The following is a 72,089-nucleotide window of genomic DNA, read 5'->3' as shown; positions in this document are numbered from 1 at the left end:
ACCGTTATAAAATTACCACCATTTCACCACAGGGTGCCACGCCAAAACCGGTATCCGTGCATAACGACATTGGGTTAATTTAACGGTAATCTGTTTGCCTAATGCGATTTTGAGGTTATGACACGCCTGCGGCCATGGCGGCGCCGCCATATTGAATTACTTTATACGTCATCATGCGCAGTGCAAATTGCCACTGAAATTTGAAAATTAGCGAGAGTGGTGGTAGGATTTTTTATATTTATTTATATTCCCGTTGGGTGTACAAGGAAATTCACTTAGAAATATATGTAGGCTTGATAACGAAACGAAATTAAAACGATTCGTAAAGATGTGTATCAGAGTAATTTTTGTATTGCAATAATATTAGCACTATTGTTTAGTTTAGGTAGATAACTTTGTTTACCTGTATCTATGGATATATGTCTTAAAAGTAATTTAAAAAAACTGTTCGACACAAAGTTTTAATTTTTACCTGCCACTTTGGCATAAAGCGGGTAAAGGTGAATCCATCGTTTAATACAATGTCAGCAGCACGCGGCCGATATTAACCGGACAGTTTTGAATATCCGCAACATCTGGTGCTGACGGGCCCTGCGTAGGCCAAAGGGGAAGTACATAATTTACGCCGTAAGCTCGATGATAATCGTAACAAAATTTATTCCGCTGATTTGACCAAAGAAATACGGCAAAATACAACAGCTATTAGTATTTACTTTTGAAGAGTTTAAAGAATTTCGCCAATATTTTGGTTCGTATTGAAAATAAATAAATATTATTGCATAATTTTAATAATTTCAAATCAAATAGTAGGTAGTTTATGTGGCTGATATTATCATAATAGAGGTCAAATTAAATTCCTTGGTTTTTCAGAGATGTTCGAAATTGGAATGCCATTATGAAATTTAATTCGGTGTTATTATCATGCAATTAACATTTTCACAGTTAAAAAAATTGTTCTAACAAACCAGTTTATATTTTTCTGGCCATAATATGCGGTTTTTGAATGCGTCATTTATGATATATGTATAGGTAAATAGATTTATTTTTCTGCAATGTTCACGTTACAAGCGGCTAGTAAATAGATAAGGCGCCGCGAGCGTCGGTCGCCATTGGCATTAGCATGCGGGTTACGCGATGTTCTATACGAGTAGAGATTGTAGGATTTGTAAGTCTTATATTTTTACTAGATTCTGCTGTAAGTTGGTAACTAATAAATCAATGCCCAACTGAAAGATTAAAGAACATTTTATGTACATTGCTCCAATCACCAAAAATAAAGTAATTTTCTTTGTTTGCGTGGAATAGTGATTTCATAGTAAAGAACCAAAAATCAAAAGCCTTTGAAGTTGTAACATTATTTTTAGTCAGCTAGATAGTAACTAAATTGGATTGAGTTTTGTTTTAGCTACATACTTTATGTTAACTATTTTAGGCTACAAAATTATAGCAAAAAGGACTATTTATAATTTATTCATATATATGGTACAAAAACAAGTCAAAAAACAATAAATAAAAATAACTTAAAATTAAACTAAATACAAACTATTCTAAAATAAAAGGACTTAACTACTAATGTCCATCCATCATACTTAGCTCGTATTTTGTCAGGAATAATAACGATTCAATTATCACTCGAAAAGAAAAGAACACCGAAGTTATTCCGTTCCGAATACACTTCAGATGGACAGGTCATTATGTTAAGATCCTAGTAAATCCAGGATTACTGAGATTTTTGATACAAGATCGACGACGGCAAAAAAATAATTTCTCTCGCAAAACTGCTTACGTAATATGCTCTTTCAATCAAACGAATGCTCTTCTATAAGATGTGTTCATTATTATTTAAAATGTACCTATACGATAGTGTAAGCTGGTTTTGATTCTTACTTTTTTTTCTTCAAAAATTGTACACGCCTGAAAACAATAGATAACTACGTCTTTTTCATTTAGTTGAATATTGTATAGTCAAACAGCCAATAATTTCCGTCTTAACCAGTACCAGTGCCGTAATAAATTGAATTTATTCTAGGTTACCAGTATCGGCTTTCCCGTAAAATAAAACCAAAAACCATGATAAAAAATATGAACAAGTACAATAAAAAAGATATCAATTTACCGGAATAAAGGAGCGCGGCCGGAAACTAAACGTTGGCGGGAAAGGCGGTGACAGACCGTGGCGTGTCAGCAGATTCCGTCAGTAATCCAATATGGTGGCGGGCGCTGGACACGAAAGCGCTAGGTGCAAGCAACGAGATCTCAGGCACATCAGCATCACACAAGAGCTGTTTTTTTTAGAAAAATTTGAGCCACTTAATTAATTCAGACATTGTCTATGGCATAAGTATAGGATAATATCTATGCTGACTAAATATCTACCTAAATGTATTCCATGACATAGAGATTAGCCTCTGAATTTCTTAAGCTAATAACTTTGTGTGTGATGTGTCTAAGGATACGTTTTACGTATCTGAAGCGGATCCGCACACCGCTCTGGTGTATGAGAGGGCCAGTTCTTCACGTTCACTTCTTGTTCTTACAAAGAGATAAAATAGTTTATTCGTATTTCCGAAAGTTAAGGCAATATGGGCCGTAGCCGTATCCACGAGTCTTGTATTTCGATAAACGTAGATGATAATCGTTTATCGAAATACAAGACTCGAACAGAAATAATTATTTGTTTTACAAGGGGGCAAAGTTATTGCTTAACCAGTCATGCTAATATTGATACCCGAGCAAGCGAAAGATTCCAAAATTGAACCACGAGCGTAGCGAGTGGTTCGAAAAATGGAATCTTGAGCGTTGCGAGGGTTTCAAAGCACGAGGGTTAAACAAAATTTGCCCCCGAGTGAAACACAACATTTTTCACCACACCAACCCGAAGCAGATATTAAATGTAAAATATCAAACAAAATCAAACCTAATCAAATCCAAATGAATGTTACTAAATATTTATCATCCAAAATCATCATTTAAAAGTCAATCCTACCAGCAAATATAAGAAAACAAGTCAAAATTTGCATTTAATTACTTTGCCTCACATGTGAATAAAATGCAACTTTGCTATCAGTTTTTGAAGTGCAAAGTAAGCCTTTCGGGGCTGGTGTAGTGAATGTGATGACTGATGCTGTAGGTGCGAACAAAAACTCACGTTTTATTTCGCTCACTCTGATAACTTGGGCCAACTCGTAAAAATAAAACCGAGCAATATTTTTCTATTCTGCCAAGCTTTCATTATTCGAATTATTGTAGTTGAATTATGAATTGGGTCCTTCAAATAATATTTGCCAGCAAAATGCTTTCATAATTAATTGAAGTGGCACTTTTCTCAAAATGTAATGTATAAATGAACGCACATTTAAGGAATATTGTTTAGTTAAACATGAACATGGGCCCGATTCGGATTTTGAAATAGACATCTATTAGATATCTTTTAGACATCACCAAGATACCGATATGTTTAAGATCTAACCTGTCAAATTTTAATTGAGTCATTCTATGTAATCAATGTATGGGAAAATGAAACAAATTAATATAGTTTTCAAACCTGTGTGACGTGATACATCTAGGTGTACTGTTTAAAATTCACCACTCTCCCCCCCCCCCTCCACCTGACGCTCGACCCCCCCTCACCTTGAAATGTGTCCCCGTTGGTAGTTTTTTGGCATTCTCACGAAAACTATAATAGATATCAAAAAAGTGTCAAGGACAGAATTAATCCTCATTAAATTTAGAACAAAAATGGTCTTATGTGTTTTATTATAAGTTGGACGGTATTCAAGCTATAAGTACTTGTATAACCTTAAAATAACAAAATAACCATACTAGTATGACGAAATGCAGAATATCTTCCAAACGGCTAGACCGATTTTAATAAAATATACCTAAAAAATCACCGCAGTGAAGCCAGCTATCAAACAAAAGAAACTACATCAAAATCGGTTCATCCGTTTCGGCGTTACGAAGTCACAGGTAAACACAGAAATACAAATTTTTTTCAACTGCACCCAATAATTTTGTAAACCGATTAATTTTGATCAATTATTTTAATGAGATCATGTCCCTTGAAGTTTTAGCTTTACGAAAAGTTAAAAAACATGGAAAACGGCCCAGTATTTTTCAAATTATCGGCATTTTCCCGATTTGTGAGTGGTTTCGTGTTATCACGCGCACGAGTTGCCCTTGACCCCTATAAAACGGGGGGTAGGGGAGGGGTTGTTATCAGTCACTTATCAGAAGTTGACCGGTACACATATCCGCATATTTTCCCGTAAAGAAGACCTGTGAAAAATGGAAACCACTGAAGCTGAAGTCCGCCAAGTCGTCCAGCTCAGCTCCTGCAAGAGGGGCGTAGCCAACGTTCAGTAGCTGCCACGCTGAATTTAAGTCAATCTACAGTTTGCAGAGTTTACCAGAGGTTCCAACGGACTGGATCCTTTACTTCAAGACCAAGAAGCGGCCGCAAAAAGTGTACATCAGAGAGGGACGACCGCTTCATTGTCACAACATCTCTCCGAGATCGACACCTGACAAGCGTTGCCATCCAGCAGCGTCTGCGTGAGATACGAGGAGTGGCTGCCAGTGAGTGGACAGTAAGAAGAAGACTTAAGAAAGCGAACTTGACATCCAGGAGGCCTGCAACGGGGCCCAGATTGCTGGCGCGACACCGTACAGCCCGAAGAGAGTTTGCAGAAAATCATATGGACTGGACCATTGAGCAATGGACCGCAGTTCTCTTCTCGGACGTGTGCAGAATATGCTTGAATGGATGTGACCGAAGAGGAAGAGTCTACAGAAGGCCAGAAGAACGGTTCGCCCAATGTTGCTACTCCGAAAGGGTCGCCTATGGCGGTGGATCCGTGATGTTCTGGGACGACGTTTCCTACGACGCGCGAACAGAGCTGGTTTTCGTGCCTGGCGTGGCGCGACTTTCGGAGAAGCAACATTGGGCGAACCGTTCTTCTGGCCTTCTGTAGACTCTTCCTCTTCGGTCACATCCATTCAAGCATATTCTGCACACGTCCGAGAAGAGAACTGCGGTCCATTGCTCAATGGTCCAGTCCATATGATTTTCTGCAAACTCTCTTCGGGCTGTACGGTGTCGCGCCAGCAATCTGGGCCCCGTTGCAGGCCTCCTGGATGTCAAGTTCGCTTTCTTAAGTCTTCTTCTTATTGTCCACTCACTGGCAGCCACTCCTCGTATCTCACGCAGACGCTGCTGGATGGCAACGCTTGTCAGGTGTCGATCTCGGAGAGATGTTGTGACAATGAAGCGGTCGTCCCTCTCTGATGTACACTTTTTGCGGCCGCTTCTTGGTCTTGAAGTAAAGGATCCAGTCCGTTGGAACCTCTGGTAAACTCTGCAAACTGTAGATTGACTTAAATTCAGCGTGGCAGCTACTGAACGTTGGCTACGCCCCTCTTGCAGGAGCTGAGCTGGACGCCTTGGCAGACTTCAGCTTCAGTGGTTTCCATTTTTCACAGGTCTTCTTTACGGGAAAATATGCGGATATGTGTACCGGTCAACTTCTGATAAGTGACTGATAACAACCCCTCCCCTACCCCCCGTTTTATAGGGGTCAAGGGCAACTCGTGCGCGTGATAACACGAAACCACTCACAAATCGGGAAAATGCCGATAATTTGAAAAATACTGGGCCGTTTTCCATGTTTTTTAACTTTTCGTAAAGCTAAAACTTCAAGGGACATGATCTCATTAAAATAATTGGTCAAAATTAATCGGTTTACAAAATTATTGGGTGCAGTTGAAAAAAAATTGTATTTCTGTGTTTACCTGTGACTTCGTAACGCCGAAACGGATGAACCGATTTTGATGTAGTTTCTTTTGTTTGATAGCTGGCTTCACTGCGGTGATTTTTTAGGTATATTTTATTAAAATCGGTCTAGCCGTTTTGAAGATATTCTGCATTTCGTCATACTAGTATGGTTATTTTGTTATTTTAAGGTTATACAAGTACTTATAGCTTGAATACCGTCCAACTTATAATGAAACACATAAGATCATTTTTGTTCTAAATTTAATGAGGATTAATTCTGTCCTTGACACTTTTTTGATATCTATTATAGTTTTCGTGAGAATGCCAAAAAACTACCAACGGGGACACATTTCAAGGTGAGGGGGGGTCGAGCGTCAGGTGGAGGGGGGGGGAGAGTGGTGAATTTTAAACAGTACACCTAGACGTATCACGTCACACAGGTTTGAAAACTATATTAATTTGTTTGTCTCAAAACATATAATGACTGTATTATTTGACATTTGTGCGATTCTGGAGATACTCTTGAACGATGTCCACAGGATATGACTTAGAGATCCAATTCACATCTAATAGATATCTTACTCTATCTAACGTAAAAGTGGCATATTTGGTTGCCCGAATTGCGCTGCAAAAGAGAACTAGTTGATATCTAAACTATAACGTATCTAGAATGGATCTAGTACGTGTCGTCTCTTGTGAATATCTTGAAGTTCGAATACGGCAGTATGAATCAGGCTTTGATGTTAGATACGAGTAAGTCCATTAATATGAAAATTTTGTTCAGTATGGATCGTTTCTGTTGAAACGACAAGGTCTTGGTTCGCTCGTGTGAGTAACATCACAATTTTATGTAATCATTATTTAGAATTTATGTGACTTTGAGCATTTGCGAGTTCTTCAGTGTCTTACAAAACGCATTCACTGCTAGCGCGAGCTACGCTCTAGATCAGCGGTCGGCAACCAGCGGCCCGCCAACCTCTCGCTTGCGGCCCGCGAGCCTCCCTGGCTATTTTGTATGTAGTACTGACGATCGACAATGTCTGCTAAAGTCACAAATATTGCCAAAGTGCGACCCGCGTCATCTTCGTTAACTACTATGTGGGCCTTGGCTGCTAAAAGGTTGCCGACCGCTGCTTTAGATGATTACTTACAGATTTTGACGTTCCTTAGGTAAGTTGTTGTAATATTGTCCTAAATCGAAACTTTGCATTATTTTCCAACGGGACATCGCATAACTGTTAGAATATCACTCTCATTTTGTAACTGTTTTGTCAGTAAATGTTTGTTGTTCAGATTTTACACTCATAAAACTAATTGTCAAACATGAATAAGTGAATTTAAATGCTATATGTATAACATTTAAATGCTGAACACGATCGTAACCATTAACTACCTGTGTGATTTTGACAGTAGTAATTTATTTATTTATTTATTTATTTAAACCTTTGGGAAACAAACAGGCAAAAACAACACATATAGTAAATCAGATAACACATTCACAAGCCACACAGTTTCCACTAATGAATAATAACAGTTATGGTAATTATGTAATGGTAATTATGAACAGTATATATGTATTCAACACCATACGTAGTGCAAATATCTGTGCAGTAATGTTGCAGTTACGTTTGAGAGCATTCGGCAAATTGGCTGGCAACGTGTTCACGCATTCGTTAGTGCAGAGGCTGCCTCACACGAGGTCACTGCGTTTTTCTAACGGTTGAGGCTTGTTTTAGCCTTCTCTTGACGCCTAGCCTAACTACTGTTCTAGCTCACGCATAGTTTGTTACTTATTACATTTTTTAGTTTAAAAACGCAAAATTTTATCCCGCTCACAATCCGCGTCTAAGTTGATTCACATGGAAATATATTTAAAACTTTTTAAGACAATCAAGACAAAACCAAATTTTGTGCATATCATACTTCATACTACAATTATTTAATAATTGTATGCTTACAATTAAGGTCAGTATGAATTTTGAATAACTCTTCGGTTAGTTTACCTATTTATTTTATTGCCCACCTCAATACAGATATATTTTATTTCTACTCATTATTGACCCATCCCGTGACTTGAAACGAACAGCATTGTAATTGTCTACGCTGCTTAAAAACGCTCACATCGTGTTGAAAGGTCATAATGCAATTTTATTGCGTTTATCGGCACAGTGCTGTAAAACCTTTCAAATTCGTTTTGTACAGTAAATATTGATGTAGCCTATTCGACAGCTGGCTACCATTATCAACATACGGTTGATAATTTTTTCGAATTTAAACCAAATTGTCGAGGTCTATGACCATTTTAAGCTAAATAAAACCCAGTGAAGATTATTTCAGTTTTTTGTATCACAACAAATCTCGCTTATTCTGACTAAGAGAAACTTAACAACTGAATAAGTGTGTCGTTTATGTAAATGTATTGTAATATCATCCAAATATTGTCCAATATTGCCCAACTACCTATGGTCTAAAAACTAAGTCGGATACGTTGGTTTAGGTAAAAGTAGGTATTATTTGAATGACAGGAACGCAAAATACTGTCATAAATGGAAGAATAAACTAAAAGAAAGCCGAAAAAAATTTTGATATTGCTACGTAATTGCATATTGGACATGTGGACCATGTTTGTAGTTACTTAAGTATTGTATCGTAGTTGGACGGTTATACCTACCTACGGCAAAGTAAATTCATACAAATTCTTCACATAAGACTTCACACAAATGAAGGGTTTTTGTTTAAGTGACATTTTTAATAGTACACTCAGGATTATTACTATTGTTTCAGAGTTGTAACTTACACTTGGCTAGATTAAGAAATTTTGCAACGTATGTCGGAGGATTAGCGTTTGCTCCAAAATTCGAAATTCGATTAAAAAGTTAAAATTATGATATTGTGGTAGGAGTATGTTCATATATATGCCGTAAGGTTAAAAAAATACACGATCCCAGCCTCATTGCTCCCTAAAAATTATGTATTTTAAGAAAAAAATCGCGTCAGAGGCCTAGATCCACTTCGGATCGCTGCGCCACGGCAGTAAGTAAGTAAGAAAAAAACAAAAAAAAACATGATGTTATAGGTACCTATAACATCATGTTTTTTTTTTTGTTTTTTTCTTACTTACTTACTAAAAACATGAAAAAAACATGATGTTATAGGTACCTATAACATCATGTTTTTTTTTTGTTTTTTTCTTACTTACTGCCGTGGCGCAGCGATCCGAAGTGGATCTAGGCCTCTGACGCGATTTTTTTCTTAAAATACATAATTTTTTGTACAATAGCGTGCAATATAGAGAGTTAAATGAGGTTAGGCTTTAACCCGATATAGTTTTCATATATAAAAACTATTGGAGTACAATTATCCACTGGGGAGCAAAATAGGCACATTTTACGGTACCAACAAAAGGTGACTTTGCCCTTACGTCGAAACTCTGCAAATCACGTTCTGTTATTTAAGAGGAAAACAAAAGAACATCTGGTAAGTGGGTCAGAACTGAGCGGAAGGTTGGCTGCCTCTCGAGACTGCCGACGTTAGATTTATTGCTGCCTAAACTTCGGAACAGATGCGGTGTCTGTGCAACGTGTTTCGGTTATGGAGTTAGAAACGTGGTCAGCAAAGGGTAGAGACACACATTGGTACTGGCCGCTGCTAAGTTATCCAGAGTTTCGTGTAGTGTGGTCCAAAAATACGTTCATAAATCATTTTAAGGTTTTTTTGCCTATACGTTTTTAACAAAATGGCATTAAAATTTAAATTCCTAATTAAAATAGCCCACATTGAAAATGTCACCCATCCAAAAGGCTAAGTTTGCATTTAACTTGTTTCCGCTTCCAAAATAACTATTAAAACTGCTCAAATAAAAGTAGTAATTTATTTGCTATCTCCACCAGCAGTTGCTTACTTAAATCATTAAGCAAAAAGGCAACAAATATTGCTGTTTCAGCTATAACTTTCATAACTTAAATAAGGAGCTAAACTTGCATAAGGGGCTGTAGGATAACTTACAATTTACGGTCAAGAGTTAAGTTTGAGTTAAGTGCTAAGTTACTTGGCCAGCAGAATCGATTACAGAGTTTTTAATTATGTTATGAAGTTTCGGCAGTTATCTTTAGTTTAAGGACTGGTCCTTATGTTGAGAAAGTGGTCTACTATTCGTGGAAATGATGTTCAGGATGTTCTTATTACGCTGTGAAACTTGATATGTATTTAGTTGTGAGTATTGTGACCTGATAAATAGTGAAAAGTGATCAGGCTCTGGATGACTTTTCAATCATTTCAGTTTAAGTAGGTACTTAATCCTTATTTGAGGCAAGTTTGTTTTTTAAATAATAGTGTTCGATAATTTTTCTGACGATAAGTGTAGGTACATATTTTGTCCAGTTATAAAGCAAACATTAATCCATCTGAAATCCAATTTGGTAAGATATTAAATCCTTTCATCTACCTTTATTGGAAAAACTATTAATTTTTATAGAGCGCATTGAATTATTAAGTGGTCGTCTGCATGCTCAGGTGACCTGAATATTAAACTGATTTATCACTTTGAAACTTCTGTTATTTTAAAATTGGCTTTAAATAACGTGCTCGACAGTGTCACATTAGTCCAATCTTTAATCATAGCAATGTATGTGACAATCATATTCATGCATGACACTGGTTTTGTATCATAACCATATTTCAAACAAAACATACATTGTTGGTTAATAAAAAAATTGAGTGGATTTCGGTGGATAGAGACCATCTAAGCTAGCTTTGTAATAACTGGACAAAGTGAGGGTGCATCGTATTTTCATAGAAAGATAAAACGAGCAAGTTTATAGAGGGGCTAAAATTTATATGCACACAATAAAAGCCGGCTACCAACCATACCTACACTAGTTTATCCGCGGCAACATAAGGCGCCAAATAATTAAACACAGGAGATAAGACAACCCTCATACAGCAAGATTCAAAATTTTCACTTACTTTCACAACTACGTATTTTACGCAATGAAGTAACCGAAAATGTACCTTGTGACGATAAAATATGGTTTATATTTAGAAAACATTCAGCACAAATTATGAGTTTAAATAACATAAAAGCAGTTTTTGTAAATGCCGCGTTTGTAGAGGAAAAGGTAGCCACAATGTGGTGCGTTTTTGCCGCATCGTGCTTTTTTATTTTTATGGTTGTAATTTATGCCCTTTTCATATTACTGTTAAATTCGAGACCGTAATAAAACTGTATTATGAAAGTCGGTTATGCAAATATGAGGATTTAATTTTAAATGACCTTTATATTACATGTTATCTTTATATTTTACACCCCTAGAATCTCAAGTACCCATTTAGCCACGATGCCACAGCCTGTGGGATGTACGCTGTCTCCTATCGACGTATTAGTAAGCTGCTTTGTGGTAACCTCAAAAGCAGAATAATTTCTTTCTGCTGTTGCAACTCTAAGCAAGATATCTAATGCACCTACTTAATTAATACCCTTAGGTTCTAGCTATCTGTCGAATTTACCTCAGACCAATTATAGTTTTCCTTTTCAATAATAATTACTCGTATGTTTTATACAACTGTTTTCCTCTTATACGTATTTCAAAGGATTTATTTACTATTGTGGTACCTAATTAATATACAAAATATCAAGGTCAATTGCCCTGTTAATTGTGGTTGAAAATGAAACCCCAAGGGCGAAAACTACATAACAAAATTCAAACGCGTCGCATAATGTGACCTCACAAAGGGCAACGTCTGCATTATTAATCGAACATTACCGCACGGGGCAGAGCCTCCATTTCAATTACCACAATCTCATTTTATTATGTAACTCGCTACTTACAACGACTAGGAGTCCGATTCAGATATGAAAAAATTGACATGGTTTTGAACTGGTTTTGACACGATACTGACGTTCGTCTATGCCGCGTGTTTCGCATTTCACGCACTAAATACTTTCATTGCATTTCGCATGCACCAATCAGCGTAAGGACCCGGGTATGTCCTTAAACTACGTCCAAGACCACCGGTGGACAGGCAGCAGCGTCCTTCAAATTCGGTGTACTCGACTGCGATCGCCAACCCGCCTGCCAAGCGTGGCGATTATGGCATTCACCCCCCATAAGGGGGAGGCCTATGTTCAGCAGTGGACGTCTTATGGCTGAGATGAATCAGCGTAAGCAATCTTCAAGGTCGTATCAAACCCATAACAAGTTGTCAAATTTGAATCAGGCCCCAAGGCGTAAGTTAGCTACTTATTGCTGAGAGTTATGGGGCGAAATACTTTGTCACCTTGCAAATTTAAAAGTTAGACTCTTGTCGGTGTAGCTCTCTCTATTTGACTCTATCCAGGGCCGCTGCAGCTTAACCCACTATTAGCTAATCTACTTTAATAAAACTCATCCAGAATTAATTATAAATAAATAAAAATAAATAAATTTGGCCATGTGATCGTCTAGTGAAATTAATACGTTGTGAACCTTAGTACCCTTCGTCTTTTATGTGCAGACTGATTAGATTTGGATTTAAAATACTACCCCTAAAATACCCTATGTAATTGTAAATATTTCTACTGTATTTCTATATTATAACACTATCATATGAAAAAAATTAAATAATAAATTATATTTTTTAGAATTTATCTTCTACCGAGCCCTACCGTGACCAGTTACCATGAACAGTAGTGTAAGCCCTTGTTGTTTGTAATTATATTTTCCTTTTATATCCATTCGCTAATCTAGCTAGCTAAAGGAAATATGCATATGTAAATGTTGCAAAAATTAATACGTACAAACATACTTTATCTACTGTCACGCCTCGGATGAAGTCGGGTCTCTAAACTAAATAATACCTATTTTATTTCTCCCTATAACAAAATTATTTAGTATGTCCTCAAATAACTTTGTTCCCCTATCTCACCAAATATAAAAATGTATTACCTTAAAATCATATTTAATATACGAGCCTCGGTAACCCATTCATATGCTACTAAAACTAGACTTTAATTTATTCTGTATTTTAAAACAATTAACACTCTAATGATTTTAACACTGTATGTAACCAAAATACATGTGAAAGAATAAATAATAATAAAGAAAGAAATAATAATTAACCCTAACACCCAAATAATGACTCTACCCTAACTCTACCCCAATTTCACCTATTCTAATGTGTAAGACTAGAAGCGAACCTCTAGTATTACAGGGGGGGAGAGGGACCCTAATTTAAGCTGTAAACGTTCGGCCGACAAAACCGAGGTATTGCAAACCCTAGTGTCTGTGTAATTTGCCTCCCTCCGCAGTATAGGCCGTAGCCAAGGGTACTGACGAATAAGGCGCCCTATTCCAAATATAAAATGTGATTATATAAATATATATAACAAGACCACGCTTCTTCAATTACCAACAGATTTCAGTGAGTAAAGATTACTCTTAATGATCCACACGTGAGATCCTCACATCCCTCTGTCAGACCTTGAAGAGAACGTAAGAGGTATAATCGTCACCTGTGTAGGTAAAAAGGTTGACGCCAGGCCCCTCTCGCGACCTGGACCTAACACTCTACTGGATTCCCGGAAAAGCCCGCTTATCACCGCTAGGTTAGGCGTTTCCGGTTGATTGACCGTGCAATCAGACACTAATCTGGCTCTAAAACACAAAAACACCAAAACACACGTAAGTATTTACACTGAACTAGCAATTGAACAGTCTGACAAAAAGCAGCATAGTAGCTACGTAATGTCAAACATTCAACCGTAAAAATAACACCTTTGTTTTAACGTCTACGGGCGAGCCAGAGATCGTGACAATCCGACGGACAAAAATAGAATAATCCGTTCCCAGCTTGGCGTGGGGGTATTTATAACCATAAAAGACATTAACGAAACGCGTTTGACGCATTTGACGCGTTAGGCGCACTTCAAAATAAAAACTTTGTTATTTATTTCCTTTAAACTCGAGTTCCAATCTTGAGTAGTTTTAGCAAAGAGATGTGAATCCCATAAGACAAGCAAAGTCAAAAGAAACCCCTTGCCTCGGAAATCAAGACAAAGCCACTCTCTAACAGATGGCGCTACTCTCTTGATATTCAACAATTCTAATGCACATCAATGTAAAAAAACATGGATCAAAACACATGGCGTTCCAAAATTAATAAAAATCATTTATGTCTATATGTAAATATATATGTTTTATTGATATTTTTATACATTTTCATCTTTAGTTTCAATACTGCGTCAACAGATGGCAGCATAATCTTCGTGACTACAAAATTCACCGACAGTAATTCTCTATACACATTCCATTCTCTTTGGATTCAGCGAATCAGTTTTTCTGATTAATGACCCACTACAAACTTGACTCAGTTAAGTTTTTGTTTGTTGTTTCGAATTTCTCGTGAGAATGTTTTGCTGTTATTTAAAATTAATTTACTGAATGCATATATTATAGTTACTTACATGTATTTATTTTAATTAACATTTGTATATAATAATTGAGGTTTTAAAGTATATGAAAATAATATAGATCGATTGATCAGCTGTGTCAATCATTATTTATGTTAACTAGATCAGCTAGTGCGTCTAGTTACACCGCCTCCTTGATTTCCTTATACGACATTACAGCTACCTTTTCTTTTATTTGTGATATGTAGCTTATCTTCGGCCTTCCCCTTCCTCTCTTGCCTGCAATCTTTCCTTCTATTATGTTATTTATAAAAACGTCATGTCGTACAGTTAACCTACGAAAAGTCTGCAGCGATTTTGATAGCCCTCGCAGTGCCAGTGTTATTTATACGTCATAACTTCATAAAAGTTTGACGTTTAAAATAATACTTTCATTGCGTGGGCTACCAAAACCGCTGCAAAGTTTTCTTGGTCTGACTCCATAAGGTGACCAATCATTTTCCCTCTCTTACTCTCTATTGTCCTCAACAGTTGCCTTTTCTCTCCTACTCTTTTTAACACTTCTTCATTTTGTGGTTATTTCTGTCCATTTGATCTTTTTCATTCTCCTCCAGCACCACATTTCAAACGCTTCTAGTAGTTCTCTGTCTTTTCGTGTCATGGTCCATGCTTCGCATCCATACAACGCGCAACGCTATGCTCCATATAAAACTTTTAATGAATTTTGTCTTCGTTTCCCTCGATATATTTGCAGTCATTAAACTTTGTCACCTAGTGCAATAAAAATGTACCTACAAAGTTACTGTTAGTCAGTGAGAACAATGAACTAGTCATGTTGCGGCCGATAAAAACTTAGCAATGCAAAAGCATGATAATTTTTTGATATATCGGCTCAGATATTTAACAACAATTGACCTTTACAGACCGAGACCGAGAACCGAACCGAAGATCGAGACGTGTGTATTTAGACCAGGCCAAAGAGAAAATCAACGTAGTAACGTATCTGGAGCTCAAAATAGTGGCAGAGAGAAAAACGGAATGACGATTACTCCACCGCCAAGAGCCAGGCTCTTAAGAATTATGATGATGATGATGACGTTTACACGAAGATATGTTTACACTTTTGCACCTTACTTCTCAATGATACCGCGAAAAATGTAAACTAGAATCGGACTCGCGTGCCGGAAGTTCCTCGGTCAACCAAATTTATCGGTCTTTGTAGCAATTTTTAAAGACCTTGCTCATTCGTCCGCCTTCAATCCAATGGAGTTGGATTTTTAGAGTAGATATGTCTATATCGAAAGAAAATACCTAATATGAAGATATTAACTTGTAAACAAAAGCGGATACTGCCTGCCGCGGCTTCATGTAGATAAACAAATCATTGTCACCTTGTATTCGCATTTCAAACCAATATCAACTATTACATACGCAACTATAATTTACTTACATTAGATGTGAATCCGCTCCTCAAAGCCGCTCATTACTTTATAAATCCTACGTGTAGGGAGATAATGCGGTGTCGGCCCTACTCAAACAACCACACAGCCAGTAAACCAACGTAGATGTGGCATACGTATGTTGAAAACAATCCTCCTAAATGATGGCTATACAAAACCCAGCCAAAAATGCCGTTGTTTATTATTATCAATATGTACACCCGATAGTTCAACCTTTAAACCACAAGAAACATGTGTATGGGCTTTAATTTTATATTTAAAACAAACATGGGGGTTATATCTGATCTTTTATTAAAATTTGCTCCGTACTAAATGCAATACCGTGTATAAACCGCGTACGCGCGCATGTGTGTGTGTAGCGCGAGAAATTCAAATGTGTATGTGAAGTAAATACTACACGACCCGCACGGAGCTAGTGACAGACTGCCCCTTTGTAGGCCAGTGCAACCTACAATAAATATGATGATGGTGGTTTCTTCGACCCCTGGTGTCTTATTTTAATTTATTTCGCACAAAGCCGCTATACGGAGCATTAACCAACTTTACTAAACTACTAAACCGTAGTACTCGTAGCACTTTCCTAGCACAGCTAAACTTTTATCAGGCCACGTCATCTGCGCAGATTATCTTATCCAACTTACAGTCCACTTGGATGTAATCGCATCTCATATCACCACTTGGCCGAGGACAGTTTATAGGGTTAACGATGGAACTTGTAGGTCGAAAGTTCGCAACAATGTCCGAAATGGCGTATGTCACTCGTAACATCTAGGATGTTATGACGTTTTAGCGAAAGGACAGAGTTCGCAACTACGCTCGAACTTTCCAACTATCTTGGAGGGCCCTCAGTGATCTTCCATTCTGGCTACTTGATGCGTTAGTAATTTTGTTATGAATACATTTGGTTAAGTAGCTTAGTTAAAATTTGGATGGACGCGTCGCGTCTGTGCCTTTGCCCAGATTATGACTGTGATTACTAATTTCACTATAGGCAATTAGGAAATATACTTACCTTAATTTTTTTCCAGGATGCTAACATTTAACGTTTCCTTATTTACCTACTTACAGCAATAAATCCTGATAAAATAATGTCACAATAAAAAAAATACCTTAAGAAAGAAATATTTTTATAGAATGCCCTAAACGAAACAAAACAAGATATTACCACAGTTTGTAAATATAAATTTAGAACAAGAAACTCTTGCTGAATTAATAGAGGTATCGATGTAAAGGAGTGCCCAAGGCAGGTACAAAAAGGGGCTGAAAGAAAAAGGTTTATGATCCTTTCATAAGCTGTGCAGTCACGTCTCAGAAGTGTCAATGTTTGCCGTCCATTACATCTTGATCCTTAACGAGCATTTGACGGATTAGGCCGCCATTTTTGTTTTTGGTTGGAGCTTGAAATATTGTCACGTCCGCCCGGTTGTAGATTTTATTATTTGGATTTGCTTCGGTTTAACTCTTACTTACATGATACTTTTTAGGGTTTAGGGGTAGGGTTTGTCGACCGGTCTGGCCTAGTGGGTAGTGACCCTGCCTGCGAAGCCGATGGTCCTGGGTTCGAATCCCAGTAAGGGCATTTATTTGTATAATGATACAGATAATGATACAGCTTCATTCGCCAACAAACTGGTTACAGTTTGGCGATATTGTAAATTTTGTTTATGAGCATGTACCTTTTGTGTAAATAAATTAAAAAAAAAAAAAGATATTTGTTCCTGAGTCATGGGTGTTTTCTATGTATTTAAGTATTTGTGTATTATATATATCGTTGTCTGGGTACCCACAACACAAGCCTTCTTGAGCTTACTGTGGGACTTAGTCAATCTGTGTAAGAATGTCCTATAATATTTATTTATTTATTCATTTATTTATTTTTAGGGTTCCGTACACAAAGGGTAAAAAGGGACCCTATTACTGAGACTCCACTGTCCCTCTGTCTGTCACCAGGCTGTATCTCATTAACCGTGATAGCTAGACAGTTGAAATTTTCACTGACGATGTACTCCTGTTGCCGCTATAACAACAAATACTAAAAAGTACGGAACCCTTGGTGGACGGTATTTTTGTTGTGTTATTGTGACGATGAAAATGTTTTTAGTCGAGTAATGTAAAGGTACAAAATCCTGCCACTGCCTAGTGCCAAAAATATTTCATATTCGAAATTTAAATTTTGGGTGCCCTGAATACCAACAGTGTCGGGTCTAATAGACGAGGCTTATGCTGACCGGCATCCTATTTGGTGTTATTGTGATTCTCGCGTCTGAAACGATTCGTCCTGTATTAAATTTCTAGCTTCAGGTAATATAACAAATACACAATTTATATTTTGAAGTAGAATTAAGGTTTTTTGATGTCACCGGTATCACTGAGCAAAAGAGTGAATATTTTGTGATGTCTGTACCTACTTATAATCGCGCAATCCCTTATTTTGCTTGATTGGATCCACTCGTCAGTCACATTCAGATCTAGCCAATCACGGGGCCTAATTTATTTGACAGTCCGCATGCACGGATTAATTGCAAGACATAATTGGTCCGCTGCCACACAACGGCATTGTAAACATAATTTGATTGGCAATTAGCTCTTTTGATCGTTGTTGGGGTCGCGAGGATTAACGTTGGGATCGATAGGGATGACTTGTATGTTTGTTTGATGTTAATTAAAATTTTATTCTTAATTAAGGATTTTTTAATTATCAGGACTGTTATTGCTAGGGTGATGGGATTGCTAGGGTGAAATCAGGGTTCGAAACAGTATGTACCTTGTATATCTTATTTTTTATTCAAATTATTGCAAGTAAGTATGTCTCATTTTCTGGCCCGAATGTTTCATTAGGCTAGTATTTCTAATACAGTGGAACCTGGATAATTGCAATCTCAAGGGACCGGCCATTTTTTGTCAATTAACCAGGTTTTTCATTTAAGCAGGTCGTGTCAATTAACGAGGTTCAAAAAATCGTTGTGTCATAGGTATACACATAGCGCTATGATGTGTTTTATAATTTTACTAAATATAACAGTTGTCTCCGCGATTATAGCAGCTATTTTAGAGGTAATGGCATGATGAGAGCAATATCAGATACCTACTTGCTACAACATTTTGCAAAATTCATTTCACAATCATTATTTTGAGCACAGCGCAATTACAAACCGATTTTGCTTGCTGCGACATTAATGACCGACATAACAATTACATATATAATCTTTCCTGTTATTAAATACACAACTATTCTACTCGTTATAACTTTTATATAAAGGTCTGCGTATGTTCAAGCATATCAGTCATCAAATATGAAGTGCGCAATATTTCTTTTACTAGTTTTCTTATTTGAAGCTAACGCTTTCACTTTGAACGCCCAAAGCTCAACGGACTATAATTCCCAAAATGATACCAATGAAGGGTCGACTAGCGGAGATAGTCAAACTGTTTTGATTGACATAACTCCAGGCCAAGAGTTTAATCCAGGATTGGTTATAATTCACGCAACAGCATCTCTGGAAGGACGCAATGAAACGTTTGAGACATTTGATTCGGTTTTCAACGGAGATTGTCCCTCGGGGTACAGAAGGGCACTCGATGAGAGCTGTAAACGTGTCATATTTTGAATGTATAGTTTTTTTTTTTTTAATTTATTATTTAACAGGACCTTTATACATTGGTAAATATCGGCCCTATAGTATGGTGTAGAATGTATAGTTTGGTGGCACGAGATATTTTGAAAAATAATTGTCAGTAAAATAATAAAATTGTGGTACTGGGTATGTATGTATCGTCTTATTTGTGTAAATTAATGGTAACGACTGATTATGAAAGATATATAGATATTCTGCAGTTTTTTAAATACATAAACAATTTGTAAGCTGAGCTTGTGACTACACTACTATTTATTCTTTCGGTAATACAATGAATGCCAGCAAAATTAATTGCATACCTGTAATCACTTCCATCATATAAAACTCCTCTAGGTACAACTTTTATATTTACAAACCCTGTCGCATTCGCCAAAGTGTACTCGGCGACTAACAATGAAGTGTGCCGTATATTGCTCGTACTAGTTTTAAAAGTTTTTGGATCAACCGCGTTTGCGGTGGACGGCCCAACCATTGCAGACAAAACTACCCAAAATGATACAAGTGAATTTGAAGGTTTGGCTAAAGATAGCCAAGCTATCTCGCTTGATATAGCTCCAGTGAATCAAGGACTGATAATAATATACGAACCAAGACATCTTGAAGAAAATACTGAAACAATTGATCTGTCTCGTTTGATGTAGTTCCAGTGAATCAAGGTCTAATTTGTAATATATATACGGAGCAGGCTATCTCGAAGACAGCACTGAAACTAATAATCAAACTTTACACTCACCACCAAGTCCACCAGTACCACCACCAGGCCCCTATTCCACCAACGCGACAGGTGCGACAATTCGACAAGTCTCATTGTTGCAGACGTCACAGGCATGCATGGGCTACGGTTATCACTTACCATCGGGCGGGCCGTATTCCTGTTTGTCGCCATCATTGTATTATTTAAAAAAAAAACTTTATTATATCGGCAAAAAACAGGTATTTCTCTTGTGATGTTTATGATGATAATGATGACAATTGTCACAAAATTTCAAAGAACTTTCGGTAATTCTTGACAGCAAATGAGTTCTGTGCCGGAATTTCGTGACAATTGTCGTATTTCTTGTGACAATTGTCATTAGCTTCGCAAAATAAGTACTTATTAACTGGCGATATAGTGGAGTTTTTTTTAATTAACATGTTGGTAGCAAACAAACACACCGCCCGTCTGATGGTAAGCGGTTACCGTAGCCTATAAAGGCCTGTGACGTCAGTAACAGTAATGTCGACAAATGTCACGTTGGTGAAATAGGGCCCAGTAGGGTATGGTTATATGGTCGGCTCTTTATCATTTGTCACCATGCCTGTCACGTTCTAACAAATTTGTAAGTGCGAATGTGACGCATAGCCTGACAGGTGATAAAATGCGACCATGATACCGCTGCAGCATTGTTTAATGCTGACTTTCCCTCAGGGTACCGAAACGCTCAATGACAGTTGTCAACGAGATCTTTTGAATAGAATAGAAATAATTTATTTGCAGAAAAAGGATACAAAAAGTATCTTAGGTTAAATGTACATTACATACAATGAGTGTATTAATGTGATATTAGGATAGGTATAACCTATGATATGAGGGTCTATTAAATTTAAACTTCCACCGTTAAACTTCATTATCACTTCGCTAGTTCCGACATGCCCGTCATGGCTGTAGTGTGATGGATTCCCCGTGGATCGTTTGTAAAATGGGGTTAAACCCGTTAAAGGTTAAACCCGTGTCACACACCTGTGGCCGAGATTAACGATTGTGTAAATTAATATAGCTAGCTGCATAATTTGATAGATGTGTATATTTGACGTAAATTAATATTAGGTAATTTAAGCTAACATTTTAGTCAGGTTTTGAACTCGGTTAAATCCAATTCTATATAAGGTCCTTCTGAATTTTATATTTTATTGTAAAACCAATAAAGCGGTGTTATCCCTGACGGACAGATGGGAGTAGGAGCATTCATATGAATCATTCCCATCTGTCCCCGCCTCATGTACTTAGGGCAGCGGTCGCGTGGGGCGGGCACAAATAGGATACACCATAAAAGCTAATTTTGTGCAGTCGCCACCATATATAATTATAGGAACGGCCAAGGTGTTCAGAAATATCTGAACATGCACTTTAACCTGATGGTAATAGAGGCTTCGTTCAGATGTTCGTGAACGTCTTAGCTGCTTCTATATATTTGATGATGCCAGTACATCAAAAAAGACGCAAAGCAAAGTCTCGCAAAGTTAACCGACTCCTGTTTAAACTGTTCAGGATTGTATTATGACTAGGGACACCGTCGTCAAAGGCATAAAAGGCCACTTTCTAATTATTCTGTAGATAATTCAAACACAAAACTTAATTCTGCGCGAACAAAGCGAAAACTACGAGAATTTCCAATTCACTTCTACCAGACCAGTTTCTAGAATTATTGGAACACGAAAAACAACAACAAAAGGTTAGCTTCGATATTAAAAAAGTTTGAAGAATGTTTCGAATGATGGCCTCATAGCGAGACGGCTGAGTAAGTCGGGATGCAAGTGAATGCGCAAACTTCTGTTCTGTGTTCTGCCGGCTGCACTGTTGTTTAACGGAATGAAAAATCTTTCTCCCGTTGTTGGAATTTCAAGTTTTTGCCAGCAACTACAAATGGAAACAATAGCACGGCTTCACTTGACGATATGCAACTCGCCAATCTGAAATAATACCTATCTACGTTTACATTCAAAGGTTAATTGGAAGAGATCCCTTAAAGGGATAAAGTTCGCCTTTGTACTAATGACGATGATGAATGTTATTTTTCCTGTTTTGTTTTTATTTTTGTACAATAAAGTGTTTTACTACTACAGTGAAACCTGGTTAATTGGCACCTGGATAAATGGAAAACCTTAATAATTGCAACCAAAAGTCCGGTCCCGGTCCCTTGAGACTAAAAGGCCTCTATAATTGAAATTTTGGAACCTCTATAATTGCAATTTAGATTTTAGTGCTTTTCGTAATTTTGCCTCTATAATTGACCACATCGCAACTTAAGACCTCTATAATTGACACTGTGCTAAAAAAATCCGTTATTTTTGCTCTTATTTTTACCTCTATTATTGAAACGAGTCTTGCTTATTACCTCTGTAATTGAAATAATGTAGTTGTATACAGCAGAAACAATATTTTAATAGCAATGATCATTTTATTTATATCTCCATCCAGAATTTAATTTATTTATTGGGTATCTATCACAGCCTGTCTTCTTCTTCCTCGCGTTATCCCGGCATTCTGCCGCGGCTCATGGGAGCCTGGGGTCCGCTTGACAACTAATCCCATGATTTGACGTAGGCACTAGTTTTACGAAAGCGACTGCCATCTGACCTTCCAACCCAGAGGGTAAACTAGGCCTTATTGGGATTAGTCCGGTTTCCTCACGATGTTTTCCTTCACCGAAAAGCGACTGGCAAATATCAAATGATATTTCGTACATAAGTTCCGAAAAACTCATTGGTACGAGCCGGGGTTTGAACCCGCGACCTCCAGATTGCAAGTCGCACGCTCTTACCGCTAGGCCACCAGCGCTTTTTTATCTATCACAGCCTGTAGTAGGTGAAATAGTTTTAATCAATAAAAAACAAAGTATGCTTTTTACATTCTAATAAAACTTTCTTCTACAATTCAAGGGAATTTTTAAAACCCAAATGATAAGAAAATAAAGTGGTAATTAATGTAGTGTAAAAGTGCAAGTATAGACGGAAGCAATATATAGAATGTAAGCGTGTAAATCTACTTAAAATGGTTATTTGCACCTCCATAAAAGAAATTTGTCAGAACGCAACCTCTATTAATGAAAACCTCTATAATTGACACAACGATTTTTTGAACCTCGTTAATGGACACGACCTGCTTAAATGAAAAACCTGGTTAATTGACAAAAATTGGCCGGTCCCTTGAGATTGCAATTATCCAGGTTCCACTGTACTACTACAAAGAAGACCGAGGGCAACTTCAGGCAAGCGTCCTGCATAAAAACGGAAATGGTCCAGTGGCCACTTTTTTTTAACCGACTTCCAAATCCCAAAGGAGGAGGTTATCAATTCGGTTGTATGTTTTTTTTTATTTTTTTTATTTTTATTTTTATTTTTTTTATTTTTTATGTTTGTTACTCCATATCTCCGTCATTACTGGACCGATTTTAAAAATTCTTTTTTTGATTGCATGTATATGCATACAGATTGGTCCCGTTTTTATCAAAATCCAGTTCTGATGATGGGATCCATGAGGAATCGACGGAACTCCTCAAATCTTAAAGGCATACATATAGTGATTTTTGTGTTTTTATCAACAAATCAAGCATATACATTCAAAAACGTGACATTTGATGAAGTGGAACTGCTGATGATGATCAGAATGGAACTCTTCAACGACGCATAGTTCACCTTTGGCGATTTGTCCTCTTCCTTATGTTTGTTAAGCAAGTTAAGTTTTTAAGCAACATTTTTGTCAAGCTTGAGTTCTGATGATGGGATCCATGAGAAATCGAGGGAACTCCTCAAGTTTTAAAGGCATGCGTATAGAGGTTTTTGTATTTTCATCAGAAAATCAAGCATTTTCATTCAAAACTGTCGCATTTGATGGAGTGGAACTGCTGATGATTATCAGAACGGAACTCTTCAACGACGCATAGTTCACTTTTGGCGATTTGTCCTCTTCGTTATGTTTGCTAAGTAAGTTTAGTTTTTAAGCCGGATTTTTGTCAAGCTCGAGTTCTGATGATGGGATCCATAAGGAATCGAGGGAACTCCTCAAATCTTAAAGGCATACGTATAGTGATTTTTGTATTTTCATCATAAAATCAAGCATTTACATTAAAAACTGTCGCATTTGATGAAGTGGAACTGCTGATGATGATCAGAACAGAGCTCTTCAACGACGCATAGTACACGTTTGGTGACTTGGACTGGGACCCGGACTCGTACCCGGATCGGGACCGGACCTGGACTCGGACTCGGACTTGGACCCGGACTCGGACCCGGACTCGGACCCGGACTCTGACCCGGACTCGGACCCGGACTCGGACCCGGACTCGGACCCGGACTCGGACCCAGACTCAGACCCGGACTCGGACTCAGAGACCTGGACCTTGACCCGGAAAATCACTATGATACCTAAACTAAATAAACCGCTATGATTACCTACCATAAAATTTAGGTATATAGTATGATGATGCCAAACCCCTCCCGCTCATACCCCCGTACACCGCACGGCATGCGCCGTTAAGTAGGTTAGGTTAGGTTTGAACTGCGATCCTCACAGACCAAACAAAAGTGGGTTAGGTTAGGTTAGCACTGCGGGCTTTACAGAAACGAAATGCTACTAGAAAAGTGGGTTTGATTAGGTTCGAACTACGATCCTCACAGAACCGAACTGCAATCAGAGAAGTGGGTTAGGTTAGGCTAGAACTACGACCCTTACGGAAACGAAATGCTACTAGAAAGTACTGGTTTTACCTCCTTTTCTACATAGTGAACCATCTACCATAATTTTTCACCGGGACCCATAGAAGTCGGTTTTTTTTCTTAAAAATTATTTTTCAAAATAAACTAGGTATAGTTGTAGTGGCGTCATAGTTAACATCACTAGTTCGGCAAGGTTTATTGTTTGAATTTGGTTTCCCACGATAGTGGTTAAAATGACTCATGCCCATAGATTTTTTCTCCTCTATATAAAAGTCAAATTTCTCAACCGATTCTCGTCAACTTTTTAAGCAGGTTCAATAAGTACCTACCTACCTATGGAAATATAACATCCATTCAGTTTTTTTAAATTCCAGTCAGATAGGATTTATGCTTAAAAAGGGGTAAAACTGTACGTGAAACAGCAATGTCGCTCGCGTGCCTAAACATTTTCTTGCCTTTAGTTTAGGTACTTGCTCGATTTTTAATAAAAGCGCTCGCACCAAACCCCCATTTTGCATTAATAACAAATTACCTACGATTTCCAGAAAGTTCTTTTTGTGCAAACTTTTCTCTAATTACAGAGTACTTTATAAAATGTCAACTCAACGTTCTCATTAGCATAAAATACCGTTTTAAAATTCTAACTTTAAATGGCTATAAATTAGGTTGAATCGATGAATCGAGTTAATCGCCTACAACTCGATCCCTGCCGTCTGTCTCGCGGAAACTTTGACAAACTTTGCCCTGCATTGGGTTGGGCCACATACAAACTCAAAATCCAACTCTAATCACCCTTATTTTAAATACGATAAACTCTATATTGCCCTAATTTGAAGATAAAGGTATAAATGACAGACAGTTTCAGATTGCAGTTGATAAACTAAAGCGCCACAGCAAATTAGCTTTTATGCGTCGGTAACAAAAGGTATTCCAGGACCGGTTAGAATCAGTTGAGTTGTACTGCTGGATTCCAATCATTTGCGTTATTGCTGCTAGTTCGATACAGTTGGAGTTTTATTCGTATTCAATTCTATGCTGGCATTCAGCAGTTCAAAGTTTCGAGTGTATAATTTTAAAGTTTTTATTACCTACGGTCTTCAGTGCTTTCGTTTCGTGAAAATAACACTTCAAGTTCTTTTAGGGTCAGTTTATCTGGAGGTTGTACCCTCCCCCTCTATATATCTAAATAAATAAATATCCCCTTAATAAATACTCCTAAAATTTGGCCTCGTAATCGTCTAGTTAACAGTTAGGACCCCTCGAAGTGGACCGCGGAAACCTAGATCCTTTAATGAGTAATGCTTATTTTGGACTCTGTTCTATTTTATTATTACCTAGTTCACAAAATAGAGATTTTATTACCGAGAATATTTTTTTATTATGTTATTACCTAAAGGAAAATTTCAGGAATATTTTATTAAGTTATTGTCGCAGCATATTCAACGTGTTCTAAGGTAAAATATAAATGGTATTGCTAAAAATATTAGAATGGTATGGTAATACAGTATATAAAATATTAAGAAAGTTATATATTCTTGATAAAATGAGTTTAAAAATTTTGTTGGTAAAAACCTGCCACGCCTATTAAGCCTCCGGGATAACATATAAGTAGCATTCCTGGGATAAGCCCAATTACACCCTAACTTTTCAAGATTTTAAATTAACTACCAGCTTCTTGCGAAGATGCTACTCATATGCCCGATGCAGGAAAGAAGGCTCTTAGTCCAGTCAACAAGGTTAGACGGAACACCTACCCTAACTTGTTAGCCAGACGGGCTTTTACCAACACTTCGGAACTTATGCATATCTAGATGACTATGAAGAGAAGTGCCAAATATTCATCAGTCATCAAAATTAATCTTTTTTACATTCAAAAGCTAAGGGATATTAATCCCATTTCCATTCCCCAAACTAAATATAAGCTGCATTTCTGGTCTCTTAGTAGTATAAACAAAGTACTAAATTTACTATGAAAACTGAAAACGAATTATGAATATCAAAATGAGTATTATTCCACTCAAAGTATCCTCTGGTTTACTCTTGTCTGCCAAAGGTCCCCTAAAACAGCTATTCTTTGATATTCCATCTCAGAATAGACTGCATTTCCTAGCAACTCAATTTGATATTTTAGAATTTGTTTTATAAATACCTTGGAAACCTGATTATATTACTCAGTACTTCATCTCTACTCCAGACGACCAGAATTTTAATAGAAAAATTAGAATAAGATAGAGAATACCCTTTTACCCAGTTAAATTATAAGTTCATTAGCAGTAACAGTTAACTCCGCATAATGAAGAAACCATATTCGAAAGTTATAAATGGAAAAATATCAGCCGTTTCAATCTTAGACCCTAAATCTCTAAAGAAACCCTAATTCCCTAGTAATAGTGTGCGATTCTACCCTATTAATCCTATCCTCAGTCCCTACTCTAGTATAACCAAAGCACAGTTCGTACTTACCATCGACCCTGGTACTTTGGAATATACGCAAGTGTGTCCCTATTAGATATAAGCTAAGCATTCGGCGAGTGACTCCGAGATTGCAACCTAACAACTCGTATTATTGCCCCCCCCCCGAGGCATTTGGTACAAAGACCGGGTGGCAACTCGGGTAGGACAGGTCCCTATTGTGTATATAATTGGTATAAATAAATATATTTAAAATACAAAGCCTTCGAATACTGTAGATTTCAAGCAAGCCCAGGTTACCCCGGATGGCGCACACGTGACGCCCTTGCTATTCATCTACAGCTGGACATCGAAAAGCTAGGGAGGGAGACGTTTTAAGTCTGCTATGTTGATAAAAAGCAGACCCCAAGACAACCCTCATCTTGGAACAAAATAGACCTCCTTCCATCCGCTGTTTGTCACCGTTAGGATAGCAGATGAAAGGCTAGACTAAACTGTATGTCTAGGCACTGATTTGGTTTTGAATCATATGAAATAATAAAAATTAGGAGTTCTCAGATATAAGTCAAATAAACACTTTCCAAACAACTACATTTCTATTGAAAACTCCTATAGAAAACTATTAGCAAAGTGGACACACTCTATCCAATGATATCTAAGTTCAAACATAACAGAAACACATATTTCCGCCATGCCAAAACAAAGACACAATTCCAAGTTCTACTCTATGAGATTTGGGACTTGCGTCTTAATCTCGATAAAGCTAAGCACTTAGAAAAATGGACAGAGCTTCCCCACTCTCACCAATAATCTCCGCGTACTATACAAAAACCAAAGTCAGTTGTCGGTCCGGACGCTAGTGAAAGACTCATACGCATCGCCCCTCTTCAATCCTTTTATACTATTATTCTTGTCGTCAGTGACGACAAAAGTGTCTTCAGCGAAGACAAAAATGTCGTCAGTGAAGACAACCCATTGTCCAAGGTCATTCACCCTGTCTTCACCGAAGACACCCGATGTCGTCAGTGACGACAAAAATGACCTTGGCAAGGACAAAAATGTCGTCAGTGAAGACAACCCATTGTTCTCGGTCATTCACCCTGTCTTCAGTGAAGACAAACCACCGTCCCTTAATATGCCCACTTACCTTACCGAAATATAAGTCTTACATACTTTACTTAAAGCTTAAAACCGTTTAATGCCGACTCTTGACATGTTTTCGCACGTAGTTCCTATGTCTCATACTTTAAGGTTTACTCTTGATTAACCATGATGACCTTAATCGGTGCCATCTATGATTTTCTTACTTAAACCTTATGTCCTACATGTTAAGATCCATATTCTAATAATAAAATGCTGATGAGGGTAGTTTTAAATCGTATTTACGTACGCGCATGCACAACCAAAGTATGTTTGAGTTAAGATTTTTCCCTTTATGATTCCAAATATTACGTTCATACTAAAGTATTTCATGTTTACCTTTATAATAATGTTTTTTAAACATATATAAGAAAATAATTATTTAATTATTGAAACCTTTTATCTACTTCACGCTTTTTGAGTTTTACGGTTTAAAACAATACCTAAATGGCTCCTCGCCCATACCTGTCAAAGTCAACGTAAACAACCTCTCTTACTGTCAAATGTTTTCGTAAACAAATCCTTGTCGTTATTTTGTTTTTACTAAGTCAATTAGCCATTAATTTTATTGTGGATACATGTGATAAAGACTAGACCGTGAAATCAAGTGCTTTTAGTTACCTAAGTTGTTTAGAAGTTCAATCAAAATCGCGAACGTAAACACACGGCCGACAAGAAAGCTCCCGAAAGCTTTCCTTCACCGCTAAAATGTAAGTTTTATATTGATAATTAAGCTTAATACTATGTAATAGACATATGGCCAGTCACATCCGCCCCCAATTTAAGTGTTTTATGAATTACTTCAGGAATTTATAAAAAAACTTCAATTTACCCTAGATAAGTCGGATAATTTCCCTCCCTTTTAAACGTGTTGTGTGTATTCCAATACTAAATGACTGTTAGCGACTCAGCTCTGAAATCAGGCCATTAGAACTCTGTCAATGAACCATGACCGCTTTTTCCCCAGCCACCTCGCTTCATCAAGGATATTAGGTTGTGAATCTAATAAGCTAATAGTTAACTCGTCCTTGCCAGCTTATCCCGGTGCATCGAGTATTACTCTTGTCTCTACTCTTTGCGCCGCACACTTCCGTAGAAGAGCATAAGATGAGGCAGCAAAAACCTCCCAAGCGAAACGAAGAGACCTTTAATTTCTATAAGTACGAAGCTTTCAAGCTCCATTGCCAGAATTCAAACCAAATTTCATTGCCTTATCACCCTCAGCCACGTTTTCTTGGTGCGTGTCTCATACTTGAATAAAATATACCGACCTTTAAGTTTGTTTGGGTGTGTTTTTTTTTTTCATTAAACTAACTTAAAATTGACACTATAAAGTACCTCAATATGGCACACCAAAATTATTTTGACCTACACCTAAGAAGCATTTGATCAAGAAATAGAAAAATGATAATTACGTATAGTAATGAAAACAAAAAAATATATATATTTAATTAAATCTTGAGTAGGGCCCCGTCCTTCTAGACGCTCACGGCCCATGATAATATGTCGAATGTCGAATATATCTCATCCAAGACAAGGTGTGTAGAATTCGTAAGGGGTTTATTACCTTGTAGAGTATATAGCCACAAAATAATACCCTGTTGGAACGGGTCTCAATCCAATGGATTCTAACCTACTGATAAAAATTTTCTGGCTATTTGTGTATTCCCCGCCCCCCTTTTGTTTCCCAGCAAAATCCGACAAATCTAGTCTGGATTACCCTTTAGCCTTTGTCTATCTGCATCAATCCAGTTTTCCAAAGCCAGTACATTCGTCCACTAAACATTTTAGCATTCATACATCTCTTGCGTAAAGCCTCATAACTTTAATTTCTTAATGCACACAATCTTTTATTCCTCCTCAACTACGCTATCACACGATTCATACAGACAGCCAATGCTCTGATAAGTAATCCAAATAATATAAAAATAATTTTAAGTCTGCATGTTATTACATTTAAACTAAAAAAAAAACAACCCCTATCCCGTTTTGATTCAATATTAACCTTTTAATTTTATCGCTATATGATAATAAAAAAACTATTGGCACTTATCCTGAGCCTACCCTTTAATTATTTTGAGCCTCAAACGATTAAAAAAAACTGTCAACATTACTTCAGGAATTTTGTTTGCTATTTATTTTGACCAAATATCGCCAGAACCGCTCCCGAGATCCTCTTTAACTCAGTCCAGCTGCCCGCAGCTTGGCGTTGATAGTACGCTATCACGTATGCGCCGACCGACCCCGTCGCCTGTTGTAGTATTAGCAACCTACAGCAAAACAAACTGAAAAACGTCATTAAGTAACCTAAAGATTATTGACATGCCACATTATTACATTACGCCAATTAAAAATACCTACAAAATATACAAGAATAATTTCCCTTTACGAAACATTGGGTTTAATTTTATTTGATCTTAACTATGTACCTCATATTAAAATATATTAAACAGTTTTAAAATTGGCATACTCAAAAAGAGGCATATGCTCCGCAGAAAGCGTCAAAAAGAACTGATATGATGATGATTAAGTTTTAAAATTACATAAATTGTGTATTGATCGTTCTTAACTTCTTCTTCTTTCTTCTATCCGGAATATTGTATCTTGAAATTACTCTTGCGTCTTGAAATTCCTGTCGGCAGTTCTTATAAAGGTTGTAAAAGTTAGCAATGATTTTTGTTACACGCGATCTCACTAGCAGCTAATCTTCCTCTTCTTATCTTCTACAAATTGGTAGTACAATCATCTTGTCACGAATATCCGATTGCCAGCGAGCGATGTGACTAAAGTAGCCAATTATCCCGAAATTTCACTGTACTCTGTAATTTCTGTATTCAAACGCACGTTAACTCACTTAATTTGATCATACTTAGCATAAAACCCGAAACATAATAATATTAAACAATCTATATTTATTACGAACTAAGTAGGTGTTCTTAATCTACTGACAGTAAATCTTTTATTCATAACTCCATCTTCAGTTTCTACTACTAAGCTACATATAATATCCAAAACAACTTAGAAAAGATACTAAGAAAGATAGACCACCAAATAAAAATAATTTAAATAAAATAAAGCCATAAAATGATCCAAATAAAATTGCAAAATTGTCTAATTTATTAAATCCGATTCACAAAAAAAATGAAATTTTAAAACGCTTTCATCATGCGGGATTCGAACCCAGGACCTCAAACATTTATAAGTCTCATACTTTAGCCCACGGTCGAGCGAGACCATTAGGCTATCTAAGTGTTAAGAGACTGGACAAATTTAGCAATCACCTTTTAAAAAAAAATTTTTAATTTTTTTTTAATGTCTTACAAACATATTTTTTTTTTATAAGATAGAAAGTTAAAACGGTACGCAAATATCTACACATACAACCAAACTTCACGAAATTCTTTGATAAACGCTATTAATCGAGAATCATGTAGATGGAAAAATCAAAAGAGCATTATATTAAAATTTTGGAACGTTAGAAAGATTATATTTTAATCCTATATACTGTGAACAAGTGATAACATATTTCATTATACTAAGATAACGTAAAAATGTTCCAGGCTTGAGAAAATTTAGTACTTACATGTTAAATGCACATTCCTTGATAATTAGAACTATTCCCACCACTTTTACACTTCACTGAATTCACTCACTACACTAATTCACTATTTTAATAAAGATTTACTACAGAAAACACATGATTATTGTTCATTGTTTACAAAATGCACTCGTTACTTGCGGCTGCAAAATGCATGTAAAATAACCCAATTTTTACTCGAATACGCGTTTGCACTCATTTATGAACCTTTCCCGGGGTAGAATCTACATTTATTTTCGTCCAAAACACTGTCCATTTCATTTTATCACTGCCTCATACCACAATTTCGTCCAAACAAAGTTGTTTGTTTACGATTCCGAAATATTTTATTTTAACACGATTTGACTAGAAAACATGGCCCTAGCTTGTTAATATGTACTTCACTAAACCTCACTATGATTCTTATTTGTCTCACATAAAGAATTCCATTATTAAAACCAATCTACAGTCTTATTTAACGATTACTAAAAAACAAAACATCTACTCCATGTTCACAAGTTCCGAGAACTGTCAAAATTTACAAGGACGTATTTTCTTAAACTATACTTGGCAAACCGCGATCGTCAGTAGCAAAGGCGGCAAACTTGAAAATGTATGCGTGAAAAACTGTTTCCCATTACAAATAACTTAACCCCGCACATAGCGATGAATTGTATTTTATTTTATGGATTTTTAGAACTTATCCTTTTATTTATTTCTAATGTCTAATGTTATACGAGTAAATTTAACAATAACTTTTCAATAATTGTTTTTGTAAGTAGCAACACCATTACGATCGTTATCTATTATCTTCCGATATCTATGATCTTCCGCCATAGATGGTAGTATTCTATAGATGCGCTAAACGTGTGCGTCTGTGAGAGACAAAACATACGCAACTGCACAAGATTGTGAAAAGGACAAACAACAATAGCGCTTTCGCCGCCACTCCCACCGAAAAATACATAAGACTATCCCGTTCTGTCACCTAGTGACAGTAGCGCCACAATTACGATCGTGTAAGTAAATTCATTTTTACAAACGGGCCTCCGCGTGCTTACGCAATGCGACGAAATTCAAAACCACGTTCTTAAAGCCCCTACAATACTCGAAACACAATCTACGCAATTTGGTCGGGTTCATTTGTTTCTCTATGAAAACATTTTATTGTACTCGGTAAGTTTCCAATAAATTACGTGAATAATGCGAAATTGAAATAAACCCATATATGTTATCATTTAAGTTTTTATTTTTATGTAGAACGATTTGAATGATAAAACGCATTTTTACAATGTGAAATACTAAATAAAAGTCCTGCAAAAAAGATGCTTTAACAAATTTCAAGGCAAAAATTATATCACTGAGCTAAATTTAAAGACGGTACGGTAAAAAGAAAGTCTCCGAGAGCGTCCATAATGATTTCCATCTATCAAAGAACCTACAAGATGAAGAAAATGGAATTCAGACCATCACACGAATTTGCTTCTACTTATTTCATAAAACTAAATGGTCAGGAAACCTAGTGTCCGTATTTCTGGTCCAGCGTACTTATTTACTTATTTATTTTACGTGCCTAAGTATCGACAATGCGAGTGTGACAGTGTCAGTGAAATAAATCCAAAGTTGGGAATCGTTTCTACAAACAAGGTAAGATTATGTTCTTGCTTCTTCTTTAGACAAGTTACTGCTATCAAGACCCTGTTAAATACTCTTAAATATCACCAATCAGGAAAGAATTGTTCGCAATTTGACCTACCTATCATTAAATCTGTTTTTCTGACTATATCTATGGCAATAAAATTTCCTTAACATAGATGCCTAGTTGTAATTGTAATTGGAATGGAATTGTATTTCCTTATTTTTAGCGTTTGTTCAGCAACATAAACGCATTTCTTTTAGAAAACTGAAAGAGATCAAAGTAAAACTGTATAAAAATAAGTGTTCCGTAAACAAAGTTTTGTACGGAACACTAAAAATGACGTGTTTATTTTCGTTTTACTCTAACTAACCAACATAATATTAATCTTCCACTACACTATTTGTATTACAATAAGATTTAAAAGCTATGTTTGATGTATCAGTATGCTGACAACTACATTTAAAAGATTCCCTGTGCCTGATATACACAACTGTTATCGAAGAGAAATAAGTTGAAATTATGGTGTGGGAAACTCCATTTGCTGATTATGAAAAATGTTTCCTGACCCTTAGCAGTAAGTATAACTACCCTGTTACCATATAAATACCCTTAGGCTTGCCCTTACTGTACTTTGAATTTTAAATGTTGTCGTTCTAAGAGATGGTTCGGCTAATAATTTTCCTGAAATAAGAGTTTCTCGAACTTGGAAATACAATATATTATAAAAATCATAACTATATAATAACGTCAGCTAAAATAAAGCGGTTCCTTTGCATGTTAATGGCAATTGATGCTAAATATGTATTTTTCTCTTGAAAATGACCCCGTAGATGTTGGTAACTTAAACAAAAATATGTGAACATAAATCTGGACCTGCCATAATTATTCCTATTGTTCCAATAAACCTTACTGTTATGTATAAATAATGAGGGCAGGTTTTGACATTTGTCTACAAAGTGTGGTAGCTATGAAAAAGCAGAACCTGTGAACCCGGTCCAGTACATGTACGACGATCATGTGAGATGTACAATAAAGAGTATTGTATTGTACATGTGCTTGGACCCCTAAACTGTGAGTTACATTACTTACTATGTATGTTCAATTTTTCAGCAAACAAAACCAACTTGATGGCTGTCTACTACCCGGTGACAAGCTGAGCGGAGCAAATTCCCATTGTTGCCCACAAAGGCCCCTCCGAGTGCTTCGACACTACCCTAGTAAGTATAAAAGCAATTTCTAGACTTAATCCTACTTAGAAACTAAATAAGTTGAAATTTTTCCATTTGTTCTACAAAAAAAACTTAAAATTTTTATTTTTTCTGTTTTCTTAACTGTGAAGACCCTACCTGTAGTAAATAATAAAAACTGTTAGTGAGACTTATAAGTAGATTTTCTTAAATATACCCTACTATAGCTAACTTTTCCATAATTCCTGTTTCAGTGTTTCCCGGAGACTGACTTTGTCCCGGAGTGTCAAGGTGCCTTCACTGTACATCTACTAACTGCTTCCATTTATGACAGGTATTTCATCACATTATTAAATACATAACTCGTTATAAACTAACCAACTCATGATTTATGGTGGACACTAATATTTCAAATGCTTGAGCGAAGAGTTCTTGATGAAAGAGCGGTGAGTTGAAAATTGTGATGAGCCTACATACCCTATTCTAACTCTATTGACTAAATAAACTTAATCTAGCTTATTTGTGACCTAACTGTATGGAAATATGTCCGTCAAGGCACAGATTCTCAAACTTTTTTGGAATTTTGGAAAAATATGAAGTACTGTCTACTTTTCCTTTTTTAATCCTCCTTCCATGGATGTATTTATACCTATTTTTTTTACTATCTTATTATATTGACGATAATATTGTTGAAATTCTGGAGAGCACATGTAATGCTGTACTTATTTAAACTTAAAGCACCTGTAATAATACTATAGATTGCGACGAATAGATGATTATGATTATGTACCTGACAACCGCAGACTGGTTTTGTTGAAGTACTCACATATTTCAATACACTACACATGCACTAAAAATAATATCGCGCCCCCGCGAATGGATGTCTTAAGAAAAATGTTGACGTATTGCCCAGCTAAAACTGACTCTAAAGAGAACAAAATCTAAAGCTACTTATGCTACTTTGTTTTACCTGAATTTTCTAATGTATTTGTCTAACTTATTTCAGCCTACCAAGACAATGCTGATACATGAAGACTCCTGTTTGCTGGCTTCATCTCAAGAATTTTGCTGCAAAAATGGCTGCTGTCTACACGCAGCGCTACAAAAAAAATTGAACCCCCCGTTTTTCTTCACGTTAGGTAGTTTAACCAACTGTATACTATTATTTGACCACAATCAGAACATGATTTAGATGTAACGTTAGTAGAACAGTACTGTAATCCTAGGCAAACTTATGATGATATACCTTTGTTTAGTACAAATATGCTTATGTATGCACACTGCTAACCCAGTTGCTTAGACTGTTACCTATCCTAATCGATTTTAATGAAATTACTTGAGTAGTTTCGATAATCAGTGAGGAGGCCCACACAAAGTAGCTTGCTGAGGCTTTAGACTATAATGACAAAACTATATACAGTAATTACACATACTTTAGCTCTTTTCTAGATAAATATTGTGACTTTTAGGGTTCCGTATCGAAGAGTATGTAGATAAATTTTCTAACATGTGTATGTTCCACTAAATTTCTAATAGTTTGCAAACTTTGCCGACTTTTAAAGTGGAAAATAAGAAAGTTGCAGAATACGCCCCCTGTACCTTGGTATTTTTTCGTGTAAATGAACTGTTACACGCCCCCATAACTTTCGACTAAAGCATGACTTCTTACACAACTAAATATTTATTTTAGGTAATATTATCTTAAGTCTATTTGCAACGGCGTCCTAACCCCAACCTATAGTAACCCTGCCTACGAATGCTGCATGGCAAGAGCACCCGCGCGTTTACTACGAAGCATGGACATTATTTGTTTATCTTTTAAGTATGTGTTTATTCCTACAAGTATGTACTACGCCGCGAGGTATCTAAAACAGCACAACCTTTCTCCTAAATGTGAAGGACTGCCCCGAATATATTTATTTATTTATCTCATTATTGTACCTACGACGAAACTAATTCCTTTTTCGATGAAAATATCCGTAATAAGTGCTAATGTTGTTATACATGTACCTATTTGAATTTTGTTACTTTATTTTTCAGGTATCAATGACACAAGAACATGGATTCCTTGTTGTGATAACACAAATCCCTAACACCGCGAGCAGAGAACGAGTAAAAATGTAGTACCAAACTCGTCAAGAGATGGCGCCACCTCCGAGATAGAACGCGCCAACGATTTGTCGTCGTAGAATCATGACGTCCGAGATACAAATTACCGATCGGTTTAGAATTTTTAGGAGAAGATTAGTACCTGTTGGCTGCATAAGTGCATACCCCTGTCAAGGCTTGTGCGTAACCAGTGTAGTCTTTTACATAATGTTGTAATAAATAAGCTAACTGAAATAACTACCTTGTTTTCGAATGCGGAGAGTAACCCTTACTACAATAGAATAATAATAAAATATTAGACCATATATTTTATAAGCTACTCGAGTTTTATTTTCTGTGTACATAGTAACTATGAAATGATAAACTCAATGTTTCATGACTTTTATAAGACCTTACTACGTATAAATAATAACTATTGAATAATAAAATTAATGTTTCACGACTTTTATTTAAGACACCACAGAACTACCCAAAAATAAGCATACTCACTCCGTTTTTCACACGCAACAAAAGCCATAGAGGCTACTTATACGTAGATATTTCTAGAAAAACCGTAGTAATCCAGGTAAACTATATCCTGGGTCACTTAGGCACCAAAAATGTACCCTCCCCCTCTATATATCTAAATAAATAAATATCCCCTTAATAAATACTCCTAAAATTTGGCCTCGTAATCGTCTAGTTAACAGTTAGGACCCCTCGAAGTGGACCGCGGAAACCTAGATCCTTTAATGAGTAATGCTTATTTTGGACTCTGTTCTATTTTATTATTACCTAGTTCACAAAATAGAGATTTTATTACCGAGAATATTTTTTTATTATGTTATTACCTAAAGGAAAATTTCAGGAATATTTTATTAAGTTATTGTCGCAGCATATTCAACGTGTTCTAAGGTAAAATATAAATGGTATTGCTAAAAATATTAGAATGGTATGGTAATACAGTATATAAAATATTAAGAAAGTTATATATTCTTGATAAAATGAGTTTAAAAATTTTGTTGGTAAAAACCTGCCACGCCTATTAAGCCTCCGGGATAACATATAAGTAGCATTCCTGGGATAAGCCCAATTACACCCTAACTTTTCAAGATTTTAAATTAACTACCAGCTTCTTGCGAAGATGCTACTCATATGCCCGATGCAGGAAAGAAGGCTCTTAGTCCAGTCAACAAGGTTAGACGGAACACCTACCCTAACTTGTTAGCCAGACGGGCTTTTACCAACACTTCGGAACTTATGCATATCTAGATGACTATGAAGAGAAGTGCCAAATATTCATCAGTCATCAAAATTAATCTTTTTTACATTCAAAAGCTAAGGGATATTAATCCCATTTCCATTCCCCAAACTAAATATAAGCTGCATTTCTGGTCTCTTAGTAGTATAAACAAAGTACTAAATTTACTATGAAAACTGAAAACGAATTATGAATATCAAAATGAGTATTATTCCACTCAAAGTATCCTCTGGTTTACTCTTGTCTGCCAAAGGTCCCCTAAAACAGCTATTCTTTGATATTCCATCTCAGAATAGACTGCATTTCCTAGCAACTCAATTTGATATTTTAGAATTTGTTTTATAAATACCTTGGAAACCTGATTATATTACTCAGTACTTCATCTCTACTCCAGACGACCAGAATTTTAATAGAAAAATTAGAATAAGATAGAGAATACCCTTTTACCCAGTTAAATTATAAGTTCATTAGCAGTAACAGTTAACTCCGCATAATGAAGAAACCATATTCGAAAGTTATAAATGGAAAAATATCAGCCGTTTCAATCTTAGACCCTAAATCTCTAAAGAAACCCTAATTCCCTAGTAATAGTGTGCGATTCTACCCTATTAATCCTATCCTCAGTCCCTACTCTAGTATAACCAAAGCACAGTTCGTACTTACCATCGACCCTGGTACTTTGGAATATACGCAAGTGTGTCCCTATTAGATATAAGCTAAGCATTCGGCGAGTGACTCCGAGATTGCAACCTAACAACTCGTATTATTGCCCCCCCCGAGGCATTTGGTACAAAGACCGGGTGGCAACTCGGGTAGGACAGGTCCCTATTGTGTATATAATTGGTATAAATAAATATATTTAAAATACAAAGCCTTCGAATACTGTAGATTTCAAGCAAGCCCAGGTTACCCCGGATGGCGCACACGTGACGCCCTTGCTATTCATCTACAGCTGGACATCGAAAAGCTAGGGAGGGAGACGTTTTAAGTCTGCTATGTTGATAAAAAGCAGACCCCAAGACAACCCTCATCTTGGAACAAAATAGACCTCCTTCCATCCGCTGTTTGTCACCGTTAGGATAGCAGATGAAAGGCTAGACTAAACTGTATGTCTAGGCACTGATTTGGTTTTGAATCATATGAAATAATAAAAATTAGGAGTTCTCAGATATAAGTCAAATAAACACTTTCCAAACAACTACATTTCTATTGAAAACTCCTATAGAAAACTATTAGCAAAGTGGACACACTCTATCCAATGATATCTAAGTTCAAACATAACAGAAACACATATTTCCGCCATGCCAAAACAAAGACACAATTCCAAGTTCTACTCTATGAGATTTGGGACTTGCGTCTTAATCTCGATAAAGCTAAGCACTTAGAAAAATGGACAGAGCTTCCCCACTCTCACCAATAATCTCCGCGTACTATACAAAAACCAAAGTCAGTTGTCGGTCCGGACGCTAGTGAAAGACTCATACGCATCGCCCCTCTTCAATCCTTTTATACTATTATTCTTGTCGTCAGTGACGACAAAAGTGTCTTCAGCGAAGACAAAAATGTCGTCAGTGAAGACAACCCATTGTCCAAGGTCATTCACCCTGTCTTCACCGAAGACACCCGATGTCGTCAGTGACGACAAAAATGACCTTGGCAAGGACAAAAATGTCATCAGTGAAGACAACCCATTGTTCTCGGTCATTCACCCTGTCTTCAGTGAAGACAAACCACCGTCCCTTAATATGCCCACTTACCTTACCGAAATATAAGTCTTACATACTTTACTTAAAGCTTAAAACCGTTTAATGCCGACTCTTGACATGTTTTCGCACGTAGTTCCTATGTCTCATACTTTAAGGTTTACTCTTGATTAACCATGATGACCTTAATCGGTGCCATCTATGATTTTCTTACTTAAACCTTATGTCCTACATGTTAAGATCCATATTCTAATAATAAAATGCTGATGAGGGTAGTTTTAAATCGTATTTACGTACGCGCATGCACAACCAAAGTATGTTTGAGTTAAGATTTTTCCCTTTATGATTCCAAATATTACGTTCATACTAAAGTATTTCATGTTTACCTTTATAATAATGTTTTTTAAACATATATAAGAAAATAATTATTTAATTATTGAAACCTTTTATCTACTTCACGCTTTTTGAGTTTTACGGTTTAAAACAATACCTAAATGGCTCCTCGCCCATACCTGTCAAAGTCAACGTAAACAACCTCTCTTACTGTCAAATGTTTTCGTAAACAAATCCTTGTCGTTATTTTGTTTTTACTAAGTCAATTAGCCATTAATTTTATTGTGGATACATGTGATAAAGACTAGACCGTGAAATCAAGTGCTTTTAGTTACCTAAGTTGTTTAGAAGTTCAATCAAAATCGCGAACGTAAACACACGGCCGACAAGAAAGCTCCCGAAAGCTTTCCTTCACCGCTAAAATGTAAGTTTTATATTGATAATTAAGCTTAATACTATGTAATAGACATATGGCCAGTCACAAGGTGTATGGTGTACATAACAGGTAAAATAACTACCTATACATTTCATTTGTAAATATGTGAATCACTCTCATGTGGCTGTGTGGATTATATTTTATGTCATTTGCACTCTCACAATTTTTGGTGATATGGAAGACAACGTCACGCGTAGATAAATCGCCTGATGCGGTATGTATGCTAGAATATTCGCTGTATTGGGTAATGTCTTGGTAGCTCAGATGGCAGAGCACTGGGCTAGCGATCCAGTGCACGTGGGTTCAATCCCCACCCAAGACACTGAATTTTTCCACTTTTAATTTGTTTCTAAGCTTAATACCATCTTTCGCAGCCGTTTCTATTATGTAAGCGGTTACGATTACCACACCAAAGGGATTATAAGGACGTTGTTAGCCATTTAGGAATATGTTATATATTATATTTAATCAAAATTATAATCTTTATTCCGGCAAAGTAATTCATCGTGTCATATTAAGTGCATCCCTTCAACTGAACCCTTTGCCTTAAACCACTCGACACGTTCGGTTCGGCACGTCAAAATATATGACGCCAGCAGGGCTCCCTAAGGGCAATCCACATTGGAACATATTTTACCTTTTCTATAATAACATTCATAAAAGTATGCTCTGCCAAAAAATATAACTTTATTTTTGTGTATGAAGTATAGCGACCGGCAAAGTACATTCGATTCGCGGAGTACGGCGACGGACGAGGTTTCTCCGTTCTAATTAGTAATTTTGACTATTATTGACGTCAAGGCATGAAAGGCGTTTGCAAACAAATACGATTAAAAATAGTGTAAAACATTTTAAGCGGTTAGTCCATAAGTCCCTTAGAAATAAAATAGACTAGGTATAACGCCCGCTACTACGCTTGAGTGGAATACCACGCTTTGTGACCAAGTATGATGAAAACATATTAATTACATTAAGACGTGGTTATAACTTCGCGTTCATTCAGGAAGTTGAAATAAAATTGATACAGTTAACATTCAATTTTCCGTCGAAACAAAAACAAAACACTTTAGAGCAGCATCACTCAAACAGTTGAAGTGGAACCAAGTGGAGACACCTTTAAGTGTAGGGTGACCATCAATCTCGATCACTTCGAGGACGGGTCGAGACATGTCCGGGTAACATCACAGCGTATGGACCACTCTAATGACCTGGCGCGGTCTCGCACGCACTTTAAGTTTGATTTAGGTAATCTTGAGGGTCCTCAAGGGTCTTCACATGTCAAATTAGCTTTAAGAATTTCCTTGATATATTATGGTCAACATTATTTGATATAAGTACTCGTAAATAAACACACATAAGCAAAATCCGATTTTGTCACACAATAATAAGGTTGAAAAACCCAATGTTCTAAATTGTTACCTACTTTTAAAATTAGTTGACTTGAAATGCACGTATCGTACAAGACAAGTCATTTCAACAAATCAGCCTATGTTTTTACGATCAGCCCTAAGTTTTAGCAAAATTATGATTAGCGATTTAAGGGAAACGGAAACTTCCATAATTTGACATCGGAATTCGTGACACTCAGAACTGCGACAAAACAAAGTACCACAATTAAAATAATGTCGTTGAACAAATGATAATGGGAAACCGATACGGAAATAAACATTATTTACTGAAAACTGCTGACGCGCGGTTCAAAGTAAACTTTTGGAGCCGATAATAACAATTATATTACGAACAAACAAATAAAAACTCATTTGAATATTGAATGACGAAAGTTACTTTATCACCGTACCGTGGAGCGAGAAATGTGTGTTGGGGATGGGACGGAAGGAGGCAACCCATACTGCCAAAGACAGAAGTAAGAATACGATTCGAGCCCTTAGCCCTTTGAAAATTTGAAAGGTAACCGAATAATGAAAAGAAGAAATATTGACCAAAGTAAAAAACTAACTTATTGATGGCGCTAAACGTAACTGTACACGTAAAACATAACTCCAAAGAATATAATACCTGTACAAATTCTTAATTTGTTATTCGCGAGTGTATTGTTTGTAGTCTAAACAAATTCTTAACGTCCCGTTATTTAATTTTTACAATCGTTCCATAAGAGTACAAAACTATACAGACGAACAGCATTTTCAAGTTATTTTCCTATAGATATCCCGAAGACCTTACCGAAACAATTTAATTTCCGCGCAACTAAAATGCCTTTCAGTCCCAGATTCCATCTTATCTTAAACTACTATCAATCAATCAGGGCCGGACGTGGAAGGGTTCAGAAAAACACCCTTATTTAAGGGTGAAATTATTGGGAAAACCGCACCTGACACCACTCGATACTGAATTATTAAAGGTAAGAAAATTATTGTTATAGGCCTAGCAATACGTAACTAAGTGGAAGGAATGATAGCAATTTGGGATTTAGGTTTTATTAGAGTATATTTTTAGAGGCCACTTGGCCTGGGAAGTTGTTTTATTAATCTACTTATAACAGTTACGTGTGCTACCTAAAATCTAGATAATGATACCATTGTTTGAAAACAAGAAAGTTGAAGAGAAACGGGGGCTTTAAATAATCTGTTATTAAAGAAAAAGGCCCTTCTCGTCCAGTTCGACAGTAGACAATTATGTAAGTATGTAGTATGTATAGGAAAAGGTATGCCGCACCCCCGGTCTCCGACGGCGCACAGACCTCTTCTCAATAAACTGTCGCTGCAACAATCATCTGTCAAGATGCTGTGGCCAATGATGAGTATGTATAGGTACTTACCTATTTTTTGCTTTAAAGGTAAAATTTAAGTACTTCATTTTTTATTAGAATAGTTCTCGCATACCGAGCATGCATTCGGATTCCAAATAATTCTTAATAATATTCGTACGTTGCCCGTGTTTATTTCCGTCTGCGAACGACGAGATTCCGAAATAGAAAAGTCAACTGCGCCCGCCCAACGCAGCCGCACGCGCCGATGCGGAAACGTACTGTAATAACGATCGGATACATGCGGTTTTTCGAAATAAGCATAGGTAAACAAAAGAACAACGATACGCGTCATAACTGAAACTTTTTCAAAATGGGAACCAGCTGGCACGTGGCGGCCATTTTGTTTTTTATAAGTGCTTGTTGGGCGTGTGATGACGACGATGTGGCGGCGTATAGAGTGACCGTTCGTACGCTGTGGAGCGAGGAGACGTTTCCTAAGGACTATCCCGACAACTGGCCTAAGGCGCAATGGTCTCCCGTGTTTGGTAAGCAAACAAAGGGTTATTACGGAAATTCATTACTAAGTACAACACACAGCTTAATATTATGCTACCAAGCATTTCATGATTGACGTACAATAATTTTAATTGACATACTGGTATTGCTCTATCCAATAAACTACCAATATTTTCATTTGATTAATATGAATGCCAGGGAAACATATAAAAATGCGCGTTTTCCCAGAGATAAGACCTAGCTAGATCGATTTATCAACCTCGAAAACCCCCGTATAGCAAATTTCATCGAAATCGTTAGAGCCATTTCCGAGATCCCCGAAATATCCTGTAGATTTTATTCTCGACGATCTAGGAGATATTATATATATACTTCACCTCAATGCTTTAACTTAAGTGCAAAAAAGTATAAATTATTCCTCTAACCACAAAGTATAAATTATTCATCTCGTGCACCACATAGGAACTTGCGATGGATTAATGTGTTCATCTTCAGAAATCCTATATTTTTGTAAATAAAATCTTAATCCTAATAGTCTGATGGCCTGTATTGGGTCCGAGATTTTTCAATTGCTCATCATACCCCGCTCTACCCTATACTTTTATATAGCTGACACCGCTTATTCGTATTGCGAATGTTCTAAATGTCCGCGTTGCTTTCCTTCTGATGCACATAATTATGTATGTGCGTCATTTATTACCCGTAGCTACTTGTAAAAAATAAACTTTTGTCACTAAAATGTGCGTCTGTGCCTTGGCCAATGATTGAAATTAATTATTAAATCCAATAAAAAATAAGTTGAATGAGCGATTTGATCAATGGCAAAATAGATCTTATGGTAACATTCCATTTCTAACCGCAGCTGCACTCCCGGTACTGAAAGCGTCGCAGTCATTGTCAATTTCCATACTAAAATGAACAGTAATGCAGCTGCGGTTAGAAATGGAATGTTAGCCTTAGATGAGTTTTAGCTTTAAAAAAACGTTCTAATCATGTCAACAAAATGTGTTTTTCGTCTTTTTTCGCAGAGCAAATTATCTCGGAAATAGCGGTAAAACCTTGTCCCAACCAATTACTGTAATAAAAACGTCTTTGTTTCGACAACAATAAGTGGCTACTAAAGAAATTCTTCGAAAATAGCTGAAAGATCACAGTCCGCAGATAAAATCCAATTGGCCCACTCCGTGTGCGGTATTTTCATTCAACGTAATTAATGAAACAATCCAATATGGCGGCCGGGTGGTAAAAATACGAAGTTTCCTGTTAAGTACGATTTACACTGGACACAGTTCATGACATTTATTGGCGGTAAGCACAACACAGGCATATCTGCCTAGTTAAATTAATATATGAATTATTTGACAGTCAATATTAGTTGTAAGTTAATTTTTATGAAAATTTAACTGACAACACATCAAAATTCTCTAATTTTGTTAATTTATAACGCTCAAACTGGCAGTAGGTACCTACGTCAAATGTGAATCATACTATACGACTAAGGTACAAACTTGTTAAAACACCGAGCAAAAATAAAACTAAATTCGCAACATGTCACCATAAAGTAAAGTTGTTCGTTTGCCGGCATCGCTGCGACGACCGCAAAGGTAACTTTGTAACGTTTGCTTGACGCAGTTAAGAGACATTTCGTGGTTAAGATAAGGCGGTATTTATTTGTTCCTACGTCTACAAAGCGCTATCTGATGACCTGATTACAAACTTAATGGGAAAAACAGCAAGTCTCTTACTTTTGGGAAGTGTAAATACGTTTAAGTTTACTTCCAAAGAATACTTTGTATTATTAGAGTCCGTCTCAGTTAACTTTACACCGATTTGAATAGATTAATGTGAGGAACTGTCTAATAAACGTTATATTTTCATACAAATTTGACTTCGGTTGTTACCTCGATACCCCGTCACCCGTTGACCGCGTACGCTGTGAAGGGTTCGAAACGTTGGGATGTTTTATAAATTCATTATACTTACTCGATATAATCCGTTTCCATAGTTTTATTTCATAGAAATTGTACATTAATTATGACACTCTTTGGCATTACATATGCCAGGTAGAGTTAGCTAAATCCGACTATAGAGTGACACACAGGGTGTGACACAGGGTCTATTAGAAGGCTTTCTTTAATTTAACTCACTGAATTTATTTCGCAAAGTTATCAATAAAACGAGATTTCATGTATATAAAATTGTGTACTTTCTATGGATAAACAAAGATAAACGCCACAAGACAAAGGTATTTCATTAATAAACTCCATAAAAACCTAAAAAATATAAAACGTCTTTTTAAGCAGAAACGATGCCGTCTCCATTATTTTATGAAAGGCGATATTGAATTATCTCCGGATATAAATCTCCAGCGCGGGCATTTGAAAGGCATTTTGTTCTTTTCGAGGCAAAAACGTCTTTTGTCTGTTTTCAATCAAAAAGAGGGGGTCAGGGATGGCATGTTACTTTAAGGGCATTAAATTCCTTTTATGAAACATAAAATACTGGGTTCAAATTCAAACAGTTTATAGAGTCAGACCAAGAAAAGTCTGCAGCGGATTTGATAGCCCACGCAGTGCAAGTGTTATTTATACGTCATAATTTCATAGAAGCTTGACGTTTAAAATAACACTTGCACTGCGTGGGCCATCAAATCCGATGCAAACTTTTCTTGGTCTGACTCTATCAGATTAGTCGATCAATTATTTCTGTTTCCTTATTTACAAAAAAACTACTATTTTATTCTGCGATTAAATAAGTTTGAGATTACTTATTTTGCTGAAAATTATAGAATCACTACTCCTTATAAAACGAAGGCCACCGCCGCGTCTGTCTGTTTGTGTGTCTGTTTGTATGTTCGCTATAAACTCAAAAAACTACTGAACGGATTGTCATGCAGTTTTCACCTATCAATGGAGTGATTCTTGAGAAAAGTTTGTGTATAATTTATTAACACCTGCGAATCCGGGGCATTAAGGATTAAAATAAGTCTAGTTTGCCTAAGCCTGTTTAGTTTATTTTATAATATTATTTTTACAACAACAAAAACACTCGTTATTAAAAAAGTACCTACAGTATAATATGTATAAGACATCTTTAATAGTACTTATGTATAAGTATATAATTTATTTTCATATTGACTTCCCCAAGACGACCAATTGTCAAATAAAACACAATAAAAAGCTTGTGACAGCCCTAACATGTAGACAGAACAAGATCAAATGGATTTGCCATAGGAAATAGTTGTATGCTACACACAAATATAATTTGTTTTGTGCGCCGACGTCATTTTTGTGTAAACAGTCAGGGGTGGAGAGCCTTGTAAGGATTTGGAAGGAATCTGGTATATTGTAAATAAATTACATTTCATAGGGGACTGCAGGGGTGTATGGAGCTTTTGGGGTTTTAACAAAATTATTAATGGCTTTCTGCTTTTAGAGTTGTCAACTTAACTCTTGACTCCGTTAAAAAAGAAATGTCGGCTAGGGTTAGACCGACGATAAATTTGCAACTAATATATGATAGCATACGTAGCGCAAGTGTTATTTTAAATGACGTTTATGAAATTATGACGTATGAATAACACTTGCACTGCGTGTGCTATCAAAATCGTTGCAGATTTATTTTGGACTCTCTAACTCTAAGTAGGTACCTAGCTTTTTCATTCCGTAGGTATGCCTGGTGGCCTGGTTTTACTAGATTAATTTTGATATTGAAAGCCCAAATTAATATGTTTTTTATGATGACACATATTTAGAAACGTATTTAATATAGGTACATAATATTATGATATTTCCAATTTAATTCAACTTCTTTTACGTTAGTACAATATAAAATATAACACAAGCCTGAAAATACCTAACTACCTAGTTTTATTGTCTGTTAGCAACTTATTATAAAATTATATGAAGACTGGCACATGCAAATTACATTACGACGGCCAAATTAATACTTAATGGAAATGAAAAGACGCAGTTTACGCAAACACAAGTGAATTAGCCCAAAAATGTTCATGTCGAAAGCTTTAATAATATTATGCAGTTATTTTATACCAAAATTACAGACTGATTAAATTTCTCTGAGCCTTATTAATATCTTGTGGCATTCTTAGAGCCTTATTAATGTTTGTTAAGACTCGTAATTAAAAAAAATTGATGCATCGTTCTAATACAATTTACGACGGGTTATTGTAATAAATAAGTAATTAGGTATAAAGAGTTACCTACACTACAAGTAAATGTAGTTATATAACTTCACTAGACTGCTTGTAAAAATTTGCATTTTTGGTAAACTCCAATCTGTTTCTTTCTGTACATTATTTATATTAATCTTTATTGCACAGTAAGAAATATACAGTTCCAATAGGCGGACTTAAAGCTACACCACGCTACATGACACTCGGCCCAATTCGAACTTTAACTTACGTCAGTTAATAGATCTAGAAAAGATATGGGTTAGATATGTCAGTGTCAAATGTGACATTTCTTCAAACAAATACGTAAATTTTGAGACTGACACATCTAATCCATATCGTTTCTAGATCTATTAATTGACGTATCTTAAAGTTCGAATAGGACAGATTATCTACCGGTCAACCTTAACACATTCACTGCCACGAAATGCTACGGGTTACGCTCGTAGCGCGTATCTACGATTTCGCCGTATGAAGCGCGTAGTCGACAGTCGGGTTCTTGGCCCTGAATGTGTTAATTTTAGATTGTTTTAATTCAGGTTATACCCACTAACGGCTCGATTCGGAAAATGAGTTAGAGATTGACTAGATACGATGTAGTAAAGATATGGCGGCTGGCGCCGCGATTCGGGAAATGAATTAGAGATCCTTTAGATATTAAATAGTAAAGTATGTGACGTTCCACGGCAAAAGGTACCTTATGACGGCTGGCGCTTACGTCGCATAGCACCGCAATAATATTGGAGCAGCATTAATAATAGCGTAAGCGCCAACCGCCATAAGGTACCTTTACCCTTCGGACGTTACATATCTTTACTATATCGTATCTAGTTAATCTCTAATTCATTTCCCGAATCGCGCCGTAAGCCCTAAGCGAACATCGCTCCATAATTAGGATAGCGGTCATAAAAGCCAAGTAATGACTTGATTTGCATATATCCCGGCACAATGGCCTCAAGCTCAGTAAAAGCTAAGGTGAACTGGATAGCGTAGTTTATATACGAACTTGTCCTGCATTAGGTACAATAGATTATAAAAAACCGGGCAACTGCGAGTCGGACTCGCGCACGAAGGGTTCCGTACCATAAAGCAAAAAAAAACGGAAAAAAATGCAAAAAGAAAACGGTCACCCATCCAAGTACTGACCACTCCCGACGTTGCTTATACATTAAAGAGGACTTCTCAAGCCATACACTGATATCAATAAAATCAAAATTGGACCAAATATGTGGAAATTATGCATCAAAATGTAGATATTCGCCCATACAAATGCATAAAAGTTAAAAAAATCAAAATTGGTCATTTTCAGGATAATCCACATAAGCTTCTAGTATGTTATTAGCAATATGACCTGGAGTCTAAAACTGCCGGGAGACCATCGCTGTTGTTCCTCAGTTACAAATAATGACGTCATATAAATAATCACTGCCGAATTTCGTAAAATGTAAATTATAGCTATACCACGAGTCTCCCATACACGTGAGTTACATGTAACGAAAGGTTATTAAATGTATTATGATTCACCTAAACATTGTTTGTAAAAAAAATGTACGGTTTCAGAGCTAGAAACAACGAAATACCACTTTTTATGGAAAAAGTAGATATGTATCAATTTTATAGCTAAACTAAAACCGTCAAAAAAATTTTGCGTATAACATTTGAAAAAATTATTATTCAACTATATATAACAATTTAAATTTTACATTTCCGACAAAAACTGTGGAAGTTGTGGAAAAAAAACTAAAGCACCCCAACAATTCTACCTTAATGCGCTCATATTATGCAAAGAATAGTTCTATTTATCGAGTATTAAATGAATGAACATTACATAAAATACATGAAAACGACATTTTCGAATGGAACCATAATTAAAAAAACAATAATTTACTTGATAAGTAAGCAAAATATTGTTTCTTTAAGTACCTAATCTCCTCCTTTCAAAGTCGGTTAAAATGTAGCTTTTGTGACCTGGGCTACAAAGACAAATAAATTGACACCTCATTTATCAAAATCAGTTCAGTAGTTTCATGCAAACGGTACCTACACATGCACGCATAGATAGCAAATTCTGCCGTAGTCGGACAAAAAATAAAAATTCAATAATTAGACCTTTACTATTATGGCCTGGCGTGGCTTGGCATCTAACGTTGAAACTCTCAGGCCGTAGATGTTAGCAGGCCTAGCGGGCGTCGCCTCGATGAGTTAGCAAGATGCCTTATGGAGGCTTCGAATGATCAGAGGGAGGATCAGAGGGAAAATTCTGCCAGCCTTCTCAGCTCAGCCTTGAAACCCTTGCACCACTCAATATTCCACTTTTATAAGAATACCCAACTGGCGCGAAGTGGCGCAGAATAGGGCAGAGTGACGCTCTTTTGTGCCAGAGGCCAAGATCCTCTTTGCTTTGGGTCACTGAGCCAGTGATGTATGTATGTACAAGGCTAATCGAGGCTTAAATATATAATTATGTATCGCATTAAGTGAACTGATAGGGCATTTACCTCGATAAGGCATTTTGTATTAGGCATGTGCCTACTTACTGGCATGTAACTTTACATTTCTCTAATAATGTAGCGTTAAGCCATGACAATAAGAGTCTATTTCATATTAATATTTACCGCAACTACAGCAGGAACTGCTATCTACGTATGTAATTATGTATTTTTTACATGAAACAACTGAACTGATTTTGATAAATGAGGTGTCAATTTATTTGTCTTTGTAGCCCAGGTCACAAAAGCCACTTTTAACCGACTTCGAAAGGAGGAGATTAGGTACTTAAAGAAACAGTATTTTGCTTACTTATCAACTAAATTATTATTTTTAATTAAGGTTCCATTTAAAAATGTCGTTTTCATGTATTTTATGTAATGTTCATTCATTTAATACTCGATAAATAGAACTATTCTTTGCATAATATGAGCGCATTAAGGTAGAATTGTTGGGGCGCTTTAGTTTTTTTTCCACAACTTCCACAGTTTTTGTCGGAAATGTAAAATTTAAATTGTGATATATAGTTGAATAACAAGTTTTTCAAATGTTATACGCAAAATTTTTTTGAAGGTTTTAGTTTAGCTATAAAATTGATACATATCTACTTTTTCCATAAAAAGTGGTATTTCGTTGCTTCTAGTTCTGAAACCGTACATTTTTTTACAAACAATGTTTAGGTGAATCATAATACATTTAATAACCTTTCGTCACATGTAACTCACGTGTATGTGAGACTCGTGGTATAGCTATAATTTACATTTTACGAAATTCGGCAGTGATTATTTATATGACGTCATTATTTGTAACTGAGGAACAACAGAGATGGTCTCCCGGCAGTTTTAGACTCCAGGTCATATTGTTAATAACATACTAGAAGCTTATGCGGATTATCCTGAAAATGACCAATTTTGATTTTGTTAACTTTTATGCCTTTGTATGGGCGAATATCTACATTTTGATGCATAATTTCCACATATTTAATCCAATTTTGATTTTATTGATATCAGTGTATGGCTTGAGACGTCATCTTTAATGTTGTAGTACATTGCTTTATCGTCCGACTTTTGGTTTGGTTGTAAAACCCAAATAATCGAATATTTTTTTACGTGATTTTTATTATTTTGTAAATTTCTCTTAAACTGTTGCATATTTTGATACACTTTGTATGAATAAAATATAGTTTATTTAATTGGCTTTCATTTAATATCCCACACGTGTATGTGCTATGCATAATTTGGGTGCAGTATGCAATATTCGCAACGAAGCGGGAGTCATTTTGATGACGTCATTCCGCTGAAGTAGATGGCCGGCGCCGCCGTCTCCCGGCAGTTTTGGAGACCCAATGCCATGCCCAACAACATACTAAAAGTTGGTAGCAGTTTCCGGCTCTGAACTATATTCCCATAAGGCATATGACTATTGTACTTTAAACCATTTGGCAACGCCGCACGGGGAATTCTTCTGAAAATGTATGTCCTTTTATATTTTGATATTTATGGATATATGAGGATTGTTCTACTTATGTTGCAAATTGATTAAATTATCGAGAGAAAAATGCTAATGCAAAGAAAACAAGAAATATCCGTTTCATTTCTCATGCTATTGATTCGGTTAAATTGTGTTCTAATGTATGGGGAAGACAAACTAATTATAGCCAGCCTTTTATGAATGTAGTATGATACCTTAGGGTATGGTGCTTTACGCACACTAGCGTCCCTTCCCCTCCCGCTGACGCAACCCCCCCTTTTTGCATGAAATATGTCCCGGTTCACAGTTTTTTACATTTTTTGAGGAAAGAATATATTTTAGGAAAAAAGTGTCAATGAAAGAAATAATCCTTAATAAATTCTTAATAAAAAAGGTCATATTGATTTTTTTACATGATGCACATTCATGTATTAGCTTGTTAAAATTCGAAATAACATAGTTTTTACTTAGGATTCGAAACTCATTTATTATACACGGTGTAACACGAGGAAACCGAATAATTTTGACAGCGTATTCCTGATCATATTTAGAGACAAAAATGTCCTATAAACTTTTTTGAAATGCGGCTATTTTCAGAGTTAATTTTAAAAAAAAACAAGTTTTTATTGTTACATAGTTCAAAACGCCTTTTTGATGGCGATGTTGTTACTATGGGATTTAGTCTAAATATCTTTATTGATATGTCAAAAAGTGACAATTAAGTAACACGTTGCAAAAACTATGTTTTACGAAAAAAAAGTAAAAATCCATGTTAACTGACAAGTTTACCAATAACATTTACTTTTTATGTACATACATATATATTCAAAAAAATAAAAAAAAGCGGCCAGGTGCGAGTCGGACTCGCGTTCCAAGGATTCCGTATATTACACAATTTTTAACAATGTATTTTTTATTTTATTTATTTATTTATTTAGATATTTAATTCAGGGAACAAGGCCCATATTACAAATACCTTAAAGACTAACATACATATGTTTTTATAAACTTAAAACTAAACATTATTTATGCGAAACGTGAGTGAAATCTTTAAAAAATCCGTAGGAGTCGGATCAAAAACTGTAATTAAGTCCGACTCACGCTTGACTGTACATTTCTAATAGGTTTTCCTGTCATCTATAGATATAGACCTATTTTATGTATTTTTTCAAAATTTTAAACCTAGTAGTTTCGGAGATAAAGGGGGATCATTGTCATTTTTTGCCTATTTTCTTGAATAACTTCTGAACTGTTTATTCGAAAATTATAAAAAATATATATTTGAGATCCTTACAATAAGCTCTTTCATTTGATATGTAACATGATATAGTTTGAAAATTTTTATTTTTTAATTTTTTCATTTACCCCCAAAAGTGGCCCCCATGTTTAAAATTCATTTGTTTACAAACTTACATATGTGTACCAGATTTCAACTTGATTGGTCCAGTAGTTCCGGAGAAAATCGGCTGTGACAGACGGACAGACAGACAGACGCACGTGTGATCCTATAAGGGTTCCGTTTTTTCCTTTTGAGGTACGAAACCCTAAAAACAATAAAAAAAATTGTTTTCGGCGAAATTGACCTAAACTCATACAAACATTTTTTCCTTCTTTTAATTTGACCTCAGAAATAAAATCTTTCGCATTTCTTGAGGACACCTTGTATAATAAGTGTTATAAAATGAATATAACCTTTTTTAATAAGAATTTAATAAGGAACTATTTCTTTCATAGACACTTTTTTCCTAAAATGTATACTTTCCTCAAAAAATGTAAAAAACTGTGAACCGGGACATATTTCATGCAAAAAGGGGGGGTTGCGTCAGGGGGAGGGGAAGGGACGCTAGTGTGCGTAAAGCACCATACCCTAAGGTATCATACTACATTCATAAAAGGCTGGATATAATTAGTTTTTCAAAAAGCACAATATGACCGAATATATGAAAGTTGTTGGTCATTGTTGTTGTAAAAGGTGTGCAGGAAATGATACGTTTCTGCACTAGAGCAGTTTAGGTTCCAATTCCAAGTACGATTTTATTATTCTTTTTACAATAAGCAATTGAAATTTGGGTATAAATGGATTTGTTATACAATTTCCATTCTGATATTTGACTCCCCATTCCATAAATTACTTTTGGCCAAATTGTTAATTGAAAATACCTACTCTCAAAAATACCTACTATAAAAATGTATTTAAAAAAACACATGCATTTTACTTTCCTCGTATGCGAAATGAAAAGTAGTGTTTTAACTCGGGTGAAAGGCAGCATTTTTGAAAAAAACCAGGCAAGTGCGAGTCGGACTCGCGCACGAAGGGTTCCGTACCATAATGCAAAAAAAAAAACAAAAAAAAGCAAAAAAAAAACGGTCACCCATCCAAGTACTGACCACTCCCGACGTTGCTTAACTTTGGTCAAAAATCACGTTTGTTGTATGGGAGCCCCATTTAAATCTTTATTTTATTCTGTTTTTAGTATTTGTTGTTATAGCGGCAACAGAAATACATCATCTGTGAAAATTTCAACTGTCTAGCTATCACGGTTCGTAAGATACAGCCTGGTGACAGACGGACGGACGGACGGACGGACAGCGAAGCCTTAGTAATAGGGTCCCGTTTTACCCTTTGGGTACGGAACCCTAAAAATATCATCTACTAATGTTATTGTTATGCACAAGCAGAAGATATTATAGAATCTTGTTTATTTACAAGAAGATGATATTTTTCTCCACATACCTATATATTTTTGAGAAAAATATAGCTAGGTATTTTAGTTTAAAAATCATTGTTAGGATTCCGTACCCAAAGGGTAAAACGGGACCCTATTACTAAGACTTCGCTGTCCGTCCGTCCGTCCGTCTGTCACCAGGCTCTATCTCACGAACCGTGATAGCTAGACAGTTGAAATTTTCACAGATGATGTATTTCTGATGCCGCTATAACAACAAATACTAAAAACAGAATAAAATAAAGATTTAAATGGGGCTCCCATACAACAAACGTGATTTTTGACCAAAGTTAAGCAACGTCGGGAAGGGTCAGTACTTGGATGGGTGACCGTTTTCTTTTTGCTTTTTTTTGTTTTTTTTTTTGAATTATGGTACGGAACCCTTCGTGCGCGAGTCCGACTCGCACTTGCCCGGTTTTACAATAAATATAGGCTTTTCCAGAGAACATTTACCGAAACGAAAGCAGAATTCACAAGGGTTTTCGGTGGACGACCGTAACGCGAATGATTGTTTGGACTGACCTTTCTATAAATATATAAATGTATTTTATTATGTAATAATCATAATAATTATTAAGTTATATTAAATCTGGGAATGAAATTATATCAGAAAGGAGATTCTTAAATGAGTAGGTATACTCGTAACATGCTTTGTGCATTAAATATACCTCCCTCTATTGAGTGAAAATAAAACAAAATACACAGGTAATCTGTGTTGCGGTTTTAAAGTGCCATCTGTTACACCTTTGACAAATTAAAAATGATTGCTTGTCAAATGAAGTCGCCATGTTAGAATTACACCGATACTATAAGCATCACTCACACAAACAAGCAATGAGGCAAAATTTTACCAATATTCAAAGGTTTTTTTCTTAATAATTTTAATCAAAATCTAGTATTTTTTTACATTAAGCGAAGACAGAAATATATATACTACCCAAACATTACATATACAAGTGAAGAAACCCTATATAATAGGAGCTAGGGTGCCAAGAAAGTTGTATGAAAATCGAGCAAGGAGAACCACCTTATGTACAAAGTTTTTAATTTTTTTAAAACAAAACAAAGGGATTTGTTGTTACTTTCTGAATATCTTCACAAACAGACTGTGAGTTTTCAGGGGCTGAGAGTTTAAATGCGATCGGTCCATGTTATATATTAAGTGTACGTACATGTTTATTTATACCTATGTACACTGGCGTTTAGAAATGCATGGACACGTTTCAACCGTCCTATTAAGGCATTACGGTCAACATCTATCCATGCACTTTTGAACGCCACTGTACAGGTGGCTATCAGTTATGCAGGAGGGGCCAAGGCACTCACCAATATCTGAAAACGCGTTGGCGTAAGGCGTTGGAATGCGTGTTCAGATATTTTTGAGCATCTCGGCCGCTCCGATATAATTACAGTAGGTAGTAGTAGTAGTAATCACTGTATTGTACATAACACAGGTTTACAAAAATAAATTACAGTAATGGAAGTACCATGAAAGGCGAATTTATGTACATATAATAGCTGAACGCATGAGACATCGTTATATCCTTCTCTTAATAATTACTTTGTATTTTTCGATGTTGCAGGTCAATCCCACAGCGCGCCCTACACGCTGTTCCGCGTAGGCGACGCCGCCCGCCCGTCAGTCCGTCAGTTCGCCCAGTTCGGCAAACTGGACGCACTGGTCGAGGAAGGCGACGACGAGCCGCGAGTGTACGACCAGTTCTCGTCGCCGAGGATAGCGGCCGGCGTCGGCAAGACTGAGAATACGGTGTTTGTGGATGCTGAGCACAGTATGGTTAGTAGACCGGCAATTTGCCTGCTGCCTGCCGCGATCTGGGGGTCTAGCCAAGATGACGATCGTACATTGACAAACGCCAAACAAATAGAATGACAGATCACAACACAAAAATAATGCCATAAAACTGCTGAAAGAATGTCAGAGAGCACTGGGCTAATAATATTTGAAATAATTGGATAATAATATTAGGCTTACATTGATACCGGAGCAAATGAAAGATTCCAAAATTGAACCTCGGGCGTAGCGAGTGGTTCGTAAAGATGAATTTTAGCGTTGCGAGGGTTTCAAGGCACCCTTTACCTTACCCTTACCCTTTGCTACCGAAGGAAACAGATATTTTTACCAAACTTATACGAGAAAAATACTAATAGTAAAACATTACAATACATATCAAATTCAAATGAATGCTATTGAATATTTATCATTCAAAATCAACACTTAAAATCCATCCACCTCCAATCCACCAATCAACATTAAGCATACAACTCAAAATTTTCATCAAATTTATTAGCCATTCTTGTAGATAAATAGCAACTTTTATTGGAAAATTTTTCAAATTATATTTTTAATGGAAGACCATCAGTAGGAGATATGTTAGTTTTACACGTATGACGGGCTAGCCGGTATAATTACGTTTGTAATACAATGCCAAATATATGAGAAGGGTTTCTCAACTGGCTATTAGGTATTATTATTATACGTATAGTTAGTAGCCAATTCTGCAAAGTAAAACCATTTTTAATACAGTTGCTCAAAAAGTGCTACTTTACGTAGCTGTTTAGCGTGCGGAAAGTTGGTTATCTCGAACTAGTGCTTTTTACTTTTCCAATTTTTTTTAATTTATACTTGTTCCAATTCACGACTACTTATTGATGAGTGTTAATATTAGTTTCCTTTAAACGTCGTAATCAGCATAAAAACCTACCGTTAATGTAAGAATACGAAAAATATTACATATTTCATATTTAATTACTTACCTCTTCATCATTATAACACGTTTATTTTTTAATATTCAATATTGAAAATTCCGTTCTTAATAAGTTGACTGAATGGAACGGAATAGCTGCCAAACGCCCATAGATATAATATACTTAAAGACGACGTCTAACCGAGCTGTCACTGTTACCACTTTTGTTTAGTGTACGATTAACAATGTTTTTCTTATTTTTTCGCAACTGTATTAAAAAACGTCGTTCGATACACGTGCGGAAATGTCATTCTTCACTCGTCCCGAGTCTTGCCACTCGCCTGCGGCTCGTGGCAAGATATCTCGGTACTCGTGAAGTAATGACATACCTTCCGCACTAGCATCGAAATGTACTATTGTCTAACTAACTTTAAGTACCTAAGAATATTTATGAAATTATATTACAAGGCTTCAGTCCCAAAACATCCACCTAACTTTCCTTTTTACATCTTGATTTGTAAACTCATGTATTTTAAGCATGTTGTCATAATTAACATCTTTGTAGCTTTGTATAGTCAACTGTAAGAATATGGGTGTCGCCAACTTATTCAAAAATATGTCACATAGTTCTTAATTCGCTGACATATATATATATAAGAGCTATGGAACATATTTTTGAGATGATTTGTGCACCCATATTTTCACAGCTGACTGTACATACTCTATATCTGTCTTAAGTCTATATCTGTGCACACCAATGTTGATTAGACTTCGGCCTCACTTAGCCTTTCGTTCGAACCCTGACATGGGTTCACGTAGGTACCTACTGGTAGTTTAACTCGCTTGTGATTTACATAAATAATTATGCCAACAAGTTTGAGGTCTCGTCCACTGGGATATGGAGATAGTGTGGCGTTAATTTACTGGGTCCCTGTGGTATAAAATATTGTGATTTTTATTAGTCCCTTAGGTACATCCATTATTCATCAGTGGCATAATGTGAAGTATTATTTAATGTCGATTATTTTCATAACTTTGAACTATGTTACCTACTAGTGGATATTTATTTATTTATTTATTTAAACTTTATTGCACAAATTTACAATAAAAGAGTACAATTGGTGGACTTAACGGCTTGAGGCATTCTCTACCAGTCAACCATTGGGCTAAACAGAGACAGTAATTAATTTGGTGCAGGATTGTAAATAGTGAATATGAGAATATAGACACAAGTCGACACTACAAACTATAATACTATACTATACTATTACACAAATATACATTTTAAAATATACCTACGTATATACAAATTCAATATATATAAATAAACATACATATATATAATAATTATGTACCTAGTGTGAGACATCACATAGACATTTAGTCTCGAATGCTTTCAAATAAATGCTTACGCAACTTGCTTTTGAATGAAAGCTTGCTCTGAGCTTGTCTGATAGGCAGAGGGAGAGCATTCCACAGACGAATTGCTTGGCAGGTGAATGAGTTGGACAAGAATCCAGTCCGATGAGGGAGGACAGCCAGCATCAGACTACGAGAAGCACGGAGAATGCAACCAGGACGGGCTGTTATAAACTCAAATTTAGACCTGAGATAACTGGGTGCAGCTGGGTCAAATAAAATTGAATACAGAGTACATAAAATTCGCAATGACCTGCGTTCACGAATTGGGAGCCATTGGAGTTTACGGCGAAAGGCAGAGACATGGTCATATTTGCGCAGGTTAAAAACGAATCTGATGCAATTGTTAAGGAGACGATCAAGTTTGGACAGCGAGGCTTGTGTAATGTTTGTGCAACAGACATCAGCGTAGTCAATGATTGGCAATATTAGGGACTGAACAAGTAAAATTTTAGTGCTTGCCGGTAAAAAGTTTTTATGTTTATAAAGCGCCCGCAATGTATTGTTCACCCGGCGACTGACGTCAGACACATGTGGCTCCCATGTTAAACCACTGTCGATAAATAAGCCCAGATTTTTAACATGCGCTGACAGGGGAATCACGGTGCATTCGAATACGATAGGCGCAACGAGAGACAGATCAGTTGACGAAAGCAAGCGGGGGCTTCCTAAAACAATAGCTTGGCATTTGGTGGGATTAACGGCGATTCCAAAGTCACGGGACCAAACAGCGATGCGTTTAAGATCATCGTTAATTTTTGCGACTGCACGTCCGATGTCATTGGCATTTTCTTGCGTATACAGTTGCAAGTCATCGGCATACAAATGGTAAGAGCAGCCAAGGCTATTAGTAATCAAATTTATAAATATAGAGAATAGAAGAGGAGAAAGTATACCACCCTGTGGGACGCCTGAAGTGAGCTCTAGCCAGTCAGAAAAGGACTGTCCAGCGCGAACCGCCTGCCGACGATCCTGGAGGTAGGAAGAGAACCACTCCGCCACCGATGATGAGATGTTTAAATGTTTTAGCGCAGCAAGTAAAAGATCATGATTCACCGCATTAAAGGCGTTGGAAAAATCTATTAAAACCAATACAGTTAACAGAGAGTTCTCCATGCCCTGCCTCGCATCCTCAACCACTTTCAGCAGAGCTGTCGAAGTACTGTGCCCAGGGCGAAAGCCGGATTGAAAAGACGACAACAGTTGGTTAGAGTAAATGTGGGTGGATAGTTGTTTGTGAACTACTGCTTCTAATATTTTTGACATGAATGGGAGAATAGATATAGGCCGAAAGTCTTTAAGTAAAATGGGGTTAGAAATTTTGGGTAAAGGGATAACATGGGCATTCCGCCATACTGAAGGAAAAACCCCATTGAACATTGAAGAGTTGATCAGAGAAGTGATAACTGGGAGAATGCATTCTAGCATTATGTTGCCGCAGAAACCAGTTTTTAGTGAAACCGCGTTCTCTCGTTATCAGAACTAGTTTTTCGTATCGCCTTGGTGAAAATGCGTTTTCATTTGTTAAAACTATTACTGTGGGCACGCAGGGCCATCCACTCAGAGCTCAAGGAGCTGCGTTCGGAGAATACCTGAACTCATTGCACCCCCTAAGCATGTGCGTAACTAATTAGGTATTTAGGTATTATCAAATACGTAGGTTTAATACTCACCTTGAACTCCTGAGGCCACACGTCATGCAATAACTTTACATTTTTCATATAACTCATATACCTATTTCCCATGAATTTATATATTTACTCGTACACATATTAAAATCACGTAACTCCTCAACATTTGGTACACTGAATGTTGCAAGAGTTTATGGGCCGTGTAGTCGCCATCAGATATATCTGAACGGCCAAAGTGCTCAAGTGCACAAATATCACAACACGCCTTTATTATTGTCGAGACGTTAGAGTGCGTGTTCAGATATTATTGAGCACCTCGGCCGCTCCGACATATCTGATGGCAACTGTACGATTGTTTAGCACTACGTGATATTTTAGAAGTTTCTAGTTAGGTCACTTGTCGTTGCGTGCAGCTTAATAAATAGGGTTTAAAAACTTTTACAACCACTCATATCACTAAAGAAATAAACAACAACACAAAATTATGATATATTAACAAACTCACTGGAAAAATATTTTCAGGGACACTGACACACTAATACTACTTGTTGACTGACACTGACATGACAATCATGAATAATATAGTTTACTTTTAACTCCTCGTATGCGGCCTGTCATATTTGATCATTGAAAAAGTGACCTTGACATTTAAAACAATGGGGTAACTTAAGGTTGTTTTTTATTTCTTTTTTTTTCTGTTTGATCCCGAGCTCTTTTGTCCTGAGGCAGAGAAGACAAATATCTCCGAGTATAGAGTACTGAGTAAGTAAGCTCCTCTACCTTCCATAGTAATCCATAGCCACATGCCTCATCATTGTACCAGATGAAAACTCATCATTTTATACCCTTGAAACGCAACCTTCCATACCTTCCTAGCATGCACTAAATGATTGCAATAAAAAGGCGTGGAACGTTTATAAGGGACAGGTTATTCCACACTTTGTTCTGCCAAAGTCAGTGCGGGCAGCTTTGACGGGCTCTAAATCATACACATTAAGATTCATGCTACGTTAATTTCAGATTGCATCGTTGAAGCGGTTGAAGATTGAAGGTTACTACTGAGTGACTGATTCCTTCATTTGTTTCAGGTGTCGCTAATGTCCCGCATTATACCGTCTCCGGACTGGTTCATTGGAGTAGACAGCCTCAACCTTTGTGTCGACTCATCATGGGTAGACCAAATCACTTTAGATGTGAGTACTGATATGTAAATTCATCTTGATTTTTTAATACATGGTGACTTTTAGATTTTAGACGGAAAGTTTAAATATAACTAAGGAATATTATTTGTTCTTTTGATACAACCAAATTATTACCAATTACCAAATTAGCAAAAAGTGTGTATGTAGATACTCGTATTGTACCTTACAGCTGTACCCATTGGACGCCGGAGCAGCTCAGGGCCTGACGTTCACGGCTCCTCGCTGGGACAACGAGCCTCCAGAGCCTGTCTTCAAGCACAAGCCCCGCTACCCCAACCATCCGGCGTCTGGCTTCTACTACCCGTCAATGAGGGAACTGCCTGCTATTGCTAAAGTAGAATTCACTAAGGTTTGATATAATGACTGTTCTATGAAAGCACCAATTATTTTAGTTTAGCATAACTAATTTGAAGTTATAAAAATAAATACCATGCAAGGAGTTTTAGACAGTGGTTGGATTCTTGATTCAGCTCAGCTTGATGATAAAAAATTAGACAAGGTCCAAGATGGATCAAAATTATTCAAAATTTATACAAACACTGAATGAAATATCAAGACTGTCGAGGTGAATCTAAAACTAGATCCTAAAGCACGCGGGCTCCGGCAATTAGTATTATTAACAACTAAAACAACTTTATTAAAGTTTCGACAAGGGAACAATAGAAATCATAATTAAGATCGACATAACCTGCTATATTTACTTAGCTAATTTGGACCTGTCAATTCGTGTACATTGTAGAATGTGCTAGCAAGTTATAATAGATTTATTCCCGACTTTTCAAATAGGTACTTTAGGTACCCTTACGAAATAAAGTGTGTTAGTTGTTCTTCAATAGTTTGCCCCCTTAACCCGTGGAACGCGCACCATGCAACAAATTGATGCAAAGCAATTTGACTCATATCGATTTGTGAAAGTGTAACATCTGATACTGAGTCGCTACGACCTAAATTGAGTTAGCATCACACGTGTGATGCTAAGGCGCTCCACGGGTTAGTCATAATATATATTGTACCATCAATATCACGTTGATTCTTTCAGATTAAAGCATATTCTACGATCGATATAAACAACTTAGTCCGAAAGGAACTAATCAATAAATTACGTAAGAAGAACGATCGTAAAGGGCATCCGAAACTCAGGGCGTTCATTGCAGACTCAGGAGATATGGCGACAAAGAACCCAGTAGAAGAACTTATGGATTTGGAAGAAGAGCCGTTTGGTACACCGGCACCTGACTTGCCCGAGAATCATGTTGTCGTTGTAACTCAAGCACCAACTACGTAAGTAATTTGAGAGAATCTTATATCTCGACCAATCTCTTCAGTGTAAGGCATAAGTGGAATACGAGTACATTTTTGTATATACAGAGCATTTTCGCTTTGCTTTTCTTACCCAAACAGAGAGAGGCCAAAAAATAAGTGCATTCCCGTTGCCAGGGAAGTTTGGCAATTATACTGAGCAACTTTTACTATGAGACCAAGCCCGAAATCGCAAAAACAAATTTGGCTGTTTCATGCATTTTTGCTGGTCCATTTTCTATGGGAGGGTAAATTTTTATTTCGCGATTTCTGGGTTGGTTTGGTACCATAGTAAAAGTTGCTCAGAATAATCCCGAAACCTTCCTGGCAACGGGAATGTACTTATTTTTTGGCAACTGTGTATATTAAGGCAACTGCACATTTCAGAACCACTACAACAGAAGCAGAGTTCGGTAGCGACCTTAGGAACATGGACGATGTGGTGCTGGCAGTAGCTCAAGGCCACAGGATGGGCCTGGGCAAACGTTTGCCCCGCCACTTCAGGTCCCGTCTGCACCACGCAGTTAACAAGATACAACGTAAGTTTGTTTTGTTGGAAGAACAACAGAAGGAGCGATCTTAAAGATTATGGATAAAGGGTATAAGGTCATGAGGCTAATATGATACGTAAAAAACCGGGCAAGTGCGAGTCGGACTCGCGCACGAAGGGTTCCGTACCATAATGCAAAAAAAAAACAAAAAAAAAGCAAAAAAAAAAACGGTCACCCATCCAAGTACTGACCACTCCCGACGTTGCTTAACTTTGGTCAAAAATCACGTTTGTTGTATGGGAGCCCCATTTAAATCTTTATTTTATTTTGTTTTTAGTATTTGTTGTTATAGCGGCAACAGAAATACATCATCTGTGAAAATTTCAACTGTCTAGCTATCACGGTTCGTGAGATACAGCCTGGTGACAGACGGACGGACGGACGGACAGCGAAGTCTTAGTAATAGGGTCCCGTTTTACCCTTTGGGTACGGAACCCTAAAAATGTCACTTTGTTATCATTCTCCTGTGCGTCTCGCACGCGCCAATAGGAGTACAGATAAGTAACTACGAGCAAAATGCACGCGCGAATGATAACATAAGTCATCATTTAAATATTATTTTGATCTCAAAATGTAAGTTTGAATTAGCCTACGTCCGGGCATGCTCTTAGGCGATATTCTGTCAACTATTTACCGATTCCAATTCTTTGTTTTGTAAATTAGGAGCATTCCATGAAATTATTAAATTGCACAACGGGACTTAATCGCGTATTTAAGTTTTAAGATTTACCTCCGACGTTTCGAGGACGGCGTTGTCCCCGTGGTCTCGGAGAAGACCACGCAATTTAATAATGTTTTATAATCGTGAAAGTTTAAATCAGTGTATTACATGAAATTGTCTACCGTTTGTCCCGTACAAACGCGTATTTTCTGAAGATTTGCAGGTGAAGTTTCCTTTTCTATGACAAACAGACAAAACTATGCACATAAAAAAAAAAGTCTCCACACGGGAAATAAAATTCGTTTGTACGGGACAGCCCGTGGAATGCTCCATTACTGTATTGTTTCAGCTGACGACTGCCTCGTATCCAGCTGGAGCGAATGGACACCGTGCTCGACAACCTGCGGCTACGGCGACAAGTTCCGGACGAGAACGATCGTGCGAGCGAGACAGAACGAGGGCCGCGACTGTCCTCCTCTAAAGGAGCGTCAGCATTGCGGTCGCGTTAATTCTTGTTCGAAAATGCAATATTTTGGTAGAATTAATGTTTAGAGAATAAATATGTGATTTCGGGTGTCTAATTTTAAAAACTTGTTACAATTAAATATAATTAGGTAAATATAATTTAAAGTAGAGGGTACTTATATTTAAAGGTATATGGATTTTTATTTAGTTGTAACTTGAAATTGTCCCTTCCCGAAAATGCAACGAAAGGACACTCTTATATTAAAATCGTATCAATTGTCATAATCTCTGTCCACTACCCCAGAAAACAGGCTTATAAATAAATAATAAGTACATTATGAACAGAATGTCCAATGGTCAAAGAGGGGACTGAACACCTAGGGAAGTCCCGTCACCCGGAACTAAATAAGTGGGTACACAGGAATAAATAATTTAATCGCATAAGGTAAAGCAAGGACAGTCGTAAAGGGAAATAACTTTTATAGGGGCCCGCGCCGATAAAACGGCGGCGTGCGCGAGATTATGAATTAAATATTAAAATACCTAAGTAGGTACTTGAATCATTCAGTAGGTAGGTAGGTACGAATTTGTCGTTGAATTAGCTCCTTTATTCTTGTCTGTACACTAAAGTCGTCCAATTGTGTGTGTGAAAGCCTATTAGATCTTCCTTTCTTTTTGGCTCTTAGCACCACCAAACCAAAGAGAATTTAGACTAGAGGAATTTTGTCAAAGTAAATTATGCAGTCAGTACATTAATCGTTTGTGTTGAAAGATGGCAGAATATTGACAAAGTAAAAGTCAGTAGACTACATCATTTACTTTGACTATAATCCTCTATGTATTTCAAATTCTCTTTGGTAGTAGGTACTTTTACTTTATGTATAGGGTAACGCTTTGTCCCTTGAATGTCAAAACAGTGCTAAAATCCTTTTGTACGATCGTCAACATTCATCAATGAACTTCCAAGCGCCGAAGAGAAACAGTTCCGCTTAGCATCAGTGTCCTGTTTATCAAAAGCTTGTAACTTTTAATACAAGTGGAAGTCCCTTTCTAACAAAAGCTGTCAAAAAGGGACTTCCACGTGTATTACAAGTTACAAGCTTTTGATAAACAGGGCTCAGGCTGTCGTATGCTCATTTTATATCCACCAGTTAAAATACGCGACAAGTAAAACTCTCCCATACAGAAAACCATTGACACAAAAACGTGCCAATATAGCTTGCCTTTGAAAGCACGAAAATTACAATAACATCGAGTGAAATACACTTAAGTATCGCATTCTTGGCGCGGTGGTCGTGGGCACGATTCTTGGGGCCCAATTCGGATTTTGAAATAGACATCTATTAGATATCTTTTAGACATCACCAAGATACGATAACGATATGTTTAAGATCTAACCTGTCAAATTTGACATTTGCGCGTTTCCGGAGATACTTCTTTAACGATTTGCACAGGATATGACTTAGAGATCCAATTCATAATATCTATTAGATATCTTACTCTATCTAACGTAAAAGTGACATTGGTTGCCTGAATTGCGCTGCAAAAGAGAACTAGTTGATATCTAAACTATAACGTATCTAGAATGGATCTAGTACGTATCGTCTCTTGTGAATATCTTGAAGTTCGAATACGGCAGTAGGTCTCTGAAGGTTAAAAGAAACGAAAATGATACAGAAACGGTTAAAATACATAATGTGTACAATACGTTATACTATATAGATACGATAGTTTGTTATTAATCTGCCTAATAAAAAATCGATGAGTACTTAAAGCGATAAAAAACAGCGCTGAGACTCCAAAAATTATACAATTTTCAGCTCCATAAACTTTCACCTTTTTAGTGTTCCGTACAAAACTTTGTTTACGGAACACTTATGGGATCACTTCGGTCTTGCAAATCAGTTAAATACGTTTTTCTCAGAGACCGTTTGACATAGATACCTAAAATTTGGAACAGTTATGGCAATTACCACCACTCATATTGTAAATAAGTCAAAACTGCTTATTTCTTATTAAAGGGGGAGATTTAGGGGGTTGAGAGGGGTAGGCTGAAACTTTTTTCATTTGTAAGAATCGTGTGGGGTACCATTAGAAAGCTTGCAAAAAATTGAGTCGATGGACTGATTTTGACTTCATTTTAGACTGCAATAGTTTCGTCAAAAAATGCATTTAAAGTTGCAAGTTTTCATACAAAAATTTTCACCTCTGTCCTGGCGATTTTCGCGAAAACTATAGCTAACAGGCAGCTGACCAGTCCATACCCAACTTAAAGAAGCATGGAGACAGCGGGAAAATTATCAGCTTAACTTTATCTTTATTAGTTTTTCAACTGCAGCTTGACCTTTGGTTGCTTAGGGCTAGCTAACTGATGCTTACACTGGTCAATTCATATTAGGCGAGAAACATCCTTAGTTAAAACTTTGGCATTGAAATTTATGACTTATGTCTTTGACACAAAGTTTAATTCTGCTTGCTTATTTTTGTGGGATATTTAATTTTATCTCAATAGCCTACTATAAGTATGAAAGAGATCTACAAAATACGACCTTATTATATTGCAAATAAGTTTCAATTTCGAACGGGCTTTCCAAGCAATGGACTACGTATCTCAAAAATCTGGAAAATTCAAATTAAGAATTCCGTTCTTGACTGTCGTTGTGTTTTTTTTTTCACAATAGGATACATGGAGTTAGTAAGGCGTATAGAGATAATAAAGTCATTTAATATTTATGAACAGCTTTGGCCTCATGTATAGATTTTATTGAGAGTATCTGATTCGTCGAAACAATATACACAATATTCCTTTTCATTAAGTACCATTACATTTCTGTATTAATTGTATAATTATAATATCTATTAATTATATTCAGTACTTATGTATATTTTTGAACGGATCGGTGAGCAACAAGATTCAGGGCTATAACCGCGAAAATAGAAGTTCGCAAATTGCGAGCATTTTTCTCTGTCACTCTAATTACGCCTTCATTGGAGTAAAAGAGAAAGATCCCCGCAAATTGCGAATTTCGGTTTTCGCGGTAGCCCCTCAGTCCTGTTACGAGAAAATAATTTTGGAAGACATTAATAGTATATGACTGTTAAATATCACAGTTTTTAGAAACAAAGGTAAAATTGACGAAATATTTAAAGTAAGCCGATCTTGTTTTTTAGCAGTTCTAAATAATATTAAAGTCTATATATATGGCATAGAACTAGAAACAAAATCAAATAAAAAATAATAATGAGTTCTAAATTCAAATTGAAGGAGTATACATTTAAGGTATTATAGGCCAAGCGCGCACCACGATATTAATTTTTGCGACACGATTCTAGAATCGCGCTGTAATATATCGCAGAAAATTCACTGCGCGCACTGCGATGAAAATGAAAAAGTCGACCAGTCGCTTGTCATGAAACGTGTCTTTAATATGCGATTGCTGTATGACTTTGAGCATTTATAACACAAAGGTGATCCCTGTCTATTTCCATAATTAAATGGTCAACATCTAGCATCTCATTTTGAGACTCCATTGGAGATGCAGGTGCCGAGATGTTGGGGTTTGGAGAGCGAAATGCCGACATTGCCGACTGAGGTCCGGCCGGGGTGCGATTTTATTATCATAGTGCTCGCGGGGCCATACAACTCCGCATGCTGCAATTCACTTTGCGACAATCGCGTCGCGAACAATCGCGGAAAAATGTGACAAATCACAATTTTAATATCGCTGCAATTTTTTTGTCGCATATGCGCGCACTAACATATGAACACATACGTTGCATTTCTGCGACAAAATTATCGCAGGACAAAAAATCGTGGTGCGCGTTTGGCCTTACTCTAAATTATTATAATACATGCATTCGCGAGATGCTCGACTTCGGTATTCAAACACAAAGCAATAGTACAAATATCTAACTAAATGCAAAGGCCGAAGGAGCGATTCGAAGATCCGAAGCGTCCGACAGACGCGCGCCTCCCGTAACTTTTCCAAGTATTTTTAAGTACAAGTGTCTAAGTCGCAAGATCCAAAGGCTGAAGTCGCATTGGGCCGAAAGCCCGAAGCATCCAGGAGGTCAGTTCTAAACACAGGTAATTAATAGGGATGTACCGACTAGTCGCCGACTAGTCGGGAAAGCCGACTATCCGGCCACATTTGTAGTCGACGATTAGTCGGCGACTAGTCGGCAAAAATGGCCGATTAGGCGGCACTTTATAAATGGCAGAAAAACAGGGCAAAAAGAAATACACAGCAAATATTTACGATAAGTTTTTCACCTATTTTACCCACATTCCTATTTAGGGTGCTTACGAAAACTTTTGTTTGAATTATTGACCGCTTGGTCGCTTTCTTGTTTGCTTGTCGTATGACATATTATATATATAGCCTTAGGATTTTTTATTCAGTTCATTTTTCAGCGTTACTACATGTATATTTATAATATGACGAATAGAGAGGGGTAAAACGGTTTTTTATTAAGGTTTTTTATTGAGCGCCGATTAGTCGGCTAGTCGGCCAAATCAATAGTCGGTACATCACTAGTAATTAATACAAGTGTCTAAATGCGAACGCCGGAGGCCGAGCTCCGCGTAGGGCCGAAGGCCCGACGCCTGCAAGATGTCAGTGGTTAAACACAGAACTGACAGCCTGGACGCTTCGGGCCTTCGGCCCTACGCGGAGCTCGGTCTTCGGCCTTCGCATTTAGATACTTATACTATTGTTCTGTGTTTAAGTACTAACATCCTGGACGCTTCGGGCCTTCGGCCCTACGCGGAGCTCGGCCTTCGGCTTTCGCATTTAGACACTTGTACTATTGTTCTGTGTTAAAGCACTGACATCCTGGATGCTTCGGGCCTTCGGGCTACGCGGAGGTCGGCCTTTGGCCTTCACATTTAGACACTTGTAAAGCTCTGTGCTAAAGCGATGACATTTTGCTAAAGCTCGGCCTTCGGCCTTCGCACTTAGACACTTTGTACTATTGTTCTGTGTGTGTAGTTGAATACAGTATCCTAAAAACAGGCAAACAACCTCTGTAAAATGTAACGATGCGAGCGGTACGGCTACCATTAGTTTGGCATTGACATAAACGCTACCGTGGGCGTGAACGTAATTTACTTTCTATGCATCTCGCTCGTACTGACATATTAGTGCGAAAGAGATATACCTATAGGAAGTAAATTACGTTCACGATATCGTTTATGTCAATGCCAAACTGATGGTAGGTAGCCGTACGGAACACTAAATGCCTCGAGCTATCTCGGACTTGGCCAAATTATTTTTATTCGCCTCTTGTCCATAACAGAGCATGTGTCGGCGTATTTTTAACCGACTTCCATTTCATAGAAGGAGGAGGTTCTGTATTCGGTTGTGGCTATTTTTTTTTTCTATGTACGTTCACCGATTACTCCGACATCCGTAGTCCGATTTGAGTAATTCTTTTTTTGTTTGAAAGGAGCTACCTCCGAGTTGGTCCCATTTTTAACCGACTTCCATTTCATAGAAGGAGGAGGTTCTGTATTCGGTTGTGGCTATTTTTTTTTTTCTATGTACGTTCACCGATTACTCCGACATCCGTAGTCCGATTTGAGTAATTCTTTTTTTGTTTGAAAGGAACTACCTCCGAGTTGGTCCCATTTTAATTTGGTTCTGTTCTGATGATGGGATCCATGAGGAATTGAGGGAACTCCTCAATTTTTAAAGGCACATGCATGGTGATTTGGGTGTTTTCTTAAGTAACTCGAGCATTTTCTCTCGAAAACCACCACTTTGATGAAGTAGACCTGATGATGATAATTGTTTTGATGATAATGATGATGATTTTTTAAATGTAGTACATTCACCGATTACTCCGACATCCGTAGTCCGATTTGAGTAATTCTTTTTTTGTTTGAAAGGAGCTATCTCCGAGTTGGTCCCATTTTAATTTGGTTCTGTTCTGATGATGGGATCCATGAGGAATTGAGGGAACTCCTCAATTTTTAAAGGCACATGCATGGTGATTTGGGTGTTTTCTTAAAAGTAAGTAAATAACTCGAGCATTTTCTCCCGAAAACCACCACTTTGATGAAGTAGACCTGATGATGATGATTGTTTTGATGATAATGATAATGATTTTTTAAATGTAGTGTTCAGCGATTACTCCGACACCTGTGATCCGATTTGAGTAATTCTTTTTTTGTTTGGAAGGAGTTGGCTCCAAGGTGTTTTCGTATTATTTTTGGTTCTGGTGATGATGGAATCCATGAGGATCTGAGGGAACTCCTCAGTTTTTAAAGGCACGTGTAAAGTGATTTCGGTGTTTTCTAAAGTAACTCGAGCATTTGCTTCCGAACACCGCCAATTTGATGTAGTGCAAGTGTAGCCGTACCACGAGTTTGACATTGACATATTCGCTAAGTTAGCGACGCTAACGTCTTCGTAACTAACTTTTTATGCATCTCGCTCGCACTAATATGCCAGTATGAGCGAGATGCAAAGAAAGTAAGTTACACACACGCTAGCGAATAAATCAATGTCAAACTCTTGGCAAGCTGGTAAGGCTATTGATCGGGGTTAGGGTTAGGAGTTAAGGGGTCGGGGATAAAGGGGTCGGGTAATGGTGGTTGTAGGGCTGCTGGTTCAGGGCCGAGGGATACACGGATCAAGAGTTGATACGCTGTGAGATAGAGTGATCGGGGGGGTTGAGAGATTGGGTCAGTGGCGGGGCGGGGGATGGATTTAGTGTAGTGACAGGAATTGTAATTTCCCAGACGGACTCGAGAAAATTCCTGATTACATATTCATTAAAGTAGATACAGGAATTTCGTGTTAATCATGATGTTGTTTTTCATTCATGCGTCGCGCTCTTAACAATGCGTTAAAACTAAAAATGGAAAAATAAAAACTTTTTACAAAAAAAAGAAAACCGACTTCAAAAAGGATGAAATAAAATATTATCCTTTTTAAGTCTATGCGTTACCAACTGATATGTTTGAAGTCGGTGCCAAGCCAAGTAGTAACAATACCCGTCAAAAATAATCAGCCTTATGACTATAAATCCCATTAGAACTGTATTAATAACTATTATAAATGTGTAAGTAATTCTGTCTGCCTCTTTGTCGCCTTTCCATGGCTATACAACTGAACCGCTTCAGGTGACATTTGGCATGAAAGTAAATTCCTTGAATTGTTTTATATTTTGAAACTTAGTTCTCTGATAAGGGACTGGAAATAACTTCAGTCCCAATCTCACGCTTGCGTGTCGACAAACAAGGTACGGACTGTGCCAAGAAGGTTTGATCGTGTGTTCTGAGGTGTGTTCTTAGGTACATTCGACGTCAAAGATATGGTTACACTTTTGCACCTTACTCCTTTGTAATAAGACGAAAAGTGTAAACATATTTTAAACGTCAACTGTACCTACAGAAAGTACGTTAATTGTCGTCGTGTAAGGCAATCCAACGTACATCCTTATCGATTCGCACCAAAATCATGGTATGCTACCAAAGTTGGCTTGGCACCGACTTCAAACATATCAGTTGGTAACGCATAGACTTAAAAAGGATAATATTTTATTTCATCCTTTTTGAAGTCGGTTTTCTTTTTTTTGTAAAAAGTTTTTATTTCGATTATCCTCCTGCT

At 36.8% G+C, this 72,089-nt stretch overlaps 1 protein-coding gene, 1 long non-coding RNA gene and 1 other non-coding gene across 3 annotated transcripts; all 3 read left to right on the top strand.

The window, feature by feature from the left end:
- The first annotated feature begins 34,885 nt into the window (after positions 1-34,885).
- Positions 34,886-37,113, top strand: LOC134668241 (uncharacterized). The gene is made up of 3 exons (XR_010098750.1): positions 34,886-34,958; positions 35,631-35,763; positions 36,665-37,113. It is a non-coding gene; the product is annotated as an uncharacterized LOC134668241 (long non-coding RNA).
- A 3,581-nt stretch (positions 37,114-40,694) lies between these two features.
- Trnaa-agc (transfer RNA alanine (anticodon AGC)) lies at positions 40,695-40,767 on the top strand. Its single transcript has one exon. It is a non-coding gene; the product is annotated as a tRNA-Ala (tRNA).
- Positions 40,768-43,371: 2,604 nt separating this feature from the next.
- Positions 43,372-64,561, top strand: LOC134667961 (spondin-1-like). The gene is made up of 7 exons (XM_063525394.1): positions 43,372-43,697; positions 56,124-56,335; positions 61,384-61,488; positions 61,667-61,846; positions 62,537-62,778; positions 63,184-63,335; positions 64,358-64,561. Exons 1-7 carry the CDS (start codon positions 43,523-43,525, stop codon positions 64,558-64,560), a joined length of 1,269 nt encoding a protein of 422 aa, XP_063381464.1. The 5' UTR covers positions 43,372-43,522; the 3' UTR covers position 64,561.
- Positions 64,562-72,089: the final 7,528 nt, after the last annotated feature.

This window comes from Cydia fagiglandana, chromosome 10 (genome assembly GCF_963556715.1).
Source record: "Cydia fagiglandana chromosome 10, ilCydFagi1.1, whole genome shotgun sequence".
NCBI classification, from domain to species: Eukaryota; Metazoa; Arthropoda; class Insecta; order Lepidoptera; family Tortricidae; genus Cydia; species Cydia fagiglandana.
Note: the sequence above shows the minus strand (reverse complement) of the source record. Positions and strands in the feature narration are given on the sequence as shown.

Coding starts and splice junctions, on each gene's coding strand:
- LOC134667961 (XM_063525394.1), top strand. CDS start 43,523: ATGGGAACCAGCTGGCACGTGGCGGCCATTTTGTTTTTTATAAGTGCT. Junction 43,698..56,123: donor GCAATGGTCTCCCGTGTTTG/GTAAGCAAACAA, acceptor TCGATGTTGCAG/GTCAATCCCACAGCGCGCCC. Junction 63,336..64,357: donor CGCAGTTAACAAGATACAAC/GTAAGTTTGTTT, acceptor GTATTGTTTCAG/CTGACGACTGCCTCGTATCC.